Below are 72,089 nucleotides of genomic sequence, written 5' to 3' on the forward strand. Positions count from 1 at the left end.
AGGAACGTAGGTACAAGCTCGTCCAATTTAGATCAAAATACTTATGGTTATTATAGTTATTATCTTTTTATAATCGTATATTTTTATAGTGAGATTTTATTACAAGGTATTATTTTCCATATTAATTGTGTATAAGTTAACATTTTAATTAAATAAGGCATGCGTGGGATGATAGGCATGATATAGATTTTTTTATATGTATAGTAATGATAAGATATAGATTATTTATAAGCTATCATTTATATAAAAATCAGAATTTGGTTTTAAGTGGCAAGTGTTACTCTATTAGGGATGATTGGTTGAAGAGGCACCTCTAAGATTTTGGTTAACCACTATGTAGTAGATGTCTTCCTCATCTCAACCATGATATATCAACTGTCTTTCTCATCTCTAGGATGGCAGAATGCAACCTTATGATTATATGTCTATGATTTTGTTGAATGTAATTAGATAGTGATATGGCTTTTAGTGAGTGGTGACAGATGCTTTTCATAATGTTCTAATTTATTCATTTGTCTAGTCATATTATCGTAGGACATAATTTTCTCATACATGTGTGTCATGTTCTGTGGTTAGGTTGCGCTCTTAGCTTAATTGCTAAGGTAGTGCTTCATATCCTTCCATATATAACACTTTCCACCTTGTTCCCTTCATCGCCATTCTATTCATGAAAAATAGGTTGTTGCCCTTCATGCTTGGCTTTTGAAAAGTCATCATTGAAGGTCTATTTGGAAATAAAAGAATTGAAATCCTTAAACATAATGAAAACCCATGGTTGTTTATAGAGTATCTGAAGGGGCAAAGAGGCGAAGAGAAAAGTTAATTTGAATTGGGCTTTAGTTATTGTCATGTCATTATGAGGCTCTACCTATTATGAGCCTCATGTCTTAAAAATGGTAAGAAACTAGTCACTAAAAATCATTTTGAGGGGAAACCTCCTTTTGCAACAAATAAAACTTATAAGACAATATCTGATAATCCTTAAACTGGGTCCCCTTAGTGTGTGTGTGTGTGTGTGTAGAGAGAGAGAGGGAGAGGGTACAACTATAATAAAAAAGGAACCATGAAATATTTTATCCTACATAACAATATAGCCATAGATCAATATATAGGGATTAATAAGGGGTTTCAAGGTTAACATGGGGCTTATATAGGGCTTAACAAGCCCCTACCCTTCAAACAAGTGTTTTCCTCGATACTTAACTATCTGCGGGTGTTTCTAAATGAAGAAATCATATTCCCTTGTCACCTCTTCCATGGGTAGGTCCTTCCATTTGATAGATACTCAATTGCTCTATTTCTCTATTTCTTAATCTTTGTTTCTAGAATTATTTGTTCTACAATGATTTTTATTTCTTCATTTATTCTTGATTAAAAAATATGGACTAGGTTTTTCTCACGAATTACCTTCTTTAAGACACGCCAAGATGGAGGTAAATCCAATTTGTACATGTTCAATCCTTACAACAACTTAGAAGGGACATAATACCTTGATGCTAATTTATTGTCCTTAGTTTGTTAGGGGACATAACACCTTGATTGCCAATAGATTGTTAGTATCTTCTCCAAGAGGTGGCTTTTCTTTTCTTGGAGAGTCTAGTCCTTTACCCTTATTTCCATTTTGATTTGTTTGCCTTGGTTTTTTATTAGTCTATCTTGTAGGGTCCCTTCTTCTTTTCGGTCTTTACCATTGTTCTCCTGCTTCCACTTGCTTATGTTTCTCCTCTAATTTCTTTTTAGAGTTTCTTGCAAAGTGACCATACTCATGAAAAACCTTGCATTTAAATGGAATTTGGTCACAATGCACCTCTTAGATGTGAGACCAATTTTCGAGCTTAATATTTATGGGCTTTTATAGTTCTTTAACAAATTATACCTCCACACAAACTCTATCACAATAAAAAGACCCTATTGTGGTTCAACATGATCAATGGACTTACCAGTTAGGGAATTTCAAGTGGTCTTGAAGGTGGTGTCATTCCAACAATGAAGAGGAAGGAAGAGAATTTTAACCCAAACTGCAATAGCTAATGTAACATCAAATTCAACATTAAAATGTAGCCTACAATGATCTAGATATAGCCCCAAAGAACCCATAAAATAAGGACCACGTTTGAAGATCAAGTCTCAATCCTCCTTGTTTCCAAAGAAGACGGTATAGAAACCTATCCCAAAGAAAGAAGAAGAAACATTTTCCTTGATCAATCACCACTATGTTTTCCCAATGCACAACTTGAAGAAGCATGGGGATGGGTAGATCCCCTTAAACTAGCCAACTAATCCACGTTCAACTAGCTTTAATGCCTTGGATTTGGAATGAGATGCATGGATCTTCACTTTGGGATGTCCTCAAGTTTTTTGACGAAGTGAGATAGCATGGGCTTATGAAACTTTGTTTCATTAGCCACGATAACTTTGAAAGCATCCATTTCTAGAACTAGTGTTGGCGCAGGGTTGGCTGAGCATGTAGACATCTGGTTGCTAGAGATCCATTATGAAACCCTCACAAGGTTATAAATAAAAAATTCTTTTAATAACAGTCGCACAAAATTAAAAATAGTGCATCATAACTATTCTCAGACATCGATTATATAAAATAGTGTTAATATAATAACAAAATATTCCAAAAAAATACATAAATGATGGAGGATATATAGATTTACATTGAAACTTACATACCACAAAAATATATTAGCCCCAAGGTATCATGAATTATCCATGTAACTATTTCATAGAATTTTAATAATTTTGTGTCTATTGATTTGGACGTGTCATATATCATGATGTTGGTCCATAACCTTAAATTTTTATCAATAAGAGCCTTAAGAAATGCATTCATATCTCAACTTTGTACTTACCTAGTTATTTGAAAATATAAATAATTAACTCCGTGTAAATACAAATTATGTAACAATAAGAATAATACAAATTGTAAATTCTAACTCTAAAATTCTCAATACCAATCTTTTTGAAGTGTAAATTTGGTTCTAAAAGTGATAATATTAGTTTTAAAAAGTGTTATTTTCAATTCCAAATGTGTGAACTTCAAATAAATTTTGAACCCGAAAATGTGATTTTGATTTCATAAATGAAACTTCTAATTCCAAGGGTTGAATTTTGAAATATCCACATAATAGCTTTGATTCCAAAAGTGTGAATTTGGATCCCATAAATATTAATTTTAATTACACTCATGTCTATTTAAATTCAATATGATGATCTATTTAATATTTGTATAAGATACCCGACTAATTTACATTTGCAAGAATATTATTTACGTACACACTTGTAACATCCCCAATTTTATTGTATAAGATACCCGACTAATTTACATTTGCAAGAATATTATTTACGTACACACTTGTAACATCCCCAATTTTATTCTTATAATTAATTGTAATTAATTATTATTTAGTTAAATGTTTAATCACCATACTTTATTTTATACCATGGAGAAGACCTTCCTTCGCAATAAAAATATATTAAATGTTTCTATTATGCATTCAATAAAAGTATCAAAATCCGATTGAGATAAGATCACGTAAAATAAGAACAATGATTCCATAAGAGGGGAAGAGTGAGGGGTCCAAGGGATGTTATTCATGCTTAATAATCCTTATTCCAATTACCCAAATATTTTTTTTCATTACTATCAAAGGCTCCAACTTATCAAAAGAAATCATTAAATTTCGCTTTCAATAATTATGAGAAGATGGGATGGATACCTGCATGTTAGACAACAATGGGTAGACCTTTTAGAATTATGGAAGAATGGGGTTGAATAAACCTTTTATAGGGAATTGTGAGAAGAATTATCCAATCATACTCTAGAAGTAACTTCCATTGTCTTAAAAATCATTCTCACACATGAAGGGGGTGAATAAAATGGAGATGGAGAGGGGACCATTCATGGATTGGAGAGAGCTTGCCATAATTGGAAGATAAACTTCACATGCGGTGATTTATAGGTCACGAGACTGGTTGATGAAAGATAAAATTCATCATTCTAAGGCACTCAAATTGCAATAGGGTCAATAATTCAACAAGGTGAGCACTCATGCATGCAATGAGAGAGAGAAGAGGTGGTTTGAACCGATTCCTACATGGACATGAATGGCTATTGGGATTTAGTGAAGCATGCATACACAAGTATATAGTTGGATTGAAGGAGGAAAGAACCTTTCTTGAATTGATGAGTTTGGTTTGCAAGTAAATATTTCTCTTAGGGTCAAGTTGGGCTCAAGTGAGTAGATGAAAGGAACAACTTGTTTCATGGTTGTCCCTTGATAGAGATGAATTTTATAGATCATTTTGTACTTCATTGAGGATTTCTAAAGAAAATGAGACCTTATAGGGTGGGTTGGGTAGAGAAAGAATTGGATTCTTAGCATAGAAATGAAGCCAATAATTTTTTCATGTTGTGTAATGGAGGAACCATAATTGATATCCAACTATTATGGGATAGAACAATTTAATAAGAAGTTGTGAAAACCTACAAAAAGCATATAGAATTTTCTATACTTGCATGAGGAATAATAGTTGGACATGTATGCACACATAATGGCATTATAGGTAGAGGCTTCTAAGGGAATATGAAGCATAAAAGGAAGGCATTTTCATTTTGCTATGAAATATAGGTAGTGGGGCTCCAACGGTCCAAGAGGAATTAAGAATAAGACCTTTTGATTGGAAGTTTTATAAACATGAGATAGAGTGACCATCTTATGAGGACTATACTTTACTCTTGCGGTATCTTTACTTAGCTTGGGGGTGGTTTGTTGTAGAGAGATGATGCGCAACATATCCCATGGTTGGGTGGAATGTGGATTATCTCAATAATTTCACCCTCAACCAAATAAGTGCACTCTCTTGGTTTCTTATGCAATTGATTATTATGATGCATCATTTAATGGTTTGAATGTTTAGGCTTTTCATTGTTGATTGATAAAGGATTACTTCCTTTAACTATTACTATCTGCAATGGATCATCATAGTTACATAAGCCATGAAAACATTATGATGTTTTATGATATTTATTTATTAATAAAGTGTTGAAGATTATTGCTTCAAGTCTACTATCTATTTCTTATAAGAAATCAATTTTGTGGATATATATATATCTATATATATATATATATAGGAGGACATGAATGAATTAAGATAACAACCATAGCTTGTAAATCCTACAAACCAATTCATGTGGTTGTACTTATTCATCCCTTAAATATGAACATTTTTATGTGATATGTGAATTTTTTTGGAACCGAGGAAGTTTTTAAGAAAAATTATGATAACTATATCTTAAAATCTCATGAAAAACTTAGTTATGATATTCATTAATTTGAGAAAAAAAGAGATAATTAGTCAATATTAATATTTTGAAAAGTATTAAATTTTATCATCACATAGTCTAATAATTGAAATTCTCAACTCATTTAATATAACACTAAACAAATGATGTCACATAGAATGGTTAAACGGAAAAAACATAATATAATGAACATGGATATTAAAGCACACCACAAAACACAAAGTGTTTACCATGGAAACACAAATGGCACCAAAAAAAAAAACATTTTTATGAACATTTTTTTTGTGAGAGTGATGTCCTAGTCCAAGTGGGGGACTATTCATAATCACATCTCGATCATGATTCAAGATTAGGGAGTGATCTTAAAAATGTCATTTAAAAAAATTGTAAAAACTAGGATTGAATGATTACTTAGTACTTTACTTTGACAATATTCGGTTACAATGTAGCTCATGCCTCTTGGTGTCTCCCTTTTTTGACCAAAAGACCTTCCATGAGTGAAGTACAAAAATAAATAGGGAGATATTCCTTCGCCAAAAGCCCTCTATGATTTAAGGTACAAAATAATAGGGAGAAATGAGGTAATGGGAAGGAAAATAGATGTGACCTTTCATTTCCAATTCCTCAGTGTTTTCTCTCCTATTATTATTATTTTTTCCTTTTCATTTGTCCCCATTTTTTATCTTAATTATTTTCACATTTGCATTGAATTTAATAGTTTATATAAACTTTATCTATTACTAAATTACATCTGTAGGTACCAAAACTTACAATCATTCAGTGGTTTAGATCCATTTTACATTAGTAAGGGAGGTCCATGACATTAAACTTTTGTGGTTGCAATATTGATAACACACTTTCTTATGGGTCCTAAAGAAAAAAATGTGTTAGACTATAGGATATCATTATTTAGATAAGATATTGGCTAGTATAAGAAGAAATATTATCATCAACGATATTGAAAACATTTGAATAACATTTTTGATGGCTAAAGAAAAAAAAAATAGTAAATACAATAGTGGTAGCACCTGTGTCAAGAAGCAATTCCAATAGGAAGAACAACATGAAGAAGAAGAACATAGCTATTAATTATAATCACTAATAACTTAAATTAAACTAATCACAACATCTATAGAGTGAATCATGAAAATGTTTTAGAATTCTTAATTAAATGTGGTGATGAAAATTTAATATGTTACATAGTTTTTAAATTTAAGTCCTAAAAATTCATTTACACATTGTGGGTTTTTATGTGAGGAAATAGAAAAAAGAAATTTTAAAGCAATTTTGATATATATATATTTATTAATGTATCAAGTAACTTTTGCTCCAAACATCTAACTCAACCTTCAATGTATAATTTTTAAAATTGATTTTTAACGTAATGAAATGCAAGTAATACACTTTTTTTTTTTAATTATATATAATTATATTAATTTTAAAGTTTACAAATTAATATTCAAATTATGTTTTATATACCTTTCTGTTCTCAACAATTTTTTCGTATTCATGTAATATAAAAAACCACAAACACTCCTTCACAAGGAAACATCCCATAAGTGAACATATGTTTTTCTATAATTGTTTGACTATATATTTTTGAAGGGACATATTTTTATTTGGAGCCTTCACTACCTGAGAGAACTCTTTTGTATAAGTTAAAAAAAATATAGTATGAAATTAAAAATGAGAAAATTTGTGGTAGGAAGGGAGGGTTGTTCTATGGCTTTAAGGAAGGTAAAGTTGCAGAGTATTCATGTGGCTTAAGATGCATGACAAACAACCAAGATAAATAATATGCACTCTAACAAAGGATTAAATTAGCCAAAGAAAAACAAGCAACTTCTCTATCTATTGTGGGAGACTCCCTCTTTATTCAACATTTGCTGAAGGGCTCCTCTTTGAGGGACAAAACAATAGAAAATAATTATGAAAGTAGCAAAAGGGTTCTATTCAATATCATATTTTCACGTTCTTAGTCATCTCAATAAATATGTAGACTTATGTGCTAATGAATGGTGTAAATTAAGATTGAGAAAATTAAAAATCAATGCCGAAATCAGTGTTTCTCCTATTCCTTAGAGTTAAATAGATTAGCATTACATAGTTATGAAGAAACACACTATCAATCAATTATAAAGTTGTGTCAAATTCATACGGGATATACTTATAAAACCCTATTGTGTCCCTCTAGAAAATAAATTTTGAAATTTTCTTTGATAAAAGTGCTCAAGATATTTTTTCAAAATATTAATATGTACTACTTAATGTATTTGTAGTGATATAGGCATAGACTTAAATATAAAGACAAAATTCTATTTTGGTTTTAAAAAATAAATATATAAGAAAAAATATATTATGAATAGAAAATTCAATCCACCCCTTCTACCAAAAATATAAAAATATTTCACTTCTTTAAAGTTGCAATCCTTAATCAAAGTATTTTTGAGATAAATAATTCATTTTAGTTTAAAAGTCTCCATTGAATTTTTAAGTCGATTGAGGTTGAGAGTGTGAGGTCTCAATCGAGTAAAGCTTGGTTGAGGTGCACATAGACTATTATATATACTCAATTTGTAAAAAGGTTTAACTAAACTTCTTGAAGTAACTTTATAATTTTTTTTCCCGCTTTTTTGGAGTAAAAATTAATGATTATCAGAGTGTTGTCAATAATGATAGCAATGCACACGCTACAACATGAATTATAAAATTATGGTTATGTTATATATTCTTTTAAAATTATAGTTATGTTATGTATTCTTTTAAAAAAAGTCCACAACTATTATGATTGGATATTAACTGGCCTAACTTTAACTGTTATGATTGGATTTTAACTGACCCAACTTTTAAAATTTATTAGATTAAAAAGTGCTTTTCATAATTCAATTTATGATCGAGAGATAAAACTCTCACATCCTAAGTCAATTATAGTTTTGAAACATATTCAAGGTACTTTGTTTCTTTGCCCAGAAAGAAAAGGGTTTGAGACTATTCTTTCAAGTGGTAAAGTTTTGATTAACTGAGTTGTAAGAAATGTATAATTTGAATAAGAAAATGTTTATAAGTAAAATTTTGACGTAAATTATATAAAAAAAAATATTTGTCGAAGCGTTTTAAACCAACCAATGTACTTATCGTTTTTTAATTAAATTAACTAACCTAAATAAACTATTATTTTTTTCAATCCTATTTTCGTTGTGCATCTCTTAATGGAAACTCATTTTTTTCTTTCAAAGAGATCGTACATTGAGCTGTCAATAAAGCTTATTGGGTAACGCTAAATTTGTTAGACATTCTTATAATTCATACCCATATGTTGCTGGTGCGAATTATACAAAGAAAACAATGTTACTAACCATGGAGTCATAATGACGAATGAACCTAAAGAAGACGGGGGACATAATCATCGCCGCACATAGTAGATAACTATATCCACGTATTAATATTGTTTATCCATAAAAATTATGCATTGATTATTTATGTTCATGGAGTTTAAATGGGAAAATGTTTCGATAATTTGAGTTAGGTAAATAAAATTGACTAATTAACTAATATGGTGTAAAGTATCTCTTACATGTAAGTTAGTATCAATGCATATTGGGTAAATAATATTTACGATTAAATATGGAGTTTTTTTTTGTTTGGTTATTAGTTTATTCTTTTGGGAGAGGAAATTTTGGTTTTATTATATTTATTTATTTTCAACAAAACATTAAAACAAACAAATTAACATATTATTATAATTTTATTTTTAGACATAGATATAATGATGCACATTGCATTAAATGGAGATGGAACCTAGAACCTTCAATTAAGCATATATAAAAGGAAAAATGGAGTAACATATTATTATAACTTTATTTTTAGACATATAGATATAATGATGCACATTGCATTAAATGGAGATGGAAACTAGAACCTTCCATTAAGCATATATATATAAGGAAAAATGGAGGTATTTATGGATGGGTAATGGATTGCACTTTTAGATATGAGTGAGGGAGGACCATATCTTTAATACTATTAAAAAATGGTTGATTATATTGATAACATTATAAAGAAGAGGAAATATTAATTTTTAAAAATAGATTTCAAAATATTAATAAATGGTTAACTAAAAAATAAGTTTATATAAAATTAATTAAGATTTTATTATATTAAAGTAATATTTTTTCAAATATAGTATTATTATAAATTTATGATTTTGAGTGGGTGTAATGGTTAAGAGCATGTGTTTCTTTTTAAGATGTTATGGGTTCAAATCTAAAAAGGGTAGGGTATGTATACCTTCACAAACTTTAGTAGTCAAATCACTAAATAAAAACAAGTCCCTTGTCTCACAAATCAAGGGAAATAATTACTTGTCCCTTGTCCCAGGTATAAAGTGATCTCATACACTAATCGACATTAAAATTAAATAATAATAATAATAATAATAATAATAATAATAATAATTATTATTATTATTATTATTATAATAAAATATATATAATATACATAAAAGCTAACACCTAATATTAATGTTATGTCAATGTTGTAATGATGTATAGGAAACTAAATAAGATTTGAGTAAGGACGGAACGAATCAATTATTTGACATATCCACAAACAGTAAAGATGCATGAGATAGTGAGGACGCCATGAAAGTTGTAATTTGCATGTTGCAATAGGCATATGGGGATAACATTCATGTGACATACATACTAGTGCATAAGATATTGAGTAAGATGAGCTCAAATTTTTTGATGTGGTATATTTGTATATGGTATGATGTACAAGATATTAAGATGATGTTTTTAATAGATTAATAAAAATAGAATATAAAAAAAGGTTTTGTAAAAATAGAATATAAAAAAGTTTTGTATTATGAGAACACAATATTTAAGAATATGATATATCATTTTGCAAGTTACTTAAAAGTTATTTTTTTCCATATTTAATCTTATCGTATAAGAAAAATAACTTTAAATCAAATTTAATGAAATTATATATATATATATATATATATATATATATTTCAAGAAATTTAATTCAAATATTAACATTGATTAGAATAAAATAAATCAACAATCAAACATGGATATCGATCAAAATTAAGTAGTTTAAAATATTATTAGATAATACATTTTTTTATTATAAATAAAATTAAAGAAATAGATATAAAAAAAAGTTGAAAAAGAAATTAGAGTAACTAAATCCCCTTTACGTAGAATGACAAAGAAAAATCATAAAACCAACACATCCCACTCAAATAAGTAACGAGTTCCTTTGAATCTTAATCATGTAAATTCTAATTCACTAGTGCTCAAGAATTAAGAAAAATGAGAAAAATGAATTATTCAAATTATTGCAATGTATACATTACTTTTATAATTTGAATGTTGTTAAATTGAGACTTCTGTGATCCATAACAGTTGTAAGAAGAGCTTCGGCGTAAATCACATATAGAAAGAGATCTTTGTCTATGCGTTTGGAGCCAGCAAGTATGTGCTATATGTAAATAGCACATATATTTTTGTAAATATAATATATTTATAATTGTTTTATTTTATATATATATATATATTTAATATTTCAAATAAATAAATAAATATATAATATTGAAAAAGACACTCACTTAATGGTCATTATGTTAGTCACATTATTTTAATAAATATTTCTCAACATATTAAAATCTATATATTATTTTATACATATCTTCCTAATAAATGCAAGATAAAAAATATATTTTATTATAAAGTTGTCATTATTATAGTGCAAATTATTGAAAAACACAGAGAATATTAGAGCATTTTAATTGATGTTTAACATTTTCTAGACAAGACATTGTTGATTATATTAGGCCTTTTAATTCAATAAAATATTGGGGTAGTCTTGGAATTTATAAGTGGACATGTAGATATAATTAGTTTAACACTTTGTGAGAGGTTTACTAATTATTGGGAAGAGAAATTATTAATTTTTCAAGATGGTTGACAAGTTTATTAAGATGTGCATTATCATGCTCTATAAAAATATTATTAATGGGGATGAAGCAACAAATTTGTTCTTTAGACAATTTAGGGTGTATTTTGAAATCCCAAGCAACATTGCTTTAGACATGGGCACTAGATTTCTTAGTTCATTTTCGAAACAATATGGGGGGAGATGGACATGAATTCGAAGAGGTCTATAGCATTACATCGATAGACAAATGAGAGAATATAAGTAGCCAAAATGACTTCGGTGCATTTTTTGAGGGGTTATAATTAAAATCATCTCACAATTTGAGATCAAAATAAGATATATATAAAGATAGCTCATACAAATCACTAAAGATAGCTCATAGAAATTATTAATCTTCATTAAATAATCTAAATGGATGGTCAAAATAGGCTAGCTTCCATTACTAATATTAGAGGTTGTCAGTCACTCCAATTGTTTACCTGAGGCAACCATAACATCTTTCATTTACTTTGTTAAACCAGGTGATTGTATTGCTATTTTAAGGTTGTGTGCAAAACATATGCAAGTGGGGGATGTCTTATAGTGTTGGTTGTCCAATGGTTGTGTAGTTGAGAAATTAACATATACATATCCAATCACACTATAACAATCAAAGATATGAAATTGAAATGATTTAATACAAGCATAAAAGTCTAAATCAAACACAAGTTTCACGTTGAGAAAGAAAACAACAAAATTACCACACAGGAATCCAAGCCCTATATTATTTAATCAATCTTCTACGAGTAATAGCTCAACTATAAACCATCATATAATCGTTCTATACGTAACAGTAATGAGAAATAAATGTTAAATAATTGTAAATGATAATAAACAATTCATCAAAGAATCACAAACTAGATCTTGCTACAAACAATTAGAAACAATGTTATGAACCAATTTGTACTTCAACCACTCAACGAATTTCAGCTCTAAATCACACTATCACCAATAATCCATAGTCTACTCCTAGCAACAAGCACATATAGCAATTGTTGTTAAATTGAAACTATTCATACAATCAAAACATAAACAAAACTATGATACACTTCAATTAATCTAACTAATAACCAAGTTACAACACCTGATAAGTGAAGGGGGAACTTCCTTCACCAATGATGGTTGTGAAAGATTATACACAAATAAAACTTTAGAGAAAGGAAGGAGTTGCATAATATATCATATAAAAAATGGTACAACAATCTACTGATATAGTCCCTGCTACTCAAAATATTCAACAATAACAACCTTGAAGGCATATGAATTTATACAAGTCCTATGAGTAACAATGCAACCAAATATAAAAAATAATTAGTATATTTTAAAGTAAAAACTTGTTACATATATTTGTTGTTACATTTATAACTCAAAAGGGTAACTTTTTACAATATTCTCCTAATTATCATGGCCAACGTCAGATCCAGTCTATTGTTGGACTGGCCTTTTGTCACTTTTTTGCTTGGGTTAAAGATGGGATGCTCAAGCTAGCTCCAATAACAAGATAGAAGAAATATATCATGTACTTGCAAGTAATGGCAAGAGGAGTAAAAACATATAAAAATCCATGTAATTATTTGCCTCCTTCGAGTATTTGCAACCAATCAAACATACTTTCTCCAAAATAATACATAAGCAACCCAAAACTAGGTAGAGACTACTTAACAATATATGTTATCACTTGAATGACATGGTTTTATAAGTGCTACCATTCCTTAATTAAGAAATGATAATGAACAAAATGGAAACAAAAAAAAGTGGAAACATAGAGTAGTTAGGTAGCCTAAAGTCAAGAAAAGGAATAACAAAAGGAACAATTTGAGTGCTCAATGGAGGGAATGAATTCATATTTATATTATACATGGTCTATCATATTTCACACCATGAATGATCAATTTGTTATAGTTCTTATATATATATATATATATATATATATATATATATATATATATATATATATATATATATATATAATGAATTACTCCACAATGAACATAGTAATCAATTACAATGAGACTATATTTTACCCTAGAAACCCATATTAGAAAATTGACTTCAAATGGGGACTCGATGTCTCATCTTGGAAATCTCTAGTTATAATGCTTCCATGGATTTCAATGCCTCTTAATAACTTGGACAAACATGCATTTAAAATGAAGGTGCAAGAAGAAATATGGAGACATAGGAGGTGGGGGGCAAGGTGAAGGTCAATAAGCATGACCCTTCATTTCTACATCATATTTTTTTTCTTTTTTCAATGAATTCATTGGTTTCTCTCACTCTCATTTTTCCTTATGAATTTTCACACTCCTTTTGTCTTATTCAAATTTCACATTAGCATTCATTGATTTGGATGCATTTTGGATCAAGTTAACTCAACAAGTATGATTCTAAAGCATTTCAAAAAAATTCAAATTAAAAAATAGATTGGATACATTTTTCACCAAGTAGACTCAACAAATTTGATTCCCAAGCATTTTTAAAATTTTCACATTACAACTTAGATTTATGCCACCTATTTGTTTGTGGTTTCCCACTATTTACTAATGTCAATGTGTAGGTAGCACAAGTTATTGGTATAGGGTCTACACTAAAATTTCCCTATGTGAGGTTGACACAAGATTAACTTTGCAACAAAATATAAATTCAATAGAGCTTATAAAAGCTTCTCAATTACACCTAATTTCCAAGCTACTTATGACATTCAATTGTAAAGGCTAACAATCAATGGTTTCTCATATATTGTTATTTTTTGAGTAAATGGATAAAATGAAGTACTTCATAATTTATTATGAAAAATAATAGCTAGATAGATTGTGTCAAGGGGCAAAGTTCTTATATATTCATATCAATATTGACTTCTCCTTTTTTGAGATTCACAAAGAGAAGCTTTTACATGGTAGGTTTGAATCCGAAGAAAGGAAAATTATAAACTTCTTCGACAATGTTTTATAATTACATGATAAGGCATTCCCCTCTGAGAATAACTCTCCTCTTGTGATTCGTGGATATGGTCTCCACCATCAGATGGCTTGTTAGACGATTCAAATGTCATAAACTGTTTGATATTATTTATTCAGTTAGGTTGTTTCAGAGTGCAATTTGACCTTACGATTTAGATTTCTATTTCTTCCTTCTCCTCTTTCGTGTAGATGTCTTTGCATAAGTCTTCATGAAAATCTCATTTCAGTGTCATTTTTCCTAGGCTGTGTGATTTTTTTTTGCACTTAACCAGGATTCTTTCAATTTTTTTTAGGGGTTTTTTCAAGGTTTCAAGGGTTTCAACCAATGGCAATGAGGGAGTGCATTTCCATCCACATTGGCTAGGAAGAAATTCAGGTCAGTCTAGGCCGACATTCAGGTTGGAAATGCCTGTTGGGATCTTTAACGTCTTGAGCACGACATTCAACCTGATGGAAAAATTCCTAGTGATAAGACTGTCGTTGGTGGTTATGATTCATTCAACACACTTTTCATTTTTTAGTGAGATAGGTGTTGTTAAGCATGTTCCTAGTATTTTGTTTCTATATTTAGAGCCAAATGGCATCGATGAAGTTTGAATCAGCACATATCGACGTATTTCTCACCCAAAGCAGCTGATTAGCGGTAACGAAGATGGAGATGCTACCAAAAAAATTTGCTCGTGTCCATTATACCATTAGTAAGGGAATTGTGGATCTGTTCTTGGATCGAATCTCGAAGTTGGTAGACAACTGTATAGGCTTGCAATGTTTCCTAGTCTCCCATGTTGTGTGAGGTGACACTAGATCTGTTTGGGTCCCTTTTATTGGAGAGGCTTCTATTGAATATGGAAAAAAATCCAAGTTGGGTTTCACTATGTATCCATTTTCACAGGTCTCCACATATGTAGTTGATCCCTACAATAACGTGTTGCCAAAATGTAAGAATGACAATTATAGGGAGTCTGTAATATACTAGTAGCTACAAAAGGAAATCCTTATGCATAAATTAGGATGCAAGTCCCTAACCCATAAAAGAGAGTCATGTGTTTAAAAAGATTGTTTTGGCTTTGGCCTCGCTTATCATACCACACCTTGTTTCGTAAAAATGGTGGATATGTTGTGTGGGTATATTGTGCCTTTGGGCCATTCTGGGGATTCGAATAGGGATGGATGAAGTGGTTGTGTGGGGTGATAGATAATTCCCTATACCCGATTTTATTTTTGGACTATCTCAAATTAGCAATGCTCACATTTGCTAGGGGATTTCTTAGGCTCATTGTTATTATTCTATTGACAATTGCACTTACATATAAGAACTATAGGGGCCTAACTATTGTGGGTTGGATTGCAGTTTGCTTGGGTGTGTTTTCCCTACTTCCCTTCTATGCGATGGGATTGATATCAATCCCAAAATTAGACCCTACAAGGTGGTTGGTGGTGGACATGAAGGATATAGATTGAAACATTTATTTGAATACTTTGTTCTAGAATCTAAATTATTGGGACTCAATCAATACTCTTGTAGGAGAGGTAGAGAATCCATGAGTATCAAAGAAAATTGGGTATTAAAGAAACCATGAGTACTATTATGCAGGATGACTATAAATCTAATATAAAGGGTGGAGGAGAAATTGATATTGAAGGGCAGTTAATAGAGGGAATATCTATTGCATGGAATGAGACATGTATCATATTGTTAGGCCTTAAGGAGGCTTCAACATTGAGTGGTCTCCTTCTAGAGCTATTGCCTAGGACATCCTCTTCATCTGTTATGATCATATGGATCACATTGTAAGTGTTTTCATTTTTAATTGGTATTTTTTTAAGGGATTGTTAAATTTCTGATTGCACAACCCATGGTTCATATTCAAAAGAAACTATACCTCAATATTTCCAAATGTGTAAAAGATTCATGGTAATTAAAAGTGTAATTTGAACGCTATTCACTTGAAATATGTCAGCGGACTGGTCCTAGATATTGACATGTTTATGTGTAGAGCTTGACATATTCCTTTTGAGGTCAGTTCATATTTCTATTTATGTTTGATTTTAGACAATTTGTCATAGTGCATAATTCTCCATAGCCTCAATGTTACTGTGAAACTTTTTGCTGGATAATCAGTATAATTTCATAATTTGAATAATGGACCAATTGTTTTCAATGTCCCAAAATTAAGCATATAAAAAAGAAATAATGATGTGGATTCCTTTTAGAAGCCAATAGCATTGCTAAACTATGATCTAATATGGGGAATTGAAGTGAATATTAGATTAATATGCTCTAATATGTAAGTTCCAAACATGAAGGATATAGATTGGAATGTTTATTTGAATACTTTGTTCTGGAATATGAATTATTGGGACTCAATCAATACTCTTACAGGAGAGGTAGAGAATCCATGAGTATCAAAGCAAATTAGGTATTAAAGTAGTCATCTGTATTATTATGCGGGATGACTATAAATCTAACAGAAAGGGTGAAGGAGAAACAGAGATTGAAGGGAAGTTGATAGAGGGAATATCTATTATAGGGCACGAGACATGTATCATAATTCTAGGCCTCAAGGTGGCCTTTGACATTGGGCAGTGTTCTTCCAAAGTTGTTACCTAAGACATCCTCTTCATCTCCCATGCTCATACGAATCACATTATAAGTGTTTTGATTGTTAATTTGTATTCTTTTAAGGGGTTGTCAAATTTCTAATTGCACAACCCGTGTTTCATATTCAAAAGAAACTATACCTCAATCTTTCTGAATGCGTAGAAATCTCTGTGGTAATTAAAACTGTAGTTTGAGTGCTATTCACTTGAAATATCACAGTAGATTGGTCCTAGATATTGAACTTTTTATGTGTATAGCTTGACATATGCCTTTTGAGGTCATTTCATACTTCTGTTTGTGCTTGCTTTTAGACAATTTAACAATTTGTCATAGTGCATAATTCTCCATGGCCTCAATGTTACTATGATAATGTTTCGCTGGGTAATTAGTCTAATTTCATAAATTTGAATAATGGATCAATTGTTTTCAACATCCCAAAATAGAGCATATAAAAAAGAAATAATGATGTGGGTTCCTTTCCGAAGGAAAGATCATCACTAAACTATGCTCTAATATGGGGAATTGAAGCACATATTAGATGCGTATGTTCTAATATGCCTATGCATTCTTGTACAATTAGTTATGGTATAAGTTTACCAATTTGGTCCTAGAAATCTCCCTTTGTTTGTTGTTGTATCAGTTGCAATATTTATTGTACAAATTCAAACTATAATATTTATAATATTCTTCAGATCCCAAATAATATGCATAATTCATATCAACATAATTCTCAAGTTATTTATAGTCATGCTCTGCACCAGTTTCAAACATATCTTTATTCATTTTACTTTTTGTAGCTTGACTATTGCACTCATCAAGGTGTATTAGAATTCCAACAGATCTGTTTTTGATGCCTCCCATACCCACAACACTATTCATAGCACTTGGGCCCATGTTTGCTAGATCTCCTTGAGGACCACCACTGACAAACATAACAAGATCACTCATATTGTTCGCAACATTTATGTTCCCTACCCTCATTGATGCAAAGGAATTCATACCTCCTAAAAGCATAATCTTCCTCTACCATTGTTGTTGTTCGTGTTGTGCATTCAGTAAGGGTTGTTGACTGAGACTGTTCAGATGAGGGGGATTGTAGAAATTTCATTTCTTGCTACACATTCAAATGTGGCTATATATTTAGTTGCTGATGCAAATTAATCTGTTGTGACTGATAGAGGCTCTGTCCAAGTCCACCACCCATACCAGATGTTACAACTTTTGGAGGACTCATCCTTGTGGGTTCCTTTCACAAGTCAAGATCATCGCTAACTATGTTATAATATGGGGAATTGAAGTGCATATTAGATGGGTATGCTCTAATATGCCTATGCATTCTTGTACAGTTAACTGTGGTATAATTTTCCAAATTTGGTCTTAGAATGCTCTCTCTGTTTGTTGTTATATTCGCTGCAATGTTTATTGTGCAACTGCAAACTATAATAGACATAATATTCTTCAATTCCAAAATAATATGGATAATTCATATCAACATAATTGTTAGGTTCTTTATAGTAGTGTTCTACATCAGTTTCAAATTGATCTTTATTCGTTTTACTTTTTGTAGATTGAGTATTACACTCATCAAAGTGTATCAAAATTCTAGTAGATATATTTTCTATGCCTCCCATACCCACAACACTATTCATACCTCTTATGCCCATGTTCGTAAGATCTCCCTAAGGGCGACCACTAACATGCATACTAACATTACTCATACTTCTTAGAGCATTTATATTCCCTACCCCTATTGATGTAAAAGAATAACATCAAGGTTGGAGGAGCAATGGAGATTGAAGGGAAGTTGATAGATGGGAATATCTATTGCAGGGCATGAGACATGTATCATACTGCTATGCCTCAAGGTGGCCTTTGACATTGGGTGGTGTCCTTCTAGAGTTGTTGCCCAAGACATACTCTTCATCTCTCATGCTCTTATGTATCAAATTGTAAGTGCTTTCATTATTAATTGGTATTTTTTAAGAGATTGTCTAATTTATGATTGAAAAACCCATGATCCATATTCAAAAGAAACTATACTTCAACCTTTCTAAATGTGTAGAAAGCTCCATGGTACTTAAAATTGCAGTTTGAATGTTATTCACTTGAAATATGGTAGCAGAATAGTCCTAGATATTGATATGTTTGTGTGTAGAGCTTGACATATGCCTTTTGAGGTTAGTTCATATTTCTGTTTATGCTTTCTTTTAGACAATTTGACAATTTGTCATAGTGCATATTTTTCCATGGCCTCAATGTTACTATGAGAATTTTTTGCCATATCTGATTTGAATAATGGATCAATTGGTTTCAATGTCCCAAAATTAAGCATATAAAAATGAAATAATGGTGTCAGTTCCTTTCACAAGTCAAGATCATCACTAAACTATGCTCTAATATGGCGAATTGAGGACTACCACTAATAGACATACCAACATCACTCATATTACTCACAACATTTATGTTCCCTACCCCCATTGATGAAAGGGAATTCATACCTCTTGAAAGCGTCATCTTCCTCTGCAATTGTTGTTGTTGGTGCTATACATTCAGTAAGGATTGTGGACTCAGATTGTTGAGATGAGGGGAATTGTAGCAATTTCATTTGTTGTTTCACATTCAAATATGGTTATATATTTAGCTGTTGATACGAATTAATCTTCTCTAACTGATAGAGGCTCTATCCAGGTACACCACCCATACTAGATGTTACAACTTTTAGAGCACTCAGCCTTGTACTACAAATATTTGAAAGGAACTCATGTTGCCTCTACCTTGTGATTTTACCTGCATTGACAAACCCATAGAGTTATGAGTTTGATTACCCACATATTCCCTTCATATTTTCAAATGGTTATTTTATGAAAGGATTTCTGATTGGAGATGGTTGTCCTCTTCCTTGAATCATGCATGTTTTTGTTGTCAATGTTGCTATGATAATTACATGAAGTGTCCAAATAGAAATATTAAGGAAAAATTTGCCTCTTTTTCAAGAAGTAACTTAATCATTTTTTGGTTCCTCCATTTTTTTGTAGACATCAAAACTTATAACATCCAAATTATACCAATATTATGCCTTTTACTTCTTGTAGATAACCAAAAAAATATAACTAGGAATGAGATATATAATTATATTCCTCGCACAACATTAAACATAATATATGATATGAATCTAGAAATGATCATTTCCACGACCACCTCAACCATAAGGCTGACTATTTCTACTCCATCTACAAGAACTACCAAAGCTTAATCACCACCGCCACTAACCACAACCATGATAGCTTCAGGCATGTTGATAAGTAGTGTAGGTGAAAGGTATAATCTAGCTTCCATGCAACCATAAGGCACTCTGTTTTCAGGATTATAATGCTAACTAGATCTTTTCTTGTTGTCTCACAAATCAACTATCTCAAAAAATTTGTGTTTAAGAAAGGACGGTTTTTTGACAACCTCCATATTGAAAATGAACTTTGTTTCTAGATTCTCTATTATTAGATCTCATAGTGGGTTCATACAATGTTTCCAAAAATGTTCTTGTAAATAATTTAAAATTAACCCCAATTGACAACATAAAGATAAATCTTAAAATCTTATCCCACAGGAAATCATTTTTTCCTTACCAGAATGTCCAACAACGATGTTACCAAAATTTTAAGTGTTACCAGAATCAATATGGATAACAATTTGAACTATCAATTACCCATTAAATTTAATTGTGAAAGTAGACATTTGTTTAAGCATACTATTGACCTAGAAAGAGGTGCGGCCTTCCTCTTTCAAAGTCCCAACATCATTATTTCCACAACAATAAACCGCCAATCACTTTGGCAATCAAACACAATGCATCCTAATTACTCACAAATCAAACACAATCACAAATTACTTCAATGTAGTAGCATGCAACAAAATGAACTCATCACAAAACAAAGACAACTTTGTACTTTAAATTAGATAGCACACAAATTATGGGAATGGAAAAACATAGGTCATTCCATAATCTTCCAGTCCTGTGGGAAAATGAAGATAAAGGAAAAAGACAAACTTGAAATTCCTTTATTTTATTAGTTTGTCAAACCTCACCAAAGTCTCCCCTAGGCAAGTCTCAAGTGCAGATATTTATACAAATATAGGTAATCTCATATCCAAAATAATAAGATCACAATATTCTATTTTGAATAAGAAAACTAATTGTCCCATATTTTCATTGATCTATTAACTAGACATGACTCAAACTATCACATAATAAAGAGATCGAATATCCTTTTTTTTGTTATTCCATTACAACAAACATTTAAATTTAAATATTTCACTTGCTAAAATAAAACTTGGACTTTCTAGAAGTTTTAATTTGAAAGTTACTCCATGCCCAAACATAAAACTTCTAAGGTTACATAATTGTTCATGGATTCCTATTCATCATGTCTCCATTGAATTGTTACTTTTTTGTAATAGTGTAACAATCATTAAAATATCTCCTACTTCATGATTTCCCCATGTACTTCCTTCAAATATCTTGGTCCTCCATCTAAGTAAGTATTGAAAATATTTGCTACATTATATCTTCTCTATGCTTTCAATCCAATATGACCCCATCTATTGTTGTTAACCTTTCCATATTATAGCTTGACATTGGGTAATTACATTCTTCTCTTTTGATTTCTTTTGCAATATTATGTGGCTTAGTTGATTTAGGCTTTCATTTCCTATCATAAGGAACTTGGATGCGTGAATAATTTGGCTTAGGCTTTTGTTTTGTGTCATACAAAACTTGGATTCCTAAATTCTTCTAGCGGGATTTTTCAAAAATTGCCTTATTTCAAAAAAAACTAGAATGAAATTATCATAAGGATCCATATATCCTACACATAAAACAAATTTATCAAAAAGAACCACTTTCTTCCTTAACCTGATTGAGTCCTTTCTCTGTCACAAACATAAAGATCATACAAAAAATTGTTAAGACTACTTGCAACCAGGAATCCTTTCCATGAATCATTTGTTTACGTTTTCCTTTGCTTACATCTTGTTCACAATATTATGTCCCTTCACCATATTCAACAATATTCTTGAGCTCCCCATTCAAATCTCTCTCATTGCCTTTCAAGCCAATGTTCCCCTTACACAATTTTATTCATTTATCAGAATTTCTTCCTTCATGACAAATTTTGCTGCCTTCACTTTCTATTGGCATCCATTCACTAAAAAATTTATTAACTATTTTATTCTCATAATCAATTAATAAATTCTAATTTGATGAAAGTGAATCATTTACCTTCGGATCTATAACTACTATCTTTGTCTCATCTTCTTGTCCCACCTTCACAAATGCTTTATCTCTAAGCATCACTTACTTCCCATTTATTAACAATACATTAGCTTACTCCTTGGATTATGAATTTTAAATTTATTAAATATATAGATAATAGTATATGAATATAGTTATAACTTTGAAAAAATTTTACTCAAATATGAATTTCTTTTAAAAAATTATAAATTGGATTTATCCTCATTTGTCAGAAAAAATGATTGAGATCATATATGTTGAGAGATTAAATTGGTGAATTAATATCCTAATATTTATATGTCAATCTGGATCGTAAGCACGAGTTGTCTTGTGCTTTCTTTGTTTAGTTCTAGATTAGAGTTTTAACATTTCCTTCTAATGACCAACGAGGTAGTAAACACACTAATGCTTTCAACTTAGAGGAAATCAAACATATAATTGTCATAAGTAGACCCAACAATCAAAGTTAATCTGAAAAACTTTCAAAAACCTTTACACACTTAACCTAGGACTGAAATATGAACTTAACAGGCTATTGGACTCTTTACCACTAATTTCAAATGATGAAAATGGATATCTAATCACACAAGACTTAATCAATCCAATAAATCGAGTGCTGGTTCTAATTCCTACAATCCACACTCAAAGGAAATAAACATTCACTACTTATAATAGAAATCCAATTCTAGCTTAAACAATCAATCTGTATGATTCGTTACTCTACTAAATCGTCACACCAAAGATCTTGAAGTTAAGTACTAAACTGGGTACTCTATTTCACTCTTGACTTACCAACTTGATTTTGTATTCTCAATCAAAGATGCAACCAAGTCCTTAATTGATCATAACAATAAGAGCAGTTTCAATTACTAATTCTATGGCAATCAAACAAATAAATTTAAGAAATTGTACTCTAAATCACCCTACAGTCGTATTAATCTCCAAACGGTGAGTAACCCTATTCAAAATAAATGTTCTTATATTGAAATCCAATCAAGCATTTAAGATATGGGAAATTTAACCAAGTAATCAAACGAGACAGAGGAATCAATAGTCCAAAAGAAACTAAAGAAAATTGCTTTAACACTACAAATAAAACAGGGGAATCAATAATCAAAACGAAACTAAGGAAATTTCCTTAACAACTAACAAATGAAATATGGGAATCAATCATCCAAACTGCTTTACAATTAACACACAAAACACTCTGTTGCATTCTGAGGTTAACCCACGGAGTCTACTTATCGGTTGGGAAATCTATTTGACAAATAAACTAGTTGAAGCTATAACAATCACTCAAATCAACACTCTGAACACATCGCTCTTGTTGTACACCATTTATGCAAATAAACTAACATCAACCCAATCAACTTAAATTAAACCAATCTCACACCAATCACATCATTCAAACAATCAATCTAGAACAAAAGCTTCCTATCTCACATGCACCTGCAGAGATAATCCAACAGAGAGTCAATTGATTCAGAGACTAAATGAAACAAGATAATGATTTTGAAATTGATTGATCTCCATCTAAATTAACTCAAATTCCATTCATCTCTAGTCTCTAAATACGTTGTCCGCTTTAAGTATCTGAAAATAGTTTCTACGCTCCCAATAGATAAACTAAATCTTGACAATCATTACATGACAATGCAATTCAATAAACTTCATGTACATCTATGACAATCACAGTGCACTACAAGGTGTAAGGTTCATGATCAATGTAGGTCTTGTCTGAAAACTAAAATGATGATTCATACACTACAACAAAACAGGCAATTTGCGCCAGATTTAGCACCAGATTCTAGTGCATTTTTTTCTCAATTGGGATGAGCAACCTGGCGCTAAATCTGGCTCTATTGTACAATTTTTAAAGCGTCCTTTTTTGCACCAAATTTTGCATCTTTTTTACGCCAAATTTTCCATCATTTTCTGCATCATATTTTGCACCAAGATTTTCATTTGGTTTTACAACAAGTTTTGCTTCTACTTTTGTGCCTTTTTTTGCATCATTTTTTGCTTCCTCTTTTGTGGAATTCTTTGCTTTTATTTTTGTGTCATAATTTGCATCGATTTTTACACAATCTTTGACATCTTATTTAGCGCCTTTTTTTACATCCAATTTGTGCCAATTTTTGCATCTGGTCTTATGCCATCTTTTGCTTCTAATTTTGTACTTATTTTTACATCTGTTTTTGTTCCAATTTTTCTGCCTTTTTTTACACCATCTTTTCCATCCAATTTTGCACCATATGTTGAATCTGATTTAGTGCCAAATTTTGCATGCATTTTTGCACCATTTTTTGCATCCACTTCTGCATTTTACTTATCTCCCTTTTTTGCATCCTATTTTGCACCATATTTTGCATTTAATTTTGCATCATTTGTTGCATCCAATTTAGCATCATTTTTAACACCATTTCTTGCATCCAATTTTTCATCCTTTTGAGCATCTAAATTTGCATCCTATGTTGAACCATATATTGCATCCACCTTTGCATCCCATTTTGTGTCTATTGTTACGTTCACTTTTGAGCCATTTTTTCGTCTACTTTTGCATTTGTTTTTGCACCATGTTTTGAATGATTTGTTGCATCATTTTACATCCAATGTTGCATCTGAATTTGCATCCAAAATTGAGCCATTTTTATGCCCATTTTTGCACCATTTTTTCTTCTTTTGTGCCCAATTTTGCACCATTTTTTATGTCCAAATTTGCATCCTTTTTGGTATCTAGTTTTTCATCCTTTTTGGCTTCCAAATTTGCATCCTTTTTTCTGCCACATTTTGTGTCCACATTTGCATCTCATTTTGCACCTAGATTTTAGTTGGAATTTTCATCTAGTTATGCATCATCTTTGACATCCTTGGTTTCACCATTTTTTAGTCCCATTTTGCATCTTGTTTTGTGTCTTTTCTTACATCCTTTTTGCATCCTAATTTTACACCATTCTTTGTATCCTCATTTTGGTGTCCATTTTTGCATCCTTGTTTGCACCCAATTCGGTATCCTTTCATATGCCCTATTTTGTTCCCTTCTTTGTGTCTAGTGTTGCACCCTTTTTTAATTTTACTTTAAAAACCTTTTTGTGTCATTGTTTGCATATTGTTTTGATGGCTAGTTTAACATCCAATTCTACTCCCAATCTTTCATCCATGGTTAAATCCACTTTTGGCTTCTTGTTTAGAGTTTTACTTTTATTTCCATTTATGACCACCTCTATGGGTTCATTTTACTAAGTTCATTTACATAGTGAAATATATTAAATTTTCTAAATATCATTTTGTTGTAGGATTTAATGCATGGTTAGATGAAAACAAAACCCTCTCAGTTTATCTCAGAAACCTAGGACAAACCAATTAAGAGAAAGGTTGTTCTAAGGCTTAGGATTCTTAGTAGATCAAGATCTAGAGTATAGATTAAGAAAAAGAGAATGAATTCTTGTGAGTCCTCGCATGCAGGTCTTCTTGGAGTTTTTCGTATAGCCAAGAAGCGCTCCTAGCTAGCTCCAAAGCTTGGTCCTACACATAAGAGAGAGAATAAAGCAACCTTCACAACATAATATATTAATAATCAAAACTATAAAAAACATATAAATATTATTGAATAAATAAATATAAACCAAAAACCCATGCATACATTAGTTAAATAGAAGAAGTAAATAATGAATAGAAACATATGGAAGGAAGAACAACTGATCTATATGAATAAAGGAGTTGGAGGAAAGTTACAACAATCAGATATAGTTGCAACATCACCTCCCCCAACTCATAGCTCCAAAACTCTCCCTCTCAAGACAGATCTCAAGAGCGTGACAATACAAAATTCCCATCATTTTTTCAATGGCCAAGCCTCTAATATATAAGAAAGTGGAGGCTATGAAGATTTCCAAAATTCCTCATTAGTTCAATTTGGGAAAAATCTTTTGGGTGAATAATGTTTCCTCATATTAAAAAGGAATTTTCCACTTTTTAGATGCTTTTGTGCTTAGGAAAAAGCTTCCCCATGCTTTATGGCTCTTTCCCACTTTTGTATGCTTTTATTTTTTTGGAAAAAGCTAAAGATGAGGATAAAGAGATTACATTCCACCATATGTTTCCGAAAGTGACCAAGAATGTCAAATTCAAATTCTAGTTTGCTTATGTTTTAGTTTTTTTTAAATATATATTTAGTTTTAGTATTTTTTTTTTCTAGAAAAATATATTTAGTTTTTGGTTTATTTTTCTATAAGAAAAATTATATTTTGTTTTTATAAAAATGGATTTTAAACATTCCATTCATGCTAAATTTGTGATTTTATGATATGAGTTTAAATTATATATAGTAAAGTAACTTAATGTCATGTGTCGTGTTGCTGAGATGGGTGTTATACATCTCTTTCTTGCTAAGTTATAGAATGTGCTTGGGTTTTCTTAATGCAATAAAACTAATTATGTTCTTCATGATATCTTGAAATGTTCATCTTGAACCAGGCTAATAAAACATAAAGTTAAAATAGGTTTTCCTTTGTCCTTTATAGATCTTTGTCCCCATTAATCTTGGTCTTAATAGATTAATTGTCTTGTGGTGGCCTTGAGTGGTCACTTCCATTAGTTGCATGCTTTGTAGTTTTCAGTTAGTGACATTTTTTAGGCTTGATAATATGTTATTTAATTTATCAAAATGTGTTATTGTCCATATTATTGTTAAATATTAATATTAAATATGCTGATTTTTAAGCATGTTTTAGCAAAACTTTCCCAAAATGTTTATAGATTGTATTTTATAATAAAATGATTCTTTGCTTGATGAAATTGTTTTGGATATTTTTTATAATGATTCATTGATTGATGAAATTGTTATGGATATTTTTTTTAGTATATTAAATTGTATGTGATAAAGTCAAAAATCACCTCTTTTTTAGATTTTCATTGATCAATTTCCCTTAAGGCCATCAAGTTCACCATTTGGTCCCAGGTTAAGGAAATATAGGAGTCATGAAGTGGAATTGTCCAAGCACTTAAATCTTGAGACATGTTTCTTTTTAGTCACTTTATACTTTCTTTCTATGTAAATTTTTGATGAAAATAGTCTTGGAACATGAGGGGCGTCAATAGTAAGCGAAAACAAACTCCTAAAAGAAAAATGGTATGCAAAGCACCCATAAATAATGTTGATATAAGAAGCAAAAATATTAAGTGAGGTTCAACCTCATATAATTAGAAAATGGGGGAGGAATTTCCAAGTAGTAGTGATTGATGCTTAGAGATACTTGGGTGGAATGGTTATTATTTGAAATGATTAAGACATCAAGGTTACCAATATGTTTACCTCTTTTCGCATTATGACAATACAATTTTAGTTAATTGACATTGAGGACTACTACCATGTATCCAATGTCTATGACTCCAATATCGCAAATGGAAAACCTCTATTTCTCAATTCTATTTCTAGCACAAGTAATTTATACTCCCCATCTCCATGGATTGTTGGGAGTGACTTCAATATTATAAGTGTCTCGAGGAAGAGAAAGAATGAATCGAAATGTTTAACAAGATATTTTGTAAGCTATACCATTAAAGCCACAAAGTAGTATCCATTAAAGTTGTCAAGAAATGAGTCTCCAACCCACACATGTGGATCAATGAGATGTAATACATGTGTGTGTGGTTACGAACTCAATACACATCTATAATAACTCCACAAACTTATGTATTTCACTCTGTCACATAAATTGACAGTAGTGTGACCTAAGTAAACCAAGAGTAGACATGAAAGCCTTAGGAAACAAACATTCCTTAGATCCTCAATTAGGTGCTTAAATGATGAAGTGAAAATGCAAGGAGAAAAGAAGAATTCATGATTTAACCATCACATACATGTGATCAAGTGTGACTAGGAGTGTATATATTCATATATTTTCCAAAGAGGGAGTAAATACATGAGTTACCATTTATTGGCCCTTATTTTTCTTTCTTTTTCATTTTCTTATATATAGGACTTAGGGAATAAGGTTTTCATAAGTTTGGCACAACTCATAGATATAAGATTTACATGAATTTTCACTTCAACCTTAGAGTTTAGACTTAGATAAATCAATATAGTGTATGTTTAATGATTTTGGCTTTCACTTTTTTATTGTATTTCATCACAAATACAAAAGGGGAAATATTTTGCCACAAATCTATGAATGCTTAATCATAAAGTCGTCATGTGATGAAAACAAATTAATGATGTTATTCTCTACGAAAATGATGGGTATTCTTGAGAAAATCTTATGCTTGTGGATGTTTCCTCCCTGGTTGAGAGGGAGTGAGGGTAGAAACCATGTTATCCATGTGTCATGTACTATGGCTAGGATTAACAATCGTAAGCCTAGTAAAGGCACTAGTAGGGATAATGGTGGATTGGATAAACATCTAGGACCAATATTCTTTGAGAATTTGGACATTGACTAGGACTAATCGTCATAAGTCAAGTACATTAATCCAAGATAAGAATAGGCATGAGGATTGACATTTTCTGGTGTCAAATATTATGATAGTGGATTAGGAAATGATCATGTGAGGACATACCTGGTAAACATCTTGGTGGGGTAAGTGCCTTGAAAGGCAGTGGTGTCCAAATTTATGCCTCCCAACATTGTGCTCTGGTCTAATAGAGAGATAAAATTGTTAGTCAAGGCCTTACTATTTTGAAAATTTTGGCTATGATGATGTAAATCATCATTGATGCTTATCAATCTAGATCCCTTCTTATATGAATATTTCAACTTGAGAGTACATTTTTGTCTCATTATGAGTACCTCGCTAGTTTAGAGGGAGGGTCATCATCTTCATTATTGCCATCATCACCACCATCAATGTGATCATTATTGTCATCATTTCATTATCATCATAATCACCATTCATGTCTTCTTCATGATCATCATGATCATCATGATTTTGTATATTGTCGTCAATTGTTCATAATTATAGGTATCATAAGAAATATCACCAACCTTAGGACACATGATATATGAAAGAAAAATAACCACTTTATTTTTTAGAAATGATTGATGATCATCAACATCACTACCATTATCATCGTCATTATAATTGTCATCATCCCCATCATCATAACTAATATAAGTTTTATCATAATTTTTGTCATCTTCATCATGAACATCATAATCATCATTCATGCCATTATTGTTCTTGATTATGACCAAGATGAAAATAATGATAATGATGATCAGATGATGATGACTTGGAAGATGACGCCAAAGATAATTATTATGATTTTTACCATGATAACATTTAAAAATTGGGAGGAATGGCCAAGGTCATTAGCATCATCATCATTGTCATTGTAACTCCCATTGTCTTTATCATCATTGTCATTATCATAACAATCGCAATTCATGTCATCGTCATCATCGTTATAATTATTGACATTGTCATCAGTTGTTCATAATTTTCAATGTCATAAGAAATATAATCAATGCAAAAGATATGATGTGCGTTGGAAAATGGATGCAAAAGTAAACAAAAAAATGGGGGTAAAAATAGACGTAAATTTGGATGAAGAGTGGACACAACATAAGTAGATGTAGAACAAGACAGAAAAATTGAACAAAAGTGGATGAAAAAGTAGATGCAATAGTTCATACAAACTTGAACACAAAATAGGACTCAAACATGGATGAAAAAGTGGAAGAAAACATGGGCACAATAGTAGGCATAAAACTTAGCATGAATTGTGGTGAAACAAATGTGGATACTCCAATGAATGTAAAAAAAAAGGGACACAAACTTGAATGCAAAAAGGAGGAAAACTTGGATGAAAAAAGGGATGTAAACATGGGCCAAACATGGGTGCAATAGTGAACACAAAATTAGTTGCAAAACTAGACAAATCAAAAGTGGATGTAAAAGTAAATTCGAAATGGGATGCAAAAAACATAAACAATATTTGATGCAAACTTGGACACAAAAGAGGATGCAAATATGGATGCAATAGTGGAAGAAAATGTGGGTTTCAATGATAGGCATAAGATATGGCACAAATAATAGCACAAAAAAGGTGGATGTAATAATAGACACAAAAAAATATGCAAACTTAGATGCAAGACAAGATGCTATAAGGGATTTAAAAGTGGATGCAAACACAGGTGCAACATGAGAAACAAAATTGGATGCAAAATATGGATGAAATGGAAGTACATGCAAAAGAAGATACAAAATGAGATGCAAAACCCAACACAAAAGTGGATGCAAAAATAGATGAAATATTTTATGCAAAAGAGGATGTGAAGATGGATGCAAAATTGGAAGCAAACGTGGGTACAACAGTATGTGCAAAACATGGAACAAATTTTGTCACAACAAAAGTAGATGTAATGATAGATGCAAAAAAAGAAGCAAATGAAGATGAAAAATAGGATGCAAAAAGGGATGTAAAAGTGGGTGTAAACATGGGTGCAACAATGGATGTAAAATAGCTTTTGCAACTTATTTGAAAGAGCAATTTTGTCCCAACAATTAGACTTGCAGCATAAAGAACATGGTTAATACATATGATTCGACCAAAAACTAGTTACTACCAAAATTCAACCAAAAAAAATATTACTGCATAAAAATAGAATTAAAAACAAAAAAAATAAAAACAAAAATTTCCCAAATTAAAAATAAATAAATGATAAACTTTTTTTTACCAAAATTTAGTGATTTTTTTAGTGCTAATACTAACATCACCATTACAACAAGATATATTTTTAGTGCTAATACTGCCATTACAACAAGATATAAGAGGGATATAATGCAAAAAGTTTAATAATAATATGTATGTAGAAGATGGTCTTCAGACTGGTGAATTCATGATAATCAATGGGACTACAGTCAAAATAATTGGATGTTATTTACTTTTTTACATAGATTGTCAAAATAATTGCATAAATCGATTTTTTTTAACCAAAATTTAACAAAAACTTTGCTAGTGCTAACATTAGAACCACCATTACAACAAGATATCTTTCTACTGTTGACAACACCATTATAGTAAGATACCTCAAGAGAGACAGAAAATTTAAAAAGTATGATAGTAATATGTATCCAGAAGATGGTAGTGAAACTAGTAATTGTTCATTCTCATTATCATAATCATTGTCATCATCATCACCATCATCCTTGTCATCGTTATTTCCATCATTACATTATCATCATAATCACCATTCATGCCATCATCATCAGCTCCATCATCATCATCATTATGGACATTGTTTGCAATTGTTTATAATTATAGACGTTGTAAGAAATATCATCAACCCAAAAAATGTGATCGGTGCTAGAAAAGGGTTGTTTAGGACACATTGATATACGTAAGAGAAATAACAACTCTATTTTTGAGAGATGATCGATGATCATCATCATCACCACCATTATCATCGTCATTGTCATTTTTATCATCCCCATCATCATCATTAATGTAATTTCTATCAACATTGTTGTAATCATCATCATCATTCATGCCATTATTGTTTTTGATGATGACCTAGATGAAAATGATGATGATGACACCAAAGATAATGCTTATGATTATGACAATGAAAACATCTAAAATTGGGAAGATTCGCCAAGGTCATTAGCGTCGTCATCATCATAATCATTGCCATCATCATCATTAATGTCATTGTAACCACTATCGTCTTTATCATCATAATCACAATTCATGTCATCGCCATCATCTTCATTTTCATCATTGTCAATATTATTGACATTGTCATCAATTGTTCATAATTGTCAATGCCATAAGGAATATCATCAATGCAGAAAATATGATGAGTGTTGGAAAAGGGATGCAAAAGCGAACATAGAAATGGGGGCAACAATAGAAGTAAAATTGGATGAAAAGTGGATACAACATAAGTAGATGCACAACAACATGAAAGACCTAACACAAAAGTGGATGCAAAAGTAGATGCAGTTGTCAATGCAAACTTGGATGCAAACATGAAGGCAAAAGTGGAAGCAAACATGGGTCCAATGGTAGGTGTAAAACTTGGCACAAACTATGGTGAAACAAATGTGGATGCAACAACGGACACAAAAGTAGATGCAAAAATGGATGAAACAAAAGTGGATACAATAGGGGATGCAAAAACATACACAATATCTGATGCAAACTTGAACACAAAAGAGGATGCAAATGTGGATGCAAACGTGGAAGCAAATGTGGTTGCAATGGTAGGCGCAAGATATGGTGCAACAAAAGTGGATGTAACAATAGACAAAAAATATGCAAAATAAGATGCAAAAATGGATGTAAAAGTGGAAGCAAACATTGATGCAACAGGCAAAACAAAATTGGATGAAAAAAATGGATACAATGGAAGTAGATGCAAAAGTAGATACAAAACGAGATGCAAAACCCAATGCATAAACCTGACACAAAAGTGGATGCAATATTTGATGCAAAAGAGGATGTGAACATGGATGCAAAATTGGAAGCAAACGTGGATACAATAGTGAGTGCAAAACATGGTGCAAATTATGGCATAACAAAAGTGGATGTAATGATAGATGAAAAAAAAGAATCAAAGTATGATGCAAATGAAGATGTAAAAAGGGATGCAAAAAGTGAAATTTAAAATGGGTGTAACAGTGGATGCAAAATTGTATGCAAAAGTGGATGCAATAGAAGTCGACGCAAAAGTAGATGCAAAACGAGACACAAAACCCGATGCAAATCCTGGTTCAAAATTGGATACAAAAAGGGATGCAAAAATAGATGTAGTAGTTGATGAAAACCTAGATGCAAATGAGGATGCAAACGTGGATGCAAAATTATAATCAAAAGTGGGTGCAAAAGGAGGTGCCAAACTAGGCGCCAATTGTGGCACAAAAATATTAGATGCAATAGTGGGTACAATAATAGATGCAAAAGAGGATGTAAATATGGATGCCAAACAAGATGGAAAAGTGGATGCAACAAAAGTAGATGCAAAATTATATGCAAAACTAGACACAAAACTCGATGTAAAACGTGGCGCAAAAGTGATGCACAAATGGATGAAAAAATGGATGCAAAAAATGATTTAAAAAAGGATGCAAAAAAGGATGCAAAAGTCGATGCAAAAGTTGATGCAAGTGTAGGTGCAAAAAGTGGATGCAAATGAGGATGCAAAAGTATGTCAAACAAAAATAGATGCCAAAATTGATGCAAAACCTGGAACAAAACCTGGTGCAAAGGATGACACAAAACTTGGCATAAAATTTGGTGCAAAACGTGGTGCAAAACCTATTGCAATACCTGGTGCTAAACTTGGTGTAAGATTTGGTGCAAAACTTGATGCAAATTTTGTGTCAAGTTTTGCACCATATTTGATAAATGGATGCAAATAGCACCAAAAATGGGCTCTAGATGCAAAAAAAGAAGTAAAAAGGGACGCTAATCGCTGGTTTTGTTGTAGTGATACCATAGATTTAGATTCAAATTGTCAAAGCAACGAGGTGTAACAATATCATAACATGAGCTTAATGCAATTGATTGAAACTTGAGAAAAATTTCCACGCAACAGGTAAACTAACATTTGAGTGCAAATAACTGAAGGATTGACTATGTCTATCACATAGAGATACTACTTAAGTAATATTACAATGCTAAACTAAGATGGGTGGGCCCAGCCACACCTGGGAGCTGGTTAACTTACAACAGGTAAGAGATTTTGATCACAATTAATTTGTCATCCACAACGAAACATCAAATGATTACTCCAACTTAATGGAGAACCATTGTCGACATATTTGATTAAAAATAATAAGTCAAGGGATACATAGTAGCAACTTCAACTTATGTTTGCTAGCTCTAATGTATTACATCGCAGACTATTATAGGCGTTTAACTAAGTAAAACAAACTAACTATGGATAGTGAATCACAATAGCCTAGCTAATCTATTCCTTCAGATTGGATGGCTTCGAAAAACCTATCCAAATTAGTTTAACAACCTTCACCTGACCCTAATCTTGGTGGTTGCTCATTACATACAGGAAGACGAGGATCTTTGCTGGAAACGAACATATCCAAGCATGGTTGGGGGCAGCTTGCCATCTAGAAGCATACAGCCTCTTATCTTTTGTGTTGTTAGTACCAAATCCAAAGATGACTCTTGAGTACGAGAGAGGGGAACCATGGTTCAATACCTGCATTATCCTACTGTCATCATACATATTTGCTGAAGTGACTACACTTTGACCATAATAATTAGTTAGTTTAGGGATTAGCTACTCATATCTACTTAAATTCACTAATAAATAGCAAAAATGTACCATAAAAGACTTAACCTCACGATGAAGATTAGGACAGTGATTAGGACAAGAAGAATGGCAAGTAAGTAGGTTTAGGAGTGCCAAAAAAGTCAAAATAGAGATGAAAAGCAATAGTTGTATGAACAAAACGAGAGATCAACAATATACACCCAAGATCAATTCCCAAAAATGATATGTTGAATTTTTATTAATTATATTGTTATAATAGTTTTAAGTCGTGTGTGATTAATCTAAAATAAATAAAACAATACATATTTGATAATTTCTTTTATTCACCTTTTATCTAAAATATTTAATATTTTCAAACTATATTTTGTAATTTCATAAATATAATTAATGTTTTTTTTAATATTTAATAAATTTAAATTTTTATATCTCCGTGAATCAACTGCATTTTCCATAACATCTGTAGTGTAATTTCATAAATATAATTATTTTTTTTAAATATTTAATAAATTTAAATTTTTATATCTCCGTGAATCAACTACATTTCCCATGACATCTGTATAAATAGGAGGAGGTCACTTGGAGCACAATTAATATACCATAATGTCTGTACAGGTTCATTTTCAATCATGTTGTTCTTCGTTACCTAAAGTGCAACAAATACTCTAATTCAACTTTTGTTGCTCATAGTTTTAGAAACTTCTCATTAGTAATGTAATGATTGTATGTATTATATTTGTTGTGCCTTTAATTTTCTCAAGTTTTGGGTTTTTTTAAGTCATTGTTAATTAAAAAAAGGATCGGTTAGAATAATAAGTTTAATGTGTGCAATATTTAATGTATATATTAAATATAAGTCAAGTAGTTTTTGAAAGGTTGAACTTATTTATATATTTAAAATTATTTTTTATAAAGATGAAAAAATTATAATTTCATCTAAATATTATTTAATTTTATTTAGGAAAAAAAAATTAAACACTAATTTAATTTTTCAGTTTTTTTTGGTGTATGTTTTAGTCAATGTTGATATAAAAAGAGATTGGTTAGAATAACAAATTTAAGTTATGCAATATGGATAATCCAAGTGAGTTTAAGAAGGTATTGAATCCATTTATATATTCAAATTTATATTTGTATAATCAAAATTATATTTTATAAATAACGAAAAATAACAATTTCATCTAAAAATTATTCAATTCTACTTAAAAAAGAGTCATGATACCAACCTTATATCTTCCCTATAAAGTTTTGTATACACAAAAAGTGCTATATCTTCCCTATAGAGTTTTGTATAAAATGTTCATTACCTTAATAAAATGTAATTTGGAAACCTTAAATCTGAATGCAATTAAGTATCTTATTATATTTACAGCTTGAATGAACAAGACTCTAACTAGATATCAATGTATTTAGGGATCTTAGCCTATATATTAAGTAGTTAAAAATGGATTGGTTAGAACCAATATAGATCTATCTTAAGCACATATCTAACATGATCTGAGAGGGATCAAATTTCCCTCATGGTGCTCTCGCATTTAGTTTCTTTCAAAATAACAATTTTCCCTCTAATGAAGAATGATTTTCTTTAAAGGGATCAAATTTCCCTCATGGTGTTCTCGCATTTAGTTTCTTTCAAAATAACAATTTTCCCTCTAATGAAGAATGATTTTCTTTAATGTTGGTTTATTGGATTGTATAAATAATCAATGTCTTCAATGATGTAGAACTTTTTTCACCTTGTAAACTCTTGCAATGGCCTATTTGAATTGTCAAAATGATTTTGTAAACAAGAAGTTATAATACAGATCAGAATTTTGGCCACCACAAGATGTATACCCTGAAAAATTGAAGGGGCAATGAAAAATAATAAAATAGTTTGTTGCTACTGTCAATGCAATTCAAAATGATTCTTTACAATTTCAGAGATGATGTTCTAAGAGGAAACATTAGAGATATTGAACATCATCAACTCCATTGCACTAGAGTTTCTTATCAAACTTGCAGATTTTATACTTAAAGTTATGAATAATTGAGAGGTGGCGTCTACCTCATTTTCATCAAATAGATGGTGATGTCGGAAATTTGGGAGTTTTTGATGCAAATTTAGATTTGGAAAGATAGCTATTGTTAGCTATCATATTTTTCATGAATTAATGTTATTTTATTTAGTTTATCTAATGTCATCTACTAGTATTTTTCAAAATCTATCAAATATTTACCATGAAACTTGAAACACCATCTTTGAATATTAATAAGCATTCTACGTTAAAAAGTAAGTGATTTTTCTTTATCTAACTGAATGATATTTTGTTTACTAAATTTTATTTTGAATAATAATTTATATAATAAGATTATTCTAAAAATATATATCTTACAGGATCTCCTTTACCACATTTGATACCATTACTAATTTAAACTAGCGAATAACAAAAAAAATGTTAATACACCCACTTTTGTTTTCTTCGAATGGGTTTTCTTCGCTAATGGTTTTGATCAAAACTTATTGATTTAAGTTACCTTGCGTTAGAGGAAATGAAAAGCAGTGAAAATTATGATATAAAGGATTACCATATTTTTTATAAAAGTCTTTCGATAACACATTTTAGGGTGCAAAGTTTCTTTATCTTAAATTTAAAAATTAATTATTTCATCAAAGCTACCAAGGTTTATTACTAACCTTTTCTTTTTGAAAGCCATGTGATGAAGCTATATCCACTCTGCTGAAAATGAAAGCTCAGCGAGCAAAATAACCTTTCATAAATCTGAAAAGTGAACTAACAAATACTTTTTAAAATTCAAAATTTTAAAAATTTTCTATGTTTACAAAGACTTTACCATCTGAATCTCTAAGGAAAACGAAACCTCAGCGAACAAAATAGCTTTTAATAAATCTGAAAAGTGAACCAAGAAAAACTTATTTTTAAGATTTTAAATTTGCTATATTTCCAAAGACTCCACCACCTGAATCTTGAATTTCGAATGATTACATCAATCATGAAATATTTTAAGTTAACTTCATTATTCAATGATAATTCCTGAAACAGTATAAACGCTTCTTGATCATGTTGCATGTTAAGAGCATCTAAATTTAGAAAAAAACAAAAGCATCCCAATTAGTATTTACAGTTATTTCTTAAAAAAAATCGACACATATTGAAAATACATATACTCCCACACCCACGATTCCTAAATTTGGCTCCTGCATTGTACGTGCACCCAATCTCCAACCTCACCACTCACTGCTGCACAAACCCATCAAATTCAGTGTTCTTGGGTTCTTGGCTGTACTTGTACACTGGAAGGATCTCGTTTTGCTTGATCATAAGTTGGTGTGTGAATGTGGGTTCAGACGACGTCTATACAACACAGTTTGTGTATTTCTTGGAATGGGGAGGAAGCTGGTATCTACATTTTCCTAAGTAAACATAGAATACAATATGAGATCATCATCTGAAACGAAGATCCATACCATGCTATTTTGCTAACCATCAAAATACTATGAGCACCTTTGCTTCTTTGGCTGAACAAAGTCATCACTCTCATCGTCTGAGAAAACTATATTCTTCTTGCTGGACTTTGTTGAAGCTTTAGGTTGTGGCTTCTCGTCACCTTTCTTCTGTCTCGATTTTGTTGCATTTTTGGTTTGCACCTTCTTATCATCGTCTGAACGATCTATCTTCTGAGAAGATTTTGTCACAGATTTGGGCTGCATCTTCTTGTCATCCTCTGGAAGATCTTTCTTCCCGCTGGATTTTGTTGATGCTTTGGTTTGCGCCTGCTTCTTCAGCTTCTTCTCATATACCTGCTTTGCCATGTCAGGTGATAATAAACCATGCTCCATCATCCTACAAACCAAATATGAAAATCTGTTTATAACAGAGCTGTACATTGAAGAGAAAGCTACTGAGAAACATAACTATATGCAATCCTTCTAATTATACTCGGAATTTTGAAAGTGCTGTGTGAGTGATGGGAAGGATCACTGTAATCCTAATAGAAACTAGATGTTAGGGTGATTTAATTAAAGACCTCTAAAACGTTTTTGCCTTTTACTCCTTTATGCTTTACTTTTGTTCTAGTTTCTAGGTGTTGTTAGATAAACTGAAAAATTTGGAATGAGATGGCTATGGTATGCTAAATCTCCTATAATTCAAATAATTACTTTTTCCTTGCGTATCCCAGGGCATTTATGCTCACTTTAAAAATGTTGGTTAGGGTAAACTGGATTAGGCAGAATCTAAAAGCTTTTATAATACAAAATGAATCTAAAAGCTTTTCTAATACAAAAGTCAAGGGCACGGATAAAACAATATAGCCATTAAAAATTCAACAAGTCAGTTATCACAATAGAAAATAAATGCACCCCACAGCAACCCAATTAATTTCATATGGATTGAGTATACATAAGCCAAAACTAATATATTTCAAATTAAATTAAATAGTATATATCCCAACTTATAATCCAATATTGAAATATTCCAAATTAAATAGTATATATTTCAATTTATGAAACATTAATTGCTCTGCCGAAACTAACTTCAATTCTAATAAAATCAAATAGTATTAATTAAAAATAGGAAACTTTTAACAACTTATTTAAAAAATATCCCATTAAATTATTAGTAACTATTTAAGTGAATAAATAGTGACTATGAAAACTGGAGATTCCGAATCACATCACCTAAATATGATATTAACACTTCCTCTTTGAAATAATAACGATGAAATTCCCCACTGCAATCACTCATCTACGAGAGTTGAAGTGAAGAACCTTGTGATTCTCAATGATTGAGAATCATATACATGTTTATTTCACTGTTTTTCTAATAGCTAAATCCCATTCCCAATAATGAGGATATAGGAGGATTCTTGCTTTCAATAAAGAGAATAGAGAAGGAAGGAATCATGGTGTTTTTCTATTATTTTGTTTGGTTTTATTTGCAAGTAAGTATTTTTATTTTTAGTCTAATTACAGATTCAAAAAGTATTTTGGAAAGCTTTTTAGAATTCAATTTACATTAAAAATGTTAGGATATTTCGACACATAGGAAATAGTTAAGTATAACTTGGCCTAGTATAAACTTAGGTAAAGTATGTTTCTTTACTATGTAATTTTGTAACTTACAATCCGGGTAGGATATGTTCGAGACATACGTGATCTGACAATTCATTCTCTCCTCGGTATTACCACCTTTGTATTAACACCCTCGATTGGTCCATGATCTTTATTTAAAGGGCATACACATGAAGTGATTCCACGGTTCATTCTCTCATCGGTATTATTGGCACTTGATCCCTATTGGTCCATGATCTACGGATTGGTCCATGATCTCTATTTAAAGAGCATGGAGGGTCATTTGTAAAATGACCATTCATTACAAAAGCTTATGTAAATTTTCTTTTATTAATAAATTGTTTGAAGTGGCCGTTTTAACCATTTGTGTATTGATCTGTGATCTATTTGTGAGCAGTGTGCTTTGGTGTTTAATCCGAAGAACTTACCTTGTAAATTCCTACAATGATCTGTGATCTATTTGTGAGCATTGTGCTTTGGTGTGTAATCTCAGGAACTTACCTTGTAAATTCCTACAAAAAAGAGTAAATAATTGACTTCATTAATTGACCTTAACCTGGCTGGTGTTATAGGAACTTACCCTGTAAATTCCTAAAAAAAGAATAAATAATTAACTTCATTAATTAACCGTAACTTTGATGTTGTTAACTCCTAAAAAAAAGTAAACAATTGACTTCTTTAATTAACCTTAACTTTGCTATTCTCAGTAACATTTCTAGATATTCCGAGAATTTACAAATTTATAACTTCAAACATAATATATGTCTTATCAACATTGAAATATATATTAAAAAGTGAGATTTTGATGGGTTTATGATAACATTCATATTCAATAGATATAGTCAATGTGGACTTTGGAGAAATGTTGCATGACTGGATACACCAGAAGAGTTGATGGATTTGCCTGAATCATTCTTATTTGAATGGATTTCAAGGAGTCATTTTTATATGAATTATATTGCAGGAATATTTAGAAAGGAGTTGTTTTTAGTGTGAGTTTTTGGACATTCGGTGCTTGAATTCAACAGAAATATTTGAGGTAAACTCTTGATTTGTGTTATTTAAATTGTTATTTTTCTTGTATATATGGATTCAATACACTGGAAAAGTCCTAGAGCACTTGAATTATTATTTTTATTGTATATACGGATTCAATACACTGAAAAAGTCCTAGGGCACTTGAACCGTTACTCATCAAACTTGTAATTTCAATACATTTTATTAAATTAAAAAAACTCACCATAAAAATTTTCAAAAAATTACATTAAAACCAACTAAATTTTAAAATGAGGACAACTAGATTTTAAAATGAGTTACAGAAGTGAAATCTATTTTTTTTAAATCCTCTAATGCTCATTCTCATTTTCAGAGAATAAATCAGAAATTAAGAGATGAAAGCCTTTACGTACCAGTTCTGTGCCATTTCGCTGCTAGGTATCTGCCGGTGAAGCGACGAGTAGAATATTCTGAGAGGGTCTCTCTGCATCAACGAAAAACTCAGAGCTCAACTTCAAAATTCGAAATAATTTACCACATTAGAAAAAACCGTGTGACGTACCTCCTCCGGGGGATCATGCTTCTGTCCGGGGAGAATGTAAACCTTTTTCTCTCGTCTCGGCTTCGTAACAGAATCGCCTTTAGCAGTCTTGGTCTCCGAGTTTACCGAAAGGCCGGCTTCATCTTCCTTCACCGGTTTCTTTGTTGTTTTCTTGGGCTTCTTCTCTTCTTGTTCGGGAGTTTGGAGATTCTCCTCCTTGGATGGTTTGGAATTGACACGAGGCATTTTATTTCTTACTCGGGCTCTTCTTCACTTGCGTTTTTAGCTTCGAATTCTCACCTCTCTCTCCGTTTTAGCTTCGCATCATGGCTGCTATCCGGTATGCATTAAAAGGATATGAAACGCTGCGTGCGTTATGGTGTCTCGAAGAGTGGGATACATCGGTTTAGAATGTGACACAAATTTAAGTTAATTGAAGAATATTAAGAGCGTTTGCCAAGACATGGAGGCGTCTGGTTAGTGTGAAATTTACCGTTGACCGGATCGAAACAAGTCCATTATCAATTTAGATTCAGAAGTGGCCATATTCTGCCTCATCTATGGATCCATTGCATGGTAAATAAGGCTTGCATGTGTGGTTAGAGGACTAGGAATCTTTAACTATGAAGGATGTTTTGGACTCGTTAAAGAAGTGGCCATATTCTGCCTCATCTATGGATCCATAGCATGGTAAATAAGGCTTGCATGTGTGGTTAGAGGACTAGGAATCTTTAACTATGAAGGATGTTTTGGACTCGTTAAAGTCACAAGTTATTGTTAATCTTGTCCGATGATTACTATAATTATTATAGTTAATAAGATTATTTTCACTGGTAAATATTTTAATAGTGAGATTTTATTACAATGTAATATTTTTCATATTAATGGTATATAAGTCAACATATTTATTAAATAAAATGTGATTTAAAAAATTCTATATTTACTTACACGATAGAGATGATTACAAGCCATTAATTACATAGAACTTTTACCAATGTAGAAGTTGGCTTTAAGTGGAAATGTTACTTTCTAGAGATGATTGGTTAAAGAGGCACTCTATGATTTTGCTTAAACATGTTGTATTAGATGTCTTCCTCATCCTTAAGATCGAAGAATGCAACTATATGATGACATGTCTATGGTTTTGTTGAATGTAATTATATAGTGGTATGGATTTTAGTGATTGGCGATAATGATGCTTATCAGTGTAGGACACTTTATAATGTTCTAATTTATTCATTTGTGTAGTCATATTATGTTGGGATAATTTTCTGATACATGTGTGTCATGTTCCATGGTTAGATTTTGCTATTGGGTGACCCTCTAAGGTAGTGCTCCATATCCCTCCATACATAACACATTCCACCTTGTTCCCTTCATCACCATTCTATTCATGAAAAATAAGTTGTCCCCCTTCTTGTTTGTCTTTTGAAAGGTCATCATTCAAGGGTCTATTTGGAAATAAAGGAATCGGAAGCCTTAAACATAATGAAAGAGCATTGTTGTTTGTAGAGTATCTAAGGGGGAAAAGAGTTGAAGAGCAAAGTTTATTTGAATTAGGATTTAGTTATTGTCATGCCACTATGAGGCTCTATTTATTATGTGCCATGTGGCTTAAAATAGATAAGAAAATAGTAATTACAATTCACTTTGAGGGGAAAACCTACTTTTACAATGAATAAATGTGTAAGACAAAATTTGATGATCTTGTGTGTGTATAAAACAATATAACCATAGATCCATATATAGGGATTAATGAGAGATTTTAGGATTAACATGAGGCCAATATAGGGCTTAACATGCCCCTGCCCTTTAAACATGTGTTGCCCTCAATACTTGACTATCAGTGGGTGTTTCTGCATGAATAACTCATCTTCCCATGTAACCTCTTCCACCAGTAGGTTCTTCCATTTTATGAGGCATTGAATTGCTCAATTTAATAGATGCTTAATCCTTGCATCAAGATTGTTTATTTTATAGACCTTTCATTTTTCATTTATATCATGTAAAATAGTGTGGACTAGGATCTTGTCACCAATTACCTTCTTTAAGAGAGAGACATGGAAGACTTGATGTACATGTTGAGTGTGTTGACAAATTGTTGAGTATGTGTTTTCATTGATGGCAAGTGTTAACATTGATGCCATGGGGATATTGTTGAAACACGGTTGATTATATCACTCTTTAATAGACATTTCCAATGGTATATGATGCTCTATCTAACTCCCACAGACTCAAGAGGAAATTGGGTTTGAAGTGATGTAACACACACAAGGTTTTGGGCTTATGATAGTTTCAGGCAAGCCTAAGTGTGGAGAGCAGGCCCCTCTCACCAAATCAGCATGAGTCACTATTGTCGAAAGCCTAAAAGAGAAGCTCTAGCAATAGAGTCGATAGGGAGCAAGATAGAACCTTAGACAATGTCCTGAGTCATGAGTGCTAGGAGATATGTGCCTAAGGTCCTATTGGCCATAGAAACATCAAAGTAGCATAGTGGAAGTGATGTGGACCCTAGATGATGAGGAATTTTAGTGGCTGCATGATGTGGACACTACGTGTGGCACTAGATGGGTAATAGGTGGTAGTTGTAGTTAGTGGACCGAGTAGGCATACCAAGTAGAAAAATACCTCATATTCAAATTAGTTAGTAGGGACATATCTACGAAACGATGGGGTCCATGTCCATCCAGAAGTTAGCAGGGATGTACCCTGGAGTGGAAACCACTATGCTATATTGTTGGTTATGGGGTATCCTCTGATTGGTTGCAGGACCCCTCTTTTCTCCATACCAAAACCATGAAGTGTTACTCACATGATATCAATGGTTTTCATGGTGAAATAGTTTAGGTGGACCCCATATGACATGGCACATAAGTGGCACTCAATATGGATGAATAAATTTATGTGGCAGCGTGTGAGAGTGGCACGTGGTAGGTACATTCAACATATTTGGGTGGCCAAATAAATAATTGGCAAGAGTCACGTTGCATGTACACATGTGCATGTGGAAACATGATAAGTACATATTGGTTACAACAAATTATGTGTATGCATGGTTTGACATATGAGGTGGGTAAGTGGGTCGCATATTAGATTACCCAACTTCCAGGAGTTGTAAACACCAGAATGAATTTAACTTACAGGTGGTGGTTGATAGAGCAAGCCTAAGTCATAAATTATTGTCGTAAGGGGCTTAACAATCAATGCGTAGGGGTTTATCAGACCACCTAGGATGAAAGTTTTGAATAGCAACAAGTTTGGTTGAGGAGTGGAAAGGTGATAGATGGAAGCTAATCTACAACAGATAATGAAACATCAAGTAACATATCCATCAGTCCAACTGCCTAGGTTGAAAGTAGTTGCACATGACAAGGAACTTGGATGTCAGTGTTGAATTTTTGTAGCTATGGTTAATCTTCATAATTTATGTTTTAGACCTTGTACTTTATAAGTATTCATGTCATTTTGATTATTTATCCCTCGAAATAATTTATATATGACATGTTCTTCATGTCGAATTAAAAAGAGAATTTTGAAACTTGGAATTTGAATTTTTGGCTCCAAGATAGTTAAGTTGGCCCTCCCTCAATTCAAGTCAGCCCCAGTGAAGAGACACACATATTCACAAAGGCAGAACACTATATAAAGGCATTTGACCTCCTCCGCAAAGACACCATTCAACCTAATACTAAAAATACAATTCTTGGCATCCAATCGAAGGATAAGAAGGACAAAGAGGATGAAAAAGAAGGACAATGGTAATCTATCTCTCTACCTTGCACGTGTGTTTCTGGGAAATTTTCTGCGTAGCATATTCTAGGCAAGATGAATTTCTGGATAGAATCAGAGGCCAAATTTATGCGTTTATAGGCATATTTTGGAGGCCAAAATTTGGCCTGTAGAAATAAAATCATGCCAAGTTGCTGACCAAATTGGGAGTCTTGACTTGAGGCTAGAGACTAGGTTTGAATATAGGCATTATTGGTTTCTTTACCTAATAGTTGATTAGCTATGTTAGATGTATCTCTTGTTGAACTGCATAAATTCTCTAAGAAAAGAGTTACTGGGTTTTACCCCTAAGTGGGTTTTCCCTGGGTAAATCTTGTGTTCTCTTTGTGCATTATGATCTCTACCATCTTTATGGTTTTATGGTTGAATTTCTAATATGCGATTTCTTAATGATAAATTATAATTGTTAAAAGAATATCTATATAAAAATAACATGGTATCAAACCTTTGGTGATGAAAATGATGTTGAGATCACTCTTGAAGAATATTTGATAAGATATCACTATTGAAGAAGACCCATATCTACAATATACTTGCTTATTTGTGATGATGGGTTCCTTTATGAAGTCTAAGAAATAATTGGAAGGAGAAACAAATTTTAGGGCTTGGAAAACTGTAACACCCCTCCCTTGTGTGTCAAACTATGGAAAACCTAAGCTGAGGAAAGCTAGGTATGATGTGTAATACGAAGTGTAAATACATTATTAAATAAATTAATAAATAAATCACTTGGAAAAGAGAGACGCCAAGAGATGAGATTCTTGCCAAATCGCATTGGGAAATGGGATAGTATAAATATTTCACAATAAAGCTTCTAGATGTGATTCTAGATAAGCTGGATGGATTGGAGATAAATATCCGTCAAGAAAAACAAAAAATCTTTGTGGGAGCGAAAGGAAAGTTTTTATGAGGAAAAGCCTCGTGGGAGAGAAAGGTATGCTTTTCTAAGAAAATCCTAGTTAATTGGATAAAACATCCACCTAAAAGCACGATGCCTCTAAAGGAAACTATATCATGAAAGAGGGTATTAAATACCCGTTGCGTAGATCAATTGGAGGAAGTTGATCCATGGCAAGAACCTTGGCTCGGGGGGAATCATAGGTGATTCATGGTTGGCTAGTGGTGCTCTAATTTCGAAGTGGTGTTCTCTCTTCTGACCTATTTGGTTCCATATGCATGGGATGTTCTGTATGTTGGTTTCTTCCCCTCTTTATTGTAGTTTCAATTAGTCTATGAATGGATTTGCTTGAGTTTTCCTAGCCATGAGAATGAATGAATGATTTGCATGGGATACTTTACATGAGTAGATTTACTGGTGTTCTCCTCCATTCTAGTGAGATTCACTTGTATGTTATATGATTTATGTAAATCCTTGCTTGTTATGTTGTTAAATAATTTATCTTATATATGTGGATGGTTGAGTTATCTCTATTACGGGAATGATGTATTTTTTATACATGTGACTCTTGTGGTATCCATGTGTAAAGTTATAATTAGAAGCATAGCAAGTAGTTGGCATTACTTGTACCATGAGCTATCTGATTCTTGGTAGAAATTGCATGAGACATTTGTGCATGTGGAACAATTATGGAATTATCTAATTGTGTAATCAATGATTATAGATTTTATATGCTATGCATGTCATAAGAATGGTACCTAATAAGGTTGTGTTAGCTATTTTTTCATGTGTACTGAGAGTTATGACAGTAACATCTTTTGACTGTGCCTATAATACTATAATTATGCTTCATGATAGAGCTAGATGCAAGATATTGTTAATGTTTGCATGGAGACATTGAAGAAGTTTATGGGTTGCATGACATGATTCATCCCTTTATCCAACTTGTAGTTTATTCCTAAAGGTCAACAAGAGAGCATGTAACATTGTGCCTATGGTATATGGTTCACTACCTTGGTATTGTGCAATAGTTAAGATCATTAGTTCACTATACTTCTAATGACGGTTGAATCTTAACTATAACTGAAGCAAATTTTTATAATTTATGGAGCCTAGGGGCTAATTTCCTGGGTAGGCTCAATAGGTATTTTACAAATGGTATCAGAGAGATCTAGGTTCAAACATTGTGTTCTATGGACCAATCCACCTCCGTAGAGTTTTCATTGACGGGTTTTAATTATAAAATTTCTATAAGGAAAATAATCCATAAGCCATAAGGTTGAAATTAAATAAGTTGGAGGAACAATTGGAAGAGATGCCATGTAAATGTTATAATAATAAACCTAGCCTCTTTTGAGAAGGCTATGAGTTTAGTGATGTTTGTGATTGCTTTGAAGAGGCTTTAATGTGCATGTTTAGATGGGGATGGAATCTGTACTGAGGTCTGAGAATTAAATTCTGAGATATGTCTCGATGATCTAGGACACCTATGTCATTATTGACCATGTAATTCTAAACAATGGGTCAACATTTAGCTTGTTCCTAGAAAGTTATTTAAATTAGTGTATGAAGTGATCGAGCTGCACATTTCTCCTCCATATTTATGTTCGACGATTTTCAGTATCCACATATCTGAATCACAAATCACATAGGTAAACTAATTTTAAATGCATGGATTTCATGAGCTTGAATAAAGCTTTATAATTCTCTGATTTAGAGGTGGACGTGCAAATGGTAAATTGCAAGTGTAATGGACAGATTGGGCACTTTGCCTAACACCGTAGATGCAAACTATGGTCCCTTCTCTCACGTAGATGGCAAGTGTTTGGATCATTCTTTACCCAATCTGAATTATCGGATGTGGTATTTTCCTCATGATTTTTGCATAGATTGACAGTTTGGAAACATTCGGATCCTACTATGACTATATCCCATAGTTTGAAACTTCCAGCCACTAATATGGTGTGCGCAATTCTAAACGATTGTCTCTTGTAGAAGTATCAAAGCTGTCAATGCATAAATTGGCATAATATTGCTCCAGGGGGAATGAATTCCTCTTTAATATGACCATAAGGGATTTTAGAAGCACTTGCAACTACTGGTTGATTAAAAGTATCACCAATTGGAAAGGCACTGGACTGTTGTTTCCTTTGTGAAAATCCAAAAATTTCAAATGATTGGATCCCTTCCGTTTCACGAAACCGCTCTCATTGAGAACCCATAGATCCTCCATCTCTGAAAAAAAATGAGAGGGATAAGGTTTATCCCAACCTCCACATGCCAATGTAATCCTTTCTTTAACTTTCCTATACATGGGAGGCTACACAGAGAATGGTATCGACAAATCCTGTTAAGTTCTTCAAAGTAGGGTACAGAAGCACACGCACTGTCTTGATGTTGAAAGTTCTTCATTTCAGTGTTTTGGTGGGTCTTTAATGGCTTGCAAGTTCTGTAAATAATAGGGTTGGTTGTGAATCATCATCTTTGTATGCATGCAGTGGGTGTCGATGGGTCATTAATTTTGCAATTCCATAATTCTGCACTCCCAAGTTTCATATGTGCAGATATGTCTTGTCATTGAAAGAGTCGACCGTGGTGTGAAATGTGTTCCAGAATGATAGAACAAATGCATGACCTAGTTTAAATGGATTCCAATGAGTATATGTAGTTCCATCGTAATCATCTATTGGAATCGTGCTAACCATAGTGGTTTGAGGTCAGTTGGGATGGCAGGTGGGCTTCGTGGTGAAGTGCCTCCATGCAAGCCTTCACCCAATGAGTGGAGGGAATGGTTCTGAGTGGCATCACTATTGAGCGACAGACTTAGTGGTTGCGGTAGCATGATATCAAAAGGAATATCTAAAACTATTTCAAACCATATAATCAGACATGGTTAATAAAATGGTCAACCTGGTTTTTGTTTTGAGTGATCTACGCATGGGCATGAAGAGATTGCAACGTATAAAAGGTAAGACGTTTCTCTAGATATTCACGATTGATTTAATGAACTCATTGTTTCTCAAGTGAAATTTTGTGTTACCCCTCTCAAACGAATATTCTCTGAGAGAATTTTTGTTTTTGAAACTAGATAAAGCCAAGATGCTCATAGGTATCGAATGAATATGGGTTTTGTGTTTGCCAGAAAAATCTTTTAATACAGCTTTTCCATGTTTAATTTTATGGAATTTGAAAGTTTCATTGAGTGAAATCATTTGGGTCAAAGATTTAGTATGCCAACAACTAGCCCTTAAGGAGGCGGAAATATACTTCTGAATATTTGTAATATTGTGGTTGAAGAAAATGTTAAAACTGAAAGTACAACTAAAATTGTGGGGAAGGATGAATTATGTTTAACCTATCATAAAATATGGAAAGCACCAGAGAATATTGGTGTTAACCCACCAGTTACCATGTAGTTATCGATTTTATGAAACATCAACTTACTTGTTTATTGAGACTATTGATAAGAGACTACCCAAACTTGAGAATTGTATTTGTTGTATGCAATATTTAAGAATACAAAATCTTGAGAAATAAAAGAACTCGTTGCTCTACATTTTTTTTCATATACAGTTAATGCAATTATAGCTATCTGATTCAAGTTCGTGTGGCATACTGGGTATATCTCTTGTATGGGTCAATTTCAATTACAATTAGACATCATAGTGTGATGGTTATGATGAACAACTTCTCTTACTATGCTTGACCCTTCTTTGCACAAATTGCTATGTTACTACCAATTAATTGGCAGATACTTGTGCTTCATAAGATGGGTGTTTGTGCTTCCATGTGGTGACAATGGAAGACTGATATATAGATATAGAATTGATGGTGTGCTATGTCTCTAATCATTGCATATTGCTATGAGGATTTTTTCATGATTTGTTGATTTAGAATGTTATTTTTGCCTTGATTCAAGAGTGATGATGATTTGATACATTGAGGAGTCTCTAATGTGGTCATATGTAATGCGAACAATTGATGCTATCATATATATCCTTCAGAAAATAGGATTTGATTATAGGTTAATGATGAGATGATGCTAGGGGGGAGCATATCTAGTATATGGTTACTAGGAGTTTCTCTAGTATGTTGCATGCAATGAACAATGTTGAAGTGAGGAAATAACATGTTTATTAATGTTAATAAGTTGCTTTTATTGTGTCCTCTCCTAGATGAGGAACTTAAATTTTTTTATTTATTATATAAGTTGTCAAAAATTAAGCTATGAAAAGTGATATTGCAAATATGCATAGCAAAATGGGATAATTAACCAATTGGTAATCATGGTAAAGCATGGTCATCATATTAATGTGATATTAAATATTGATAACAAATAATGCATCTATAAGAGGAATATGAGTACTTGTGTCGCACATGTACATGTAGGACTCATTGTGGATTTGCAATGAGCTGCATGGATACGCTTTCATGCATGAAGGAATCGCAATTCTCACAAACTGAATTATGATAAAAAAACAAAAGAGAAATTTACCATGTATGTGGGAGAATATATGGTGTATTTGGCTCCGGTTAGATACCATAGTGGTCAAATATTAAACTATGTTTACCTTAAGAATCATTAAATGGATTTTTAAGTGAGTATCCATATATATGAGAAAATTGGAATTAATCACTGTACATGTGTTAAATATTCAAGCTTTTGGATAATTATAGTGCAGAGGGGAGAGAGACTCCTTGGAAAACTATGTGGGAATGAGACAAATCTTGTCATGTTGAATTGTGGGAGGGAAAGAGCAATGCAAAGAAAAGACAAAATTGATTTTTTCAATAAATAACAAAATTGTTATATTAGAGATTACATGCACTCATGTTAATAGGTCATTATATCCTGGAAATGGGAGTAGGGTCAAATACTAAACACCTCGACCTACGAAGGGTAAAGGCTATAACCAACTCTAACAAAGATAAGTAACGAAAGTTCTGAATAAATGACAATGGGGAATAAGTAAATTTTAAAGGTATGGTTATTTGGGGGATCTAATTATATGGTCAACATATCATTTTACTCACATTTAAAATTTTATTCTGAGATTACATGGTTTCTATGCAAAGGCAAAGCATAAATAAAATACAACCTCATTAAGGTAATTCAGTAATAAATCATCATCTTATTCTACCCATATCAAAATCAAATTATGAGTTATATGGGTTGTAATTAAGAAGCTAAATTTATGTTAAAAAGGTCCTAAGAAAGGATGAGATATGAAGGATAGGTCTCTGTAGGTAATATAAGACTAGGTATTATGAAATTGTCTTTCAAAATAACATTGTTGTGTTAATCATTGCACATGCAGGTAATGAGGCAATGCACCTTGGATATCGTTTGCCAATGGATGAATTATTTTAATAATAAAATGTTCTAATATATCAATTGAGGAAACAGAACCTTATGCATAGTTAATTAAGCATGCATAGGTTAGAACCTAAGGGATTTCAGATGAGTAAAGCGATATTGTAACTTAGATATGCAAGAGGCATAAAGTACATGTCAATCTAACCTAAACTAGGGATGAGACTGTAAAGTGTGTGCATACATGTAATACAACATATTGTATACATATCAAAAATGACATCATAGATTAATGATGGTATGATAAGAAGGTCAATAGAACTGGCACCAAAAGTACCTCTAGTGTAATGAGAGGTAAAACCAACTCCTGGTGCTTTTTGGTTGATAGTAGAAAGACAATGTTAAGCTTATATGCGCAATATCAAATTTCTAATGTGTCTTAGCATATCCATACAAATGGTATGTTGTTACTATAGCATAGAGAAGAACCTTTCAAAATGGTGCTCACAGGAGGATGATTACAGATCCTACCATCATACCTTTTTAGTAAAGTATACTTGCAAATTAGTTATGATAGTGCTGATGGATTAGAGAAATTTAGAGCATCCTGATGAATAATAAGAATGGTACTCTAGATTCGAAACATGATGGTCTAAATTAATAAGAAAAATATTGATAAACAGAAAGGGTTTTGCATAATTACCACTCATGATGATCTAAAGACCTGATGTTAGTAGTAAAATAATGCATGCATCAAATAAGATAAGAGAAAGGATAACAATTTGAGCAACATATCACTTCACAATATTGATAGCTAAGTGATATTGGTAATTGAGATTGTGTATACAGTCAATTTGGTAAAGTTCTATTCAATGATCTATTCAAATAGATTTGACAATCATACAAATTGAAGTACATACTTTGTATCACTAATTCCATCAAGAAATATTGGGAGGTTTTCATGATGGATTGCATTGATAATGTGTTTGGATTGAATAGGAAAACATAAGAATTGTTGCATAAACCATGTAGGACTTCATGTTAATAAAATTGACAACCGGTCTCTTTGTTTTAAGGGTGATTTAATGTTAAAAGGAGGTGTTAACATGTAAATACCCTAGGATCACACCCTTGTACAAATAGTGCATAAAAACTTAAAGGGTGTATTGGAACTTCCATTTATAACTCATGAAGAGGAAATGAGTTTATATGTAAAATTATTCATGACCCCATGACTAGTTAAGTGGGGATTACTTTTAAGTATAAACAATAAATTGTTCTTGGTTAAAGACAAGTTAAGATGGTTATCAAAATTCAAATATCTATGATAGACTAAGTATCATAGTTAATAGTTTGCTTTCTGGTTAAGTAGAAGGTATATTCCATTGTTATTAAAACCTGGTACAAGTGACAGATTTAATCCCAAACTAAAATCTATGATGAAATTGTAGTATGCATAATTACTTATATGATACTATTATGCTGATATTTTGTTGCAACCATATGAAACATGAAAATAATTTGCTAAAAGATTTTCACTTGAATGCTATGACAAAAAAATTGTCACTAATTGCAGAAATTGAACAGGTCCATCAAACTCCTTATAACTAAGCACAATTTGTTCTACTTACCAGAAATAGATGAAGGAATTTTTGGCATAATACTAACATGGTTAGAAAACATGTGGATGAAGTATATGTCATGCAGGTGATACTATGGACATGGGTATGGTGTACTATTGCTATAGATGGTACTATGTATATTTACGATACTAGTATGAATACATGTAATTTCATAAATATAACATGTTTAGTTGTGTGTAATACACACTATGTGTAGGTATGCATGAAGATACTTGGTGGTTGTTGGTCACAACAACCGATCAGAGTGTGTAGAAAAGAAGGAAGCTAAGAAGTGATTCAAGGACAAGTAACAGTGGTTTATTGGTAGTTTTTTATACATGTGATTATGGTTTTGATGAGTACACATGATGATGATGGTTATGTGTGAGCTAACCTGTTACGATATGTTATGGATATTGATTTGGCAAATATGTTAGTTGACTTGTTGTATGAAAAGAAACTGCAAGAAGCAAGAGTTCAGCAAGAACACAAAGGCTTGGAAGAATGTAGGGGAGGCACATGCATTTCTTCAACTAAAATAAATGGTGGGCAATATAAGTCAAAGCTACTTTAGTAGTATTGTGTATCAAATTATGGTATTAATTGGGCTAAACACAGTGGAATTTTTGCATCTAAAATTTCTTACAAAATTGTTTGAAACTAATCTTACAGGTAGCAATGGAAGGAGATGTTTTAAGATCACTCCTTGTAACTGATATATATCGGAAAATTTTTATTAGATGGCAAGGCCATAGAACATGTGGATTTAGAAGACAGCAACCTGTGAACAAGAAAATAATATTATAAGATGTAGTAATACACTGAGGATGGTGTAAATTTGGGGGGGAGTATGTAACACCCCTCCATTGTGTATCAATCTATGGAAAACCTAAGCTGAGGAAAGCTAGGTATGATGTTTAATATGAAATGTAAATACATTATTAAATAAACTAATAAATAAATCACTTGGAAAAGCGATACACCAAGAGATGAGATTCTTTCCAAATCCCATTGGGGAATGGGATAGTATAAATCTTTCATGATAAAGTTCCTAGATGTGATTCTAGATAAGCTAGATGGATTGGAGATAAATATCCATCAAGAAAAAGATAAAAGATTTCCTTGAGAGAAAGACAAGATTTTATGAGGAAAAGCCTCGTGGGAGAGAAATGCGAGCTAATCTGAGAAAAAGCCAAGGCAATTGGATAAAACATCCACCTAAAAGCGGGATGTCGCTAAAGGAAACTATATCATGAAAGAGGGTATTAAATACCCATTGTATAGATCAATTGGAGGTAGCTGATCCATGGCAAGAACCTTGGCTCGGGGGGAATCAAAAGTGATTCATGGTTGGGTGGTGGTGCTTCTCTTTCCAAGTGGCGTTCTCTCTTTTGATCTAGATGGTTTCATATACGTGGGATGTTTTGTATGTTGATTTCTTCCCCTCTGTATTATTATTAAAGTTAGTCTATGAAGGGATTTTCTTGAGTTTTTCTAGCCATGAGAATGACTGAATGATTTGCATGGGATACTTTACATAAGTAGATTTACTAGTGTTCTCCTCCATTCTGGTTGGATTCACTTGCATGGTATATGCTTTATGTAGATCCTTACTTGTTATGTTGTTAAATCATTTACCTTAGATATATGGATGGTTGAGTTAGCTCTATTACAGGAATGATGGATTTCTTATGCATGTGACTCTTGTGGTATCCCTGTGTAAAGTTAGTAGTAGAAGCATAGTAAGTAGTTGACATTACTTGTACCATGAGCTATCTGATTCCTGGTAGAAATTGCATGAGACATTGGTGCATGCAGAACGATTATGGAATAGCAGTTATAATTGGGTAATCAACGATTCTGGATTTTCTATGCTATGCATGTCACAAGACTGGTATCTAATAAGGCTTGGTTAGCAATTTTTTCATGTTTCTTAAGAGTTATGACAGTAACATCTTTTGACTATGCCTGTAATACTATAATTATGATTCATGACCAAGCTATATGCAATATAGTATTAATGTTTGCATGGAGACATTGAAGGAGTTTATGGGTTCGATGCCATGATTCATTCCTTTATCCAACTTGTAGTTTATGCCTAAAGGTTGATCAAGAGAGCATGTAACATTGTGCCTGTGGTGTATGGTTCACTACCTTGATATTGTGCAGTAGTTAAGATCATTGGTTCACTATACTTGTGATGATGGTTGAATCTTAATTGTAACTAAGGCAAAATTTTAAAATTTATGGATCCTAGGGGCTAATTTCCCAGTTAGGCTCAAGAGGTATATTACAAAAACAAGGATTGATTTTCTTCTTGAAAAATAATTTCTCTTGGGTACTATGAAGAGAATATTCAGTAAACCCAAGAAGGACAAAGAAAAAATAAATTTTGAGAAGGATGATATCACAACCATGAGAATCATTATGGTTGTATCAAAGGTCACTTGATTCCTTATGTTTCAAGTCTTCAATCTTTAAGGCTAACTTATGATGCCCTAACTAGATTATTTACTATTAACACTATCGGTCAAGCAATTAATTTGAGAAATGAGCTTCATGATGTTAAGATGACAAGAAATGATATTATAGCCTCATATTTCATGGGGATTTCTCGACTAAGATATCAAATTCAAGTAATTGGTGAAGTTGTTGATGAAAATGTACTAGCAACTACAACACTTAGTGGTTTAACTGATTCACAAGATTCATTTGCCATGGGTATATGTGCTAGAAAGGAATTTCCAAAGTTTGAAGAACTATGGACTAATTTTACTCAAGAAGAATTAAGGCTCATATAAAAATGAAATATTAAAGCATAGGATGAAGGCGACTCTCAAGCATATGCAACATGTTTCAATAAATGGGGAGGAAGAAAGAAGTTTGGTTTCCAAAGCAGAAATGAAGGAAGAATACTTGAGGGTAGAAGGCATGATCCTCAAGGAAGGAGGGACATGTCGAAAGTTCAATGTTATCAATGTCACAAATTTGGTCATTTTAGACATGATTGCTCTGAAATATCAAATGACAAAAAAAGAAAAGGAAAACAACATGATACTACAACATAATTGGATGAACTTCCAAAGAAACCTAAGAATGAAAATCCATGTAATAAATATTTTTTCTATTTCTCTACTTTTATTGCTTCTTTTGCAGATAGTGAAGACTTGTGGCTAGTAGATAGTGGTGCTTCAAGGCACATGACAAGATATCGAGACAACCTCACAAGTCTCATGTAAAGAATATTATCACCAAAAGTGGAACTTGGAGACAACAATAGCTATGCAGTCAAAGGCATTTAGAAGACTTCCATTGTGCTATAATTAGGTGACAATATTCCTCTAAGAAACGTATATATGTACTAGGTTTGAAGAATAATTTGGTTTATTTTTATTGCTTGGAAGGTAAAGGAGATAGAGTAGCATTTGTTGATGGAAAATTTCTCGTATGTCCAAAGGGCTCTTGTATACATTCTTCTATATTTATTGGAATTTTTGAGGGAGGGTTGTATAGAATATTGAAATAATCTACTCAAGTAGTGTACATATTGATATTAATCTATGTGACATTTGGCATATAAGATACGATCATCTCCACTGTAAAGCTTTTCCTTCCTTAAAACAAATGATTTCAGGTATTCCATGTTTGCAGGAAGAACATGAAGGTGTATGTAAAGGATGTGCATTTGGGAAGAACATAAAGAAGCCATTTCCAAGAAGAAAAAGTAAGTCTAAGTAAATCCTACATCTAGTTCATTTTGGTGTATGTGGTCTAATGAAAATAAAATCTCTTAGAGGACCTTCATATTATGTAACTATTCTTGATAATTTTTCTTGCAAGACTTGGATTTAGTTCACGATGATGACGGATGAATTCATTGATAAATTTTATGAACTTAAGGATAAACTCAAAAACTTGAAGGGAAATAAGATCAAGATCCTAAGATATAATAATAGAGGAGAATATACCTTCAAAGAACTCGTTACCATATGGAAATAAGTTTTGATTAAGAGGGAGATAATAGTCGATTACAATCCTCAACATAATGGAGTTGCTGAAAGAAAGAATAGAACCATTAAATAATCTATTAAGGCAATGATGCCCGATCAAGACCTGTCTATGTTTATATGGACTGAAGCATATATCACAGCCGTTAGTATTCAAAATATAAGTCCTCATAAAATTTTGGAAGACATGAATCCAGAAGAAGCATTCACGAGATAGAAACCCTAGGTTGGTCATTTGAGAATATTTGGTTGTCCTATTTATATTCATGTACCTAAAGAAAATAAGAAAGTTATAGCCTTTAGGAAATAAAGGAATGCTTGTTGGTTATAGTGAGTCATCAAACACATATAAAATATATCTTCTAGTGCAAAAACAAGTTGAAGTTAGTAGGGGTGTGACCTTTGATTAGAATGTGGATTATTGGAAGTCTAAAGAAGTTCCCATGGACTTTGATGAGGATGATGAACATGAAGCTTCCAAGGAAGAAGGATATAATCAATCAGATCCTTCAAAACATCCTATTGATGATCAAGAGGAGCCAAAAGGATTGAGTGATCAAGTGGACCCATTTGTTTTTCCTGAGATCAAGAAAATTCCAGGTTGGCTGAGATCCACTTTACAGGAAGTAGACAGATATGCAGCACCACGTGGAACATTCATGGAAAGCAAGAGACCAAAGAGGTATTCTGGTTATGAAAAATTAATGACTAATATTATTGATTTTGAACCTTCCACTTTTGAAGAAGCAGTTAGCCAACAAGTTTGGAAGGATGTGGTGTTGGAAGAATACCAATCAATTATGAAGAATGATGTATGTGATATTGTGCTAAGACCTAAAGGAAAATAAATGGTGACCTCCAAATGGGTATACAATATCAATCATGCAGCAGATGATAGTATTGATAAATACATGGTGATATTTGTGGCTAGGGGATTCTCCTAGAAATAAGGAGAAGACTATGATGAGACCTTTTCTACAGTTACAAAGTACATTACCATTATATCTATTATTTCTATTTCTTATTTTATGGGATGGAACTTACAACAAATGGATGTAAATACTAATTTTCTTAGTGGTGTGACTGAGGAAGAAGTGTACATAGAGAAACCTTAAGGTTTTGAGATCCATGGAATAGAGTATCATGTTTATAGATTGAAGACAACCTTGTATGTACTTAAGCAAGCACCAAGAGCCTAGAGCATATATTGAGGGAAACTTGAGCATGTTTTTTAATATCAATCTGGGTTGGTAAACTTAGAAACACACCAAAGTATATGGATCTTATATCTAACTAGTTTAGAAAGCAATTTCATAGACACTCAAAAATGAATAAATGCATGCTACAGTCTAAAAATGGAAATATACAAGCATAAACTGCTGAAATGTAAAACTATAAAGACCTTTTATAAAACACCTTTATGATGAGAATGTCTTACCAACCTCATCAATGTAGGCTTTGTCAAAGTTCTTTTCTAATAAAGCAGTAAAACTATTCTAGGGAATCATATAAATCTGATCTATGAAAGCATATGAAAAAGTGAATAATGATCTGATTCAATTTTAGATAACAAGGAAGAGGCTCTTCTCTCAAAGGTCATGGTTTTCCTTCCTTATTACTTCTATTCATTCAACAAATCCATTTTCACTTATATAAATTACCAAAGCATATAAATCTAATCTAGGAAAGCAGGGGAAAAAGTGAACACTGACTTCAATTCAATCATAGTTAACAAACAAGAGGCTCTAACTTAGAGACCTGGTTTGTCCTTCTTTATTGAAACTAATCATTCAAAATAAATAATTTTCACTATCTAAATGGCCATGGCATGCAAGTGAGTTTATACAAGAAATATTCACAATTGATTACAAGAAAAATGCAATACTAACACAAAAAATGAAGATGCTAACATATATTTACATATATGCACATAAATCAACAATAGTGTACTTAGCTCAGCATGGGGGCGCTTAGCATGGAGGTCCTCCACATTTGCCTATTACACTTCAAGACAATCAGATACAACAAGTATCCATTCAAATCACACATAACAATCTGCACAAGAAAATAATAAGGCAAGTCTCAATCTCAAATTGAATTCAAAAAATAATAGTCATCATGATATATGTTCATAGTTGATGGTAGCCTTGCTTAAATAGGCTTAAAAAGTATAACATAATTTATATATTTACTGTAACAACCTAAAAAAAATCCTATTAAATATGTTGGGTCGAATTCATCCTTTCAGTTGCACAAAATATGGACAAATCCCAAAAAATCCTAAATCTGCTCCTAAATTAGGCGATTTCCTCGATGACTAGTCAAGTTTGAATAACGTTGACCGAGCCTATTTTAACTCATTTGGAGTGGGCCAATAGGCATTCCACCATGTTTGGTTCCTGTAGTTTCCAAATATATCCTTTATTTTCACCCAGGTGTTATGCAAACATGTCTTTAAATGAGCTATTACAAGATTTTATGATTTTGCCTAAATTTAACTTTAATGCTCAATTTTTACTCGAACATTTAAAAGTTAAAATACATAGTTTAGCTACCTTGGTATGCATTAGAAGATATAAAACATGATGAAAATGATATAAAATGGATGATAATGATTGCAAAAGTGATGTAATAGGTGTGGAAAAAGAGTCAAAATCGAGAGCTAACACTCCCCCTTGCTGATCTGGATGCATGTCTTCATGCTTGCTTGGTCCTCTTGGACCTCTTTCCCTTGCCTGTTAATGTAGATGCTTCAACATGTTCTTCTTGTAAGAGTATGTCAATTCCCTCTTTCTCCTTTTCGTCTCTTTTGTAAAATCCCATTTTTCACCTTCTGCTTTTCATACTTATACTATCAATGCTTTTTTTCCTTTAACAATCTATATGATTGTTTGGAAATGAGAATATTCTGAATTTCAAGTTTCTTTCTTTTCTTTCTGAGTTGCATCATCTCTTTTTCTATTTTGTTGTTTTGTTGTTTATACATATTGTTTTCCTTTCTTAAGTGCCTCTCCATTATTTTGGTGACCTGCAATTTTGTCGTTAATTCTTCCAATTCTTTGACATCAGTCTCCTTAATAGTATTTGATGTCTCTCCATAAGTCTCCTTAGAGATTTTTTTATTTTCTTACTCAGCTTTTCATATATTGAATGAGAGGATGCGTCCTCTTTTTCATTATCTTCATACCACTTATCTTCCTCAATTTCTTTAAGTTTTTCTTGTTCTTTCTTGTGCAATTCTTCAATAAGATCATGATGTGTTTTATGGGCTTCATTAATGGGAAATTATTTAGTATTTTCCTGTTCAATAGTGTTTTCATTCTCAATATAGGATTCTTGTGATATTTTGACTTCTTCTACCACCCTCTTCCTAAACTTTCTAGGAAAAGATACAAAGGTTTTTTTTTTCGAGGCTTTCCTCCTCAATTTTCTTCTTTGACCTTATCATAGGATAAGAAGAAGAATATATAGTTTCTCTTGAGAAATTTGACAGTTCATTGGCTTTCAAGGCTAAATGTGATTGTTCTTCTTCTTAATTTTCCATGAAATTATTCTTCTCAAGAAAGCTTCTCCACATTTTTTTTGTGTTCCTCAATTGATATTCAATGAGCATTTTGATTAACCCATGATGGTAGTAACTAATTTCCTTATTTTCACTTTTCCCATTTACACCTTCAATCATTTTTAATAAATTTGTTTTAAAGAAGTAGGGAAGGTTTATCGTGTTATCCCCTCTGATATGTTGAAGGAGTTTTATGTGATGCATATGCACCACACTATATCTTACGTCACAAGTAAGATATTTCTAAACAATAAGTGTGAGATTTATCCATGGTTCCTGGAACCATTCCCTTGTAACTCCATTTTTCCAATTGAAACTTCCTTTCCTGGCTTTTTGCAAGAAATAATTCCAGCCTTTTTCTTTAAAATGTTTTCCTTTGTGATATCTTTCCCATGTCTATGGTATCCTGTAGCATGAGCGATGTAATCCTTTGTAATAGGGATAGTCAAATCTCCTATGACTATCATCCCATCTTTAAAATTTGTGACAAAAGCCTCAGTCACTTTGCTATTGTACCCATTAAACTTGCCCAAAAACTCAAGTAAACTAGTCTTGTGAAGCTCTTCTACACTTTCCTTTATCCACTTTTTGGGACGAAACCCTATTGGTTCAATTATATGTTCCATATTTTGACATTAAAGACATTGTTTCTCTATTCTTATCAAATACATGTTAAAATTTGGTTAACATAATGATCATCTTGATGAAATTTCATTTGATTTTTGAAGGAAAAAGAAGAAACAGAGGGATTTTACATTTTTCTTGCCTTGAATTTCTAATTTTTAATTCAAAGGCTCTTCTTCTGGGCTAAAAAATATGAGAACTCTGTTCATCAGGAAATTTTCAAAATTCTCATAAAATTTCGTAGGAATTTCTTCAAACAATTAAAAAAAAAGCAAGGAATTGAATCCATAGGATTTGCATAAAAATTGATCACTTCCCCCTGTATCCACTATATTCATTGAAATGATTCAAAATTCCCTTTAAATTTCCTTCACTGGTAAACAAATTTATGGACAACCCTTGTCTATGCCTTCTCTATATATTTTAATTAAAATCATTTCCTAAAAATCCTTTGATTGCATTCTTTTGTGTACAAATCTCATAAATATTCATGAATGATTTCATGTTGAGGAAATGTTTTCAAGTGGCGAAAATGTGCCATTATTTTCTTCGAAAGAGGGTAAATCATTTACATACTAGTATTTCTAAATGTTGAAAGAGATTTCTTTATGTTTTTGTTGTCACCAATATTGTCATCATGCCACTATTTTCAACTCTTTATGCCATTGTTAACATATTATTAAACCACTGTGATCAACACTCTATTTTTATGGTCTTGTCAAAATGTCAATAAAAACTTGTTATCATGGAAATGGACTTTGACATGCTTCAATACATGATTATCAATCCACAACCCCTTTTTCGTAATGTGCTTTCGAGTTTTCTACATAACTACTCATTCTAGGTGTTTAATTACATGCTTATTCAAACTAGAGTTCAAGTCCTTACCTGCATGTGATGTCAGCCAACTAATTCCCAAAGCCGTGAGGTTTTCTTATATAACCCTTTGTTAACATGTTGAAAGCATGACATTCATGTTGAAAGCACAAGTTTTACCATTAATTTCATGACTTCAAACTCAAACTCGATTTTATGTGAGGATTTTTGTACTAAAATCTTGGGATTTCTTACCTTGAGATAGAGGTAAGTCTAAGGCTTTCATGCCTTCAATGGATTTTATGCCCTAAATTCCATATTCTACGACCAATTTCATTAACAAATTTCAGATCCTTGTGGATGTTTTTACAACCTATAAAAATCGATTTTAGCCTGGGTCAAGGATGATCTTTTGACTCTTTTGCATGAGAAAAATGAGGTTGTCTTTTATGAAAAAGAAGATGATCTTTTGACTCTTTGGCATGATAACTCAATATTGTCCCCTGATCATTTTTATGCAATAAACTTTGTATGAAGACTATGTCCATCAATATGCAGTCATGAAATCAATTCATGACTTTGCTTTTCACTCTCTTCTACAGAATTTTGTATACAATCTTTTATAACTTATTTTCCATTTGTTTTTCTAAATGATTTTTTTTGAAATGACCATTTTTAAGGTCACTTCAAGACAGAGTATCTCCTTTACTTCTATGTAATGGCTGCCCTTTAAAAAAAAAGAGAGGATTCTCCTTTCCTTTTTCTAGAATTCATGACTTATAGCTAACCTTAAAGTACTTCCTTTGCAAAGAATTTTCTTTCTTCAAATATTGTTTTCATACTAACTCTAGTTTCCTTTACTTTTTTTGCATAGAAAAAGTTTTGTATCCACAACAATCACCCTACTTTTCTCTTGTATGGAGATATTCTTTCATTTTTAACCAGAGTTACCAATCTCAAACTGTTATGCTCAAAGTGATGCTCTCTCTTTTGTCTTTGAAGGGTAAAAATAGGTGAAGGAAAATGGTAAAATAGAAAGGCTTTTTTTATCCATGGATGGAAAGTTTTAAGCAGGAATGGAAGGATATAAGTTAAAAAAAATTACTCTTCATGCACCAATGTTAATTAGTATTTGAATTAGAAGTGTTACTTCAAATCAAAAGCATTTAAATAAAATTTAACTTATAGAACTTTTCATCAATTTCCTTTGTTGTAGAAGTGGCTCCTTCATAGCTCTTTGAGATGAAGTGGTCTTTAAAACAAATTTTTAGTTATCATTTGAAATGAAGTCTTATTTATTTATACATGTCCCTTCTGATTGAATTTAAGCTTCAGGGCCCTCTGTAAATGTAGCTGCTTCAAGTCGCTTCTATAAATAATTCAGGTGCTTTTGTAGTTTCTTTGAATGTTGAAGTTGAAGTAGAAACATCTTCCATAATGAGTATCCTCATGCCTGAATTTTAAATTGAGTGTTGAAAAGAATAACAAGGCTTGAGATTAAAAGGATAATAAAGCATTTTAGTAATGAAACTAATGCTTTTGTTTTCCTCTCCCCATTGCTTATTCTAAGCCTAGTCCTCAATTCTTTGAATTGGATGATTTATAACTTTTCAGAGCATGAGATGATATAGTTTATTGTCAAAACAAAGTTAAAAATTAGAAATAATCAAATGAACTAGTTCTATTTTTAGAATTCGTACTAGCCAAGTAACTTGGTTTTCCAATAAGAAATTTACGTTTTTACTATGCCAAAAATATGGATTTTCACAGCAAAACCCATTTATTATTTTTGACCCTTTTTTTTTAAATTTGAAGGTAGGGTAAGCACATCACTGTTCTTTTCCACTACTTCCAATTCTTCTTCTGTTGACAACCTTTTGAGAAAATATTCTTTATTTATAGGGTTACTGTAAATTTTCAACCTATGTCCATTGACCAAAAATTATGGGGCTACTTTATCTATAGTTTGATTTTGACTGATCCATTGTCATAGAATTCTTCAATTTCATAAGTCCCATACCAATGAGTAGTGAATTTTTCCTTGAAGTCTTTGTATTTTGAATCAAATAATAATTTCGAGTCTCCTGCATGAAACTATTTCTAATGATCTTTTCATTCCATTTTTCCCTCTGTTGTTGAACCAATGATGTATGTTCCACAACTTATTTTCTGACTTCATCTAATTCATTTAGTTGCATTATCCTTTGTTGTTGTTCCTTTCATATATCTAATCCTACTTGAGCTGTAAGTTTATATGTATGAATTTGAAATTCAATAGGTAGAAGAACTTGTTTTCCATACACAAGTTGATCAGGGCTGAATCCAATAGTGTTTTTCCATGTTATTCTGTAGGCCCATAATGCTTCATTTAAAATTTCTGACCAGTGTTTCATATGCATTTTTACTGTATTTGTCATGATACTTTCAAGAACTTTGTTTGTAGATTCAACTTGCCCATTTTCTTGTAGGTGATATGGAGTTGACTTTTTGTGCTTGATTTTGTACTTTTATATAAGACCTCTGACAAGATTTGAAGTGAACTGTTCTCCTTCATCTGTTACAATTTGTCTTGGTAATCCAAATATAAAAAATATTTCTTCAAATAGGAAAGTTACTACTACATTTTCTGCTGCTTTTGCCATTGCCTTTGCCTCCACTCATTTTGTGGCATAGTCAGTGCACACCAATATATATTTATTTTCCATTAGATGGTGGATTGATAGGACCAACGAAATCAAGAGCCCATTTTTGAAATGGCTCTATAAGAACTTTTGGCTTGAATGGCATTTCATTAGAAGGTATAGGTCTCCCTATCCTTTAACAACTATGAAATTTCTTAACATATTTTTTTGAATCTTTGAATATGGATGGCCAATAATAGCCTAGATTCAATACTTTGCACGTTGTCATTTTATCTGCAAAATGTCCACCACAAGGTTCATAATGACAAGCTTTTAAAATTTATAATATTTTATCTTGTCTTACACATCGCCTTATAATAAGGTCAGAAGCAGTATAGAAAAGATCTCCATTAAGCCATGTATATCTAGCACTTTATCTAATCAATTTTATTTTTTCTTTTGATGTAAAATGTGGAGGTAATTTTCTTGTTGATAAGTAATTAGCTATATCAAGATATCATGGAGTTATAATTGATATTGCAAATAAATGTTCATCAGGAAAGTTATTTGAAACAGGAACAATCTCACTAGATGTATGTAATCGAGATAGAAAATTGGCCACTTTATTTTCCTTTTCAAGCCTATCTAGGACAGTAATGTTGAATTCCTACATCAATAACAACCACCTTGTTATTCTTCCATTAGTAATGGGTTTATTCATCAAATATCTTATGGAAGAATGATCTATATGGACGAAGACTTCATAATATGTGATGTAATGTCGAAATTTATTCACGACATGAATCGCTGCTAACATTTCTTTCTCAGTAACTATGTAGTTTAATTATGCAGGATTTAGATTTTTGCTAATAAAATAAATAGCATAAGTCATATGATTCTCTTTAATAATGCAATCAAGAGATTTTCTTGTGATGGTTGCAAATTGTTTCCAATGTTAAGAGATTTTTCATGATTGATTTCTATTTTTTTTCTTTTAGAATGTGTGATTGAATTAACAGGAAAGATAAATTCAAATGATATTTGCAAAGAATTGATTGTGAAATTTTATTGAAAATGTTGTTCTAGAATTTGACTTGCAACATTATATTGCATAGTTCTTAATTGCTCTGAAATATCTGGTTCTGAAATGAAGAAATCTATTAAATCCTCGTTATCCTCTTATCTGAAATCAAAAGCTTCATTAATGCTTAAGATAGACTGAATTTATTCCTTTTGTTGTTCTATTTCACTAGGCCATGATACCAAAGAAGGTGATTGAGCAAGAGGATAAAGTGTTATATGTTTCCTTTCATTTCCATGTGAAATAATAATGCTTCCTAATATACAACCAATGAAGGCATCAACTGTGGCTAACCAAGGTCTGTTAAGAATTAATGGGTGCCCTCCTAAATTTGACTTTTGTTGAAGAACTACGAAGTCTACTAGATACTCCCAAGAATCCATAGAAACTATGATATCTTCAAGCATACCTTTTGGCCCTACTTTAGATCTATCAACTCCAAAATTATAGTGGTTGGTTGAATATTTGGAAAATTCAGATACTTCATTGTTTCTATTGTCATCACATTTATAGCACCTCCCAAGTCAATTAAATTTTTAGGAATTGTAAAATTGTTAATGGAAATTGTCACCATTGGTATTCCAAGATCAACATATTTTTCAATTGTACTATTTGTTGACATGATGCTAGCTAGCTTTCCATTCACATGAATTGTTGGTGGATCCTTCTTTCTTTTCCCAATTTTATTTATGCATAATTCCTTAATTTCCTTTGTATAGACTGGAATATCTTTAATAGCTTGCAATAAATGATTTTTCACATAAGCATTTTTAATTCATCTAAAACATCAAATCCAGGAAGAGAAATTAAAGATTTTTTCTCAACTAACCTTTTTGGGAAAGGAGGTGTTTGAGTAATTATTGTTTTACTCTTTTGAATTTGATTATGTGTTGTATTTTTGAGGACTCTCCTCCTCTTCTATTTGTTCTTCTATAATGATAGGAGAGTCTTTTTGTAGAATTTTTCCTTACCTTAAATGAATATCTTGAACACAAAGGATTGAATATGCAAGAATTGAAGTTCCTTCCTCAGCATTATATATTGGTATTTCTACATTATTACTAGAATTTCCCACTGGCTGGACTGGTAATTAAGTTGGCTTGGGTGCTGGTCTGGTTGGTTAGATGGAAGTTGAAGCTGCTATGATTGGGTTAATGGGGGTGCAGGTAATGATTGTTGAGGAAATGGATTTTTTTGTCGGGGTTGCTGAAATTATTGATATGGAAGAGGTTCTTGAGGGTAGGACTGATAGGTTTGTTGATATGGATTAGAATAAAATTGTTGAGGAGGTTGGGTTCCATAAGAATATCCTCGCCAACCTTGAGAAGGTTGGTTTTGGGTTTGTTGAGGAGACCAACCCTGCCAAGGCATAGGAGTATTCCACAAATTATGAACAAGATACTGATAATTTTGAGGAAATTGCTAAGCAAATTATGCAGTAGGATTTTGAGGCATAGATGCCACTCATGGTTGCCAAGGTCTTCTTAGTGCTAAATAGTAGATAAATTCCATTCCTTAAATTTCTTCCATTTGGTTTTCTTACAATTCCTTCAACTTTTGACAATCATCAGTTGCATGATTTTTAGTACAAAGTACACAAACATGAATATTGTCTAAAGGAAATTCCTTCAATGAATGCTTCTTTTTACATTTAGGACAAAAATTTGATAATATTTGATTTTGTTCCTCTTATTTCTTTGTTGATTTTAGTATATCAACTTGTGTTCCTAATGTACTTAAGATATCAGTTTTGAAATCTTTAACAAGTTTCCTTGTTCAAATCTTATTATAATTCATGTTGTTGATTTGGTAACTTTAGAATTTTCATCTCTCTTTCCAGTTTTAGCTCTACCTCTTGAGTATTTTTTACATAACTATGAAATTTCATCAAATGGTAAATATGAAATATCTCATTTTCCCATCACATTAAGAATATCAAGATACTCATCTTTTATGCCTTTAAAAATATTGTTCAAATCGTATCAAAGTTTAAAGAATGGTGTTTAGATTTTAGTAAGTTATAGAGAAATCTTTCTAAATATTCCTCTAAGTCATATGATTCTCTTTAAGACAAATGTTGATCGGGGTTGTTTTAACTGATTTGGAGTAGGAAAATAGGTATTCCAACATCTTTGGTTCCTTTAGTTTCCAAATATATCCTTCATTTGTGCCCAGTTGTCCTGCAAACATGACATTAAATGAGACATTACAAGCTTTTTTTATTCTACCTAAATTTAACTTTAATGCTCAATTTTTACTCAAACACTTAAAAATCAAAAGACATAGTTTAGCTACCTTGTTATGCATTACAATATATAGAACATGATGAAAATGATAGAAAATGGATGATAAGGATGGAAAATGTGATGTAATAGGTGTGGCAAAAAGAGCCGAAATTGAGAGCTAATAGTATACATGAATCAGCAATTACCTAAAAAGGCTTGGTTTCTCCATAAGCATTGTTGATCCAAGACTGCACTTCAAGATTGATAAAAATGAACCTATGATACTCTAATTATATTCTGATGACTTATTTCTAACATGTGTGGAGCATCTAGTTATTTGGTGTAAGAGGGAATTGGCTTTTGAATTCATTATGAAGGATCTTGGGTTAATGTATTACTATTTGGGGCTATAAGTATGAAAAAAGCCCCACAAAATCTTTATTGGTAAAGGAAAATATATTATCAAGATCCTGTAGAAGTTTGAAATGATAGAATGTAAGTCAATGTTGATTGTAACCCGCCTCTTCCCACACTTGACCACTTTCACAGGTTTTCTTGGGGTAAACATGAGTTGAGGGTCATTATGATAAGACTCAACCTCCTATATGACCTTAAGGAAATGGAGTCGACAGCTCAATACTTTTTTGACCTCCCTCAGGTGGCTTAGGACCTCAAGGAGCAACCCAACCCCTCCAGGTATCCAAACCCTAACTTAACTCTCTATTTTATTGACCTAGAGCCTTAGTAGCTCCCTCGCCAAGGACTTGAAGTGACTGTAACCCTCTATTCACTCCCATAGGCTTGCTTCCAAGTGACTGCATACTTTTCCAGTTAGTTCTATGCCAACGACCCTAAATGTTGAGCCACTTTTTCAAATCTAAGACTCAGGCCCCTACCCAGAACTCAGTGAAACTTCCAAAAATGATGAATCAAATAGAAACATGGCTTCCAAACCAAAACTTTAACAAGGAGTTGAACTGAACTCTCCCATATAGGATTGACATTCCATCAAACACGTGATGGACATGCCACCTATAGGTCATGAATGCATATCTAAACATAGTGATCTAAAACTTATATAAGGTTTAACAAGAAGGACTAATTCCTTCTCATAATAGTTGTCATAACACCAACTAATTCATGCATTTATTATCGAGACATTCATTATTGAAAATGTGATAAGGGCCATACTTAGATCTTTCATATAACTATGCTTATAACCAAAATACAACCAAATATATAACAATGGTAGAACAACCATTAAATACCCATAATAACAAGTATAATTTCTCATCAAAGACAAGGGAGACTTAGCTATTATTAACCATATGAAAAAGACAACCAGGTCAAGGACTTCCACATACCATTCAACCATAGATTGGGTTGAATCAAATCTTTCTTCCAGACAATCACCCTTGTGCCACATTTCGAGCATGAATGTGGGATCTCATGGGATAAACCAATCCATAAATAACCAAGGGAATCCAGAGGTTAAACCACCTCCACCCTCACCATACCATGATCTCACCTAAACCAATCTCGAGATCACAAAACCAAATCGAGTTTGGATGCCTCAGAATTACTTCACCATCCCTTGAGGAATTTTCCTATCTCCACCCACCTATTTAGGGATTCTCATAGAAAACCATCTCCAAACCCAACCCTTGGGATTTTCTTGAGACCACTCACCCAGATCCAAAACCTTCAAGCAATCGAGAGCTCAACCAAGAGAGAATCCCATCACACCATGGCTATCCAAAAATGGAAAGGAAAGGCTAAAAACCACTGTCAAAACCCAAAAAAATTCATGTCACTGACAATAATAAAACCAAATACACACATGCACATACCAGGCATGCCAAAGCGAGCAAGGGAATCATACATGCAACCTGTTACCTGCAAGTATTCCTGCTGAAGTTGTTGGTTCCAACCTTTCCTTGTTTGATCCTTTCTTTCATTGTCCTTCCTTTGCTTTCTTTCTTTCCTTCTCCTCCTGGTGCTCTTCTCCTCTCTAAATACCAATTATGAAATGAACTGACAAAAGGATACCAACTAATGCTCTAATGTCTTTTTATTATTGATGCCTCTAATTTCTTCATTTTTCCTTAATTCCCCTTCAATTTCCTCCTCACATGCAACCTGTGACCTTTCACCTTCCTTTTCTCATATTCTCCTTTATTTTCATAAATAAAATATCAATAATTCCTTTTTTCCTCTTCAAAGTCTTTTCAATTACCTTTTCCAATTTCCCCTTAGCCTTAATACACAACAGGTGATGCCCACTAGGATATTTTTCCCATCATTAAACTTGGAATACAATTCCCTTGACCTTGGTCTTATTTTTCCTTTATTAAATTTTATTACATGGATCCTTAACCTAGGGTTGTTACAGACCCCTCCCCCTTAAGGGAAAATACAGACCAACAAAACTGTTGAAAACAAAAACATACTTCCCATGGAGCTCTATAACCCAGCTTGTTGCATTATTTAAAATGAACATCCCACCCAAAAGAAAAGCCATCATGAAAAACATGACAACCTAACAACCATCACTTATTGGAGCTTTATAACATTTCTCATTATGGTATTTACAATAGAAACCATACATAAATATGTACAAATACAAAAAAGTCATTTTCCTCCACTGGAAAACAATGAAGGATCCACAACCTACATCTAATCAACCATCTGCCATGCAGCTTCATCGGGACCAAAGTGCTTCCACTACACTTTAACCTGCTCAATTTCTCTATTCCAGAGCATGAGCTTTTTCCGCTGCAGTATGCACTGAGGTTACGACTATAATTCTCCTTCTAGTTGCACCTGTAATATAGACCAATCAATAACATGATAAACATCCTTTACATATCTTTTAAGAAATTAAACATTGAAAACATCATGGACTTTCACTATCGAAGGCAGTGTAAGTCTGTAGGCCACTAGTCCAATCCTCTTAAGGTTCTCGAAAGGCCCACAATACCGTGGTGCCAACTTGGCACATGATCCAATCCTCAAGGAGCTCTTCTTAGGCTTGATGCACAAATACATATGCTCCCCAACCTGAAACTACTTAAATATCCTATGCTGGTCTGCATAACTTTTCTACCTCTCCTATGCTTCATTTAGATTCTTCTTTATAACCTGCCTTTCCTATTCCATTTCTACCAACATGTCTCATATAATAAGTATTTTTTTCATTGGATCACTCTAGTTGATGGGAGTATTAAAACTCCACCCATAGAGTGCCTCAAACAGACTCATCCTCAGTGACTCCCGGTAACCATTGATGTAAAAAAAACTCAACAAATGGAAGGTACTCTCCCATCTCGTATGTTGGTGTATGACATATATCGTCAACATATCCCCATAATCTTATTGACCCTCTCTATCTGTCCATTTGTCTATGGATGATAAGTTGTACTAAAGGCCAACTCTATCCCCAAACCTACAAAGAACTCCTTCAAAACTTGGAAATGAACTTAGCATCCCTGTCCGACACAATATTCCTCAGAACACTATGCAACCTCACTATCTCCCTAATGAAGACCCATGCCACCTCACTAGTTGAATAAGTACTCTTCAATGGAATGAAGCAAGCTACCTTACTCAATCTATTGACCAAAGCCATGATAGAATCATGTTGCCTTGATTTACTCGAAATACTAGTAATGAAATCCATGGAAATGACCTCCTTGATTTACTCGAAATACTAGTAATGAAATCCATGGAAATGACCTCTCATTTCCATTCTGAAATAAGAATAGGTTGAAGCAACCCACTTGGATGCTTACACTTAGCTTTCACCTGTTGATAGTCCAAATATCTAGCCACAAACTCTACCACTTACTTCTTCAGATTCAACCCATAGTAGAACTTCTTCATTATTGTCCCATGCAGATCATTGAGAGGAAATACATGTGAGTGGCAGAAGCATGGGGGTTTGAAACCAATTAAAGAAGAGAGCTATATAATATATGGGGAGAAGCTATGTGAAAATAATTTCATATTTGAGATTATGTATGAAAAGGAATGAAAATAGAGAGAGAGGGAAATTATGTTGAAAATTGAATTTGTTATGTGCACAAACATTTCAGATATGAATTACTACAGAGAAATGACAAGTGAAGTCAAGTAGAACTGGTAAAAGAAGTTGTCGTATGTGTGATTTTATGATAAGGGATTCATGGATCTAGTTTGAAAGTATCATGAAGTAGTGATCTGAGAGGGAAAATTAATTGGATCATTAGATCCAATAGAGGTCGATGCCTCTAGCAAGTTGGTGCTTGAAAATTCGAGGAGGTTGGTTCCTCTAGCAGGTTGGTTCCAACAAACAAGTGGGGGTTTGTACCTCATATAGTTTACTTACTACAGAAGATGATGTAAATTAAAGTTGGTGCTTTGATTTACATTGCAATTAAAAGAAGATTTGGGGTTTTCTCCTCTATGGTATTCCACGCGAATATCTTATGCTCAATATTTTATGTGAATGGTGCATCATTGTGTGAGTGAATATCTATGAATGGTTAAATACTTGTTAA

This window comes from Pinus tabuliformis, chromosome 7, assembly GCF_031772625.1.
Source record: "Pinus tabuliformis cultivar Carrire ecotype Pingquan chromosome 7, CPIR1, whole genome shotgun sequence".
NCBI lineage: Eukaryota > Viridiplantae > Streptophyta > Pinopsida > Pinales > Pinaceae > Pinus > Pinus tabuliformis.